Here is a 72,089-nt window from a genome sequence, read left to right on the forward strand (position 1 = left end):
ATAGAAGAACTAACATGGAATTCTAAAGTTATTTAAATAACTTAAAAAGGTAAGAAAGGAAAAATAGGAGCAAAAAATGCGATAGGGAACAAATAATAAAACAAATAAATAAAACAAATAAAAAAATAATAAAACAAATAATAAAATAGGCCCAACTCAACCATAGTAATAACTACATTAAGCATTAGTGGACTAAATACTCCAATTAAAGAGCAGAGAATGTCAGACTGATAAAAAAGTAAAAAAAGTAAAACCTATGATGTGATTTAAATATAAAGAGGTTGGTAAGTTGAAGCAAATCAGTGGACGCTTACCATGAAATAGTAAGCATGAGAAGGCTGAAATGTTTGTGTTTGTACTAGATAAATTCATTTCCACCCAAGAGTATTATCAAAGATAAAAGGAGCCCTTTCTTAATGCCTAAAGCATTCATTCATCAAGAACACTACAGTCATGAATATGTATGTGCCTACCAACAGACTTCAAAACACATGAAGAAAAAGTTGCCAAAATTAAAGAGAAGCACAAATTCATGATATAAAACACTCAACAAATGTGGATAAAATCATCTAAGAAAAACTGACAGTTAACATCATACTTGAATGACTGAACATTTTCCCTCTAAGATCAGAAATGAGACAAGAGTGCCTGTTTTCACCACTTTGCATCCCATTGTATTGGAGGTTTTAGCAAGGGCAGCTAGGCAAGAAAAAGAAATAAAAGGGACCCAGGCTGTAAAGGAAGAAGTAAAACTGTCACTTTTTACAGATGACATAACCTTATATATGTAGAAAATTCTAAGGAATCCAGTAACTATTAGAATAAATGAGTTAAAGAAGTTTATAGTTGCAGGATACCAAATCAATATACAAAAATCAATTGCATTTCCAAACACTAGCAATGAACAATCTGAAAGTGAATTTAAGGAAACAATTCCATTTACAATAGCATCAAAAAGAATAAAATAGGAATGGGGTGCCTGGGTGGCTCAGTCAGTTATGTGTGCACTCTTGATCTCTGCTCGGGTCTTGATCTCAGGAATGTGAGCGCAAGCCCCATGTTGGGCTCCCTCCACACTAGGCAGGAAGCCTACTTAAAAAAAATAGTAATAAATTTTGGGGAAATGGAAGACTGGCACACTGAAATCTACAAAATATTGTTGCAAGAAACTAAAGATCTAATGAAATGGAAAGACATCTCATGTTCAAAACATTTATGGGTGTACATCAAAGGCATACAGGAGCCAACCGAAATGGCCCAGATTGAAACAATTTGAGCAGCAAATTGTGTTGAATTGGATTATAACTCAAATGCAAAGTAAACATTCATGAGTCCATACTGGTTTAAATTAATGATTGAAAATAAATAAATAAATGAATAAATGGGAAGAATAGACAAATCTGTGCAAAAGATTTGGAAGTGATTTATATAGATACTCTGCCTTCAAGGAGAAGGAGCCTAACTCCCTACTCCCTTAAGTGTGTAGGCTGTGCATGGTGATTTCCTTCCAAAGCATACAGTATACGAAGGGGAATAAAATAACAATTTTACAGTGGAGCAACCTGACAAACACATTAGCTGGGAGATCAAGGGCAACGTCATCAGTAATAAATCATTGAAAGTATGTACCCTTGATATGATGTGATGAAAATGTCACTTTACCTCTGTGATCTTTCTTCTCCAAAATTCACAGCCCCACTCTAATTATGAGAGAAACATCAGACAATTTGCAATAGAGGGACACCCTGCAAAATACCTGACCAGTAATTTTCAAAATTGTCAAGGTTATCAAAAACAAGAAAAATCTAAAAGGAGCCTAAGTAGATACGATAGTTAAAAGTAATGTAGTTTTCTCTGTGGGATCCTGGAACAAAAAATGGACATTAGGTAAGAACTGAGGAAATCTGAATAAACTATGAGATTTAATAATGTATCATTATTGATTCATTTAATTATAACAAGTTTACCATATTAATGTAAGAAATTAGAGGGTATGGAGTATGTGGAAACTTTGTATTATCTTCTCAATCTTTCTGTTAATCTAAAACTGTTCTTAAAAACAATGTCTAATGTAGTTATCTGTGGAAACAGTGACTCCTGAGAGTGTGTGTCTCCTTTTAGGGACAGGGTGAAATCTTTGTATAAAGGATTGTTGCATCTTATTAGATGGAAACAGTTGGTTTTTGGTTTCTTAAATGTTCAAATGTATGTGTAAGGATAAATCTGGAAGCTGAGTAGAAAAATGGGTGGAATAGGGTGCCTTGGGTAGCTCCATTGGTTAAACACCTGACTCTTGATCTCAGCTCAGGTCATGAGTTTAAGCTCCACATTGGGCTTGGGCCCCACACTGGCCATGAAGCCTACTTAGAAAAAAGGGGGGAAAAAAGAAAAAGATAAAAGAAAAATGGATGGGCTGTGTTAGTGTAATGCTTCATCTTTTATTTTAAAGTTTATGTTGAGAGAGAAAGAAAGAGGACAGGGGAGGGGTAGAGGGAGAGGGAGAGAATCCCAAGCAGGCTCTGCACTGTCAGGACAGAGCCCAACATGGGTCTTGATCCTACCAAACAGGAGATCATGACCTGAACTGAAACCAAGGGTCAGATGTTCAACCAACTGAGCCACCCAGGAGCCCCGAGGCTTCGTCTTTATCTTCACCATTTAATGCTTCATCTCCAAATCCATCTTATGCCCCGCCTTATGATCCTGACCCTGTAAACATCTCTCCTTTGCCAGTTGACGCAGTGTTAGGTTTGCCAATAGAGGGTGCTGGAGGGCTGCTGCGAGGCAATAGTGCAAGGCACCTCACTCCCATTTTTCAGTTTTCCTTCCTTTTCGCTGAACACAGGAGTCAGTGGATTGATGTGTGGGATAGTACAGCCTCACTTCAGCTGCCTGGACTGACCAGCTTCAGCTTTGTACTCAGGCCCCCTCTGCCCTCCTGGCAGCTAATTCCACAGCAGCTCCAGCTTCACCCATAGGTAAAAGACCAGCTCCAGCCTTCTGTATCCTCTGGCCATGCTGGGCCACTTCTATGCACCAACACTGGTCCATGCCCTTTGGGAAGGGGCCAGAGATCTGCCGGCCAGATTCTGGCTCATGTTGCCTGAGGCCAGCTGGTATTACGCAGTCCCTCCTTGCAGACTACATCTCTTCCTTTCTGAACCATTAGTTAATTCATTCTTTATTGATCACTTACTAGGTGCCAGGCAGTGTTCTAATAAACACTTGTGTGCAAACAATCAAACAAAAAAAAATCAATGCTTTAGTCACAAGGATGGCAGACCTACAAAAGAATGTGCAGATGTGACAAGTCACTTATGCTAAACTCAGAGCCATGGGAGGGAAGGAATGGGACCATTGGATAGGGTGTTTGTGTGGAAGTGTCTCTGAAATTTGAACCTCCAGATTTCCCAGATCCCAGTCTCCTCCAGGAGAGGAGCTGTCTCCTGCTATAGAACAACTGCCCTTGCAAACAATCCATCTGAGGTTGATGTTTGGCAGGTTTAAGCTTGTCCTCATTAGGATCTGCTTCTTTTACCTCTCATTACTTCCACACCAGTAACCAAGATAAGGTCTCATCATAGCCTCAAAAGAGAAATTCAGTTTCTGCTCTGAGAGGAAACAGACTAGTCACTGAAGGACTTGCAGGACCTGAGTAAAACGCACTGGTATGATCCAGGGAAGATGTGTGAGGATGGATTTTGAGAGCGTTAGGTGGAGGGCAGTACAATAAGGCAGAGTAGGAGAGAATTGGCATAGGAATATTCTTCTTCAAATTAGGATTTAACATCTTGGCAAGAATACTTAGAAATGACATACGGTACACATTCTTATCAAGTTTTAATATTAGGATTCTAACATGTATACAAAAATTGGTCAAACATTAGACTAGATTTATATTCTTTGAGAACATGTGAAGTCCTCCATCCAGTAGTCTTAGGTCATAATCAGTCATTGCACCATGCAGTTCACACTGAACTGAATGAAAGAAAAGGTAATATTTCAAGAAGAATGAACATGTCAGTTATCATATGCAAAGTGATGAGGACTATCAAGATACTACAAATCTAGTCCCAAAATATGAGGATGATTATTGTATGCACCTTTGGGATGGATGCGAAGAATTTGAAGTCTCTACCAAATCAACTGGTCCTTAGGAGAAGAATGTCTTAATGCCTTGTTGACTTGGGATATCATGCTTATTTGTTAGAGCTGTAGATGAATAATTCTGTGATGAGGTGTAGTGGCTTCCTATGATCTTTCAATTTTTGTATTAGCAAAATTACCATGTCAGTTAAAAGAACATAGTCAGGCTATTTTAAATAACTTTATTCTTAAATTTAACACACTCTTATTAGAAATGCTTTGGTATCAATACAATAAAAATATACTGGTTTCTCCCCCCACCCCCAACAAATTGTGTCAAGTAACTGGAAAAGTTAAGCATTTGTTCTCCCTAGCTGTTTTGGAATTTTTCACAAATAATGATTACTGCTTATCCACATGGCTTACTATGGCTATAATTATACTTTTTTTGAGTCTCAGGAAAAATAAACAAAATATCCAGAAGGGAAGTTGGCAAATGTTTCTTAGGTTCTTCTCCAAAGGATGTTTGGGTAGATGATACACCTCTCAGATAACTTTTTTCCCCAGTTTTGCCATTCTCATCCTTAAAGCTGAAAATTGAAAAAAAAAAAAAAGTTACACAAAAAGCTTTAGTTTTCACTCTAAATGACCATTCATAGAATGCAGGAAAGTTTGAAACATACCTCAGATGATTTTATCCAATAATGTGAGCATTGTTTTAGTAGCACAAAAAGATAGTAGAAATAATAAGCTGTGGTTAACTTAGGACTGAAACAGGTTCAGAACTAGAAGGAACCTATTTCTATAAAGATTAGAAAAATTAGTAAGGCAAACACAGCATAAGTTGAGTAAATATAGGATTAGTGCACAATTTCACTATTAGCCTTAGATAAATTCTTATATGTCAGTGACTATGTTTTGTCATATTTCTGAGCTATGCACTACTAAAACTAAAAAAAAGCATGACTTTCATTCATGATTGAGTTATCTTTTAGGTCATCAAAGTTGGTTATCCCAAGGGGCTCCATTCTTGGATATAGAATGACAAAAACAAATTTCTTGTGAGTGAAAAAATGTGAACCACTAATTAAGAGTTGGAATAATTATAAAATTATATCTTTGTCGAGATATGTTATAAGTATACTTTCGGGGCACCTGTATGGATCAGTTCATTAAGTGTCTGACTTTGGCTTGGGTCATGATCTCATGGTTCAAGAGTTGGAGCCCTGCATTGGGTTCTGCACTGACAATGCGTAGTCCACTTGGGATTCTCTCTCTCTCTGCCTCTCTCTCTGCCCCTCTCCCACTTGGACTCTCTCTCTCAAAATAAACTTAAAAAAAGATATACTTTCAAATGACAGTATACCTTTTGAGCATATTCCATTGCTAATAATAAATATGAAGTAGAAACCATTTTCTTAAATGTAGATTTAGAATTCACAACACTGCTCTGATGTTCTGGTATCATGTCCTTAATATTTAGGACTTTAGAGTATACTGCCTCAGTCATATTCCAAAAATTGAAAGATGCTTTCAAGGCACTGATCATTATATTCATGTGTAATATGGCCCAAGAGCCAGCTCTTTAACTAATTGCAAGATTTTATTTAATGAAAAAAATATAACAGGGAAGACATGTGTCTCATTTTCCGGTCATATATTAGTTGTCTATTAACAGTGAAATGACCCCATCTCTAAGGAGCTCTTTTTTTTACAAATATGAGAAGTGATGGAGGATATAATAATGTAAAAAGACTATGATAATTTTTATTGTTACTCTACTTATATGAAATGTTTTCATTTAAATGAAGTCAAGGAGCATTATTTCCCATAGAACCTTAAGGAGAATGATAATTTCTAGTGTCAGGGTCAAGAATATTTCCTTGAACTTAGGGCTAGCTGAGAGAATTACCTTTGCTCTGTAGCCAAGAGGATGGTCTCTATTGCTGGGAGATGTTGGATGGTCAAGCCTTAAGGAGATGCCTATACTTCAACAGCAGGAAGTGAACTGAAGGCAGAAAGCAAGGCTTTATATTTTCTACTCTTGGATTTTATGGACCTCTACCTTGGCCATACCAAAAAAAGAGAGCAGGGGAAAAGTCCATTTTAAGGGACTTTTTAAAGGTATCTTTTAAGGCAGGGACAAAGTCTTCCTCTTTACAATTACTCCTCAACTTGAGATTCAGTAAATCAGGCACAGCCTTGGTGCTATGGACATTCAGTGACGTTCTTGAAAGACATCCTGGATGTGCACATCCTCAGGAGTGAGGTAATCCATTAGCTCACTGTCCCATTTCTTTAGGGGTAAAAAAAATAATTCTAGATTGTAACTGTCTGCTATTTTTTCTTGTGGCCTATGGCAAGTAGATGGTGTGAGTTTCAAGTGGATGTGTAGGGCTGGAGCATGTTGACAATAGGAAGGTGTAGCAGGTAAAAAAAAAATCTGGGCCCTCAGCTCTCCTTTTTATTCCTCCTTTCTGCTCTTTTCTGATCTTTACTTGCTCTCCCCACAGCAATTCAGACATATAGTTTTGGCTGGTTGAACGTGGTGGAAGAGAGCTTGCCTCCTTACTCTCAGCATTCCTTGCTTCCTAATGATTGCCACAGGTTGGCAATTTTGACACCAGTAGCATGTGAATCCCTTGGAGCTGAGGTCCCCCACCTCTATCATCCTGAAGTGATGCTGACATATCTAAGAGGGGTGACTAGATCTAGGAGTACAAGAAGAGGTTGGCAAGGACTATCAAAGAAAGCCAGCTGCCTCGTTGGTGGGAATAGTAGAGGAGTCCCAGTAAAAGCGCACTGGGGCCACTCACTGGTGGATGTGTGTGGCATTAAGCTATACTTTAGAACATGACCATTTTATATTTACATTAGCCAATGGACTTTGCTGAATTTTCTTGTCATGACTTCACCCGTTCAAAAGTTTTGACTGAGACATTTGGATCTTCACTTTCTCCCTTCTTTCTTACTCCTTTGTGCTCTTTTCCTAATTCAAAATTGCTCTTAGATAAGGCTCTCATAACATTTACACTAAGAAAAAAGAGACTAATAATGCTTAACTATTAGGCTTTCCAAGAATATTTATATTTAGTAGGTGACCTATACCATAAGTAAAGGAATTGACTGAAATGATGGATTTTCAAGTATTTCAGTAAGCATTTTTGCAGTTTTAGGGGAGAACCTCAACCTATGTGGTGTTTGTGAAATTGAATCGCATAGGTGGCTATATATTCTATGTATGGGAATGCCTTCTGGGGGTGAGAGCATATGTCAATATGATGTGCTTATTTAAAAAACCCATTTAAAAATATAGCAGTTCTATAATCCATGCACTGAATTGGAAAACAGGAATGTAAAACAATATCATGATGGAAGGCAAGGAATTTGGAGCATTCTGTTTATAATAGGCTTTGATTGATAGTACAGAACTTTGTATTGTTACTTTGTCTGGAAAAGGTCTTCCTGTTTTCATTATTTTAGTTCAGTGGCATGATTAGTGTTGTCTGGAAACATTAGTCACTTCCTGTCTTTTTCTGTGGAGTAAATGTGTTGACATGGGTAGGGAAGAAGGAATAGGGGCATTCAGGAGGAGGTGGCTAACATCCAAATGCAAAAATGGAAGATTTTATAGTAGGGAATGTCACTATTCTTGACCATAATCAATGTGTTCCTTCTCTTCTAAGTCTACTGTGTTGTTCTTTTTTTTTATATTAAAAATTTTTTTAACATTTTTTTATTATTGAGAGATAGAGACAAACTGTTAGCAGGGGAGGGGCAGAGAGAGAGGGAGACACAGAGTCAGAAGCAGGCTCCAGGCTCTGAGCTGTCAGCACAGAGCCCGACATGGGGCTCAAACTCACGAACTGAGAGATCATGACCTGAGTCGAAGTCGGACGCTTAACCACTGAGCCACCCAGGCACCCCTACTGTGTTGTTCTTTTAAAAATGAATTTAATTCCCAAAATTTCATTAGCAAGCAAAACTCATTCTCAAAATGGAAAGGAACTTTTAGTTTAAGCAGGTTTTCATTGTGGGGATGTATCACACAGCTCTGATTTAGAAAGGTAAGTGTACACTTACCAACAGGTTAGAAATTCTTCAGATAATTAAAATTTCAGTTGGTATGCCTAATTTAACTACTTAAAAGAATGGAAGAGGCCCATTTGCTTGTGTTATTGTCAACCCAAAATTGAGCTTATGGGTTGCAAAAGAACACTTCCTCACTTGTGCAAGTACTACCACACTTCTATAGAATTATCAAGTTCTGTTTGCTGAATTAGCTGGAGCTTAACATTTATTGCTTTTTAATGAGAATCTTTCCACTAGAAACATTTAAAATTATCATCCCACCAACACATTCAGAACCTATATGTCTGAGTAATTTGACTTAGGTCTTTAGCTAAGGTTAAGTAGAGCTATTATAATTAATTTTGTCAGAATCTTATTTACTTTTTTTATAAATGAGAAGTAGAATATGATATTCAAGCGATAACAAGGAATTTAAAATTGATGAGCTGTCACTTTTGTAGAAAAAAGTGTAATTTTCCATTTAATGCTAAAAAAGCTGGATAGCTATAAAACTATAGAAACCGAGAAATGTAAATAGAAAATAGAAAAAAATAGAAAAAAAATTGCTAAGTTAGGGAAGACTATGGAAAGTTAGATGTTATAGATAATGCAAGAGAAATTGGCATTCTGTTTTAAAATGTAGAAAAATTAAGGAAGTAAAGTTAAACTATAAAAGCATAGGGAAATGAGATATAGCAAAGTAATAAAATATCACACTGAATAAAATTTGTTTCTTGTTTTTTCTTGCAAAGTTAAGGCAACTTGTTAACTTAAGTAGGAAGTTTAAATAACAGGCACAAACAAGTAGCTGGCATCAGATTCTGGTGGGAAAAGATACGATATAGATGATTCAGTATATTAGTAATCCAAATACATTCACAAGCAGTACCGTACTATGACAGAAGACAGACTTCAAGTTTCTAAGGTCAAACAATGCAATATCCAAATAAGGCAACAACTGTTTTTTTTTTTTTCATTTTATCTTTTGAAGTGACTTAATCAGATCATTATTTATTAAAGAAAAGAAAAAAACCCTTAGTGTGTATTATTCTATGAGGTGGTCAAAAAAAGCTGAAAGCAAGAGGGCTTGTTAACAACACAAAAGGAAGATTGTCACACGATTAAACAGCAGTGGCAAGCCTTGTTATTTTCATTACCTGTTAAGGACGGGTCCTCAGTCCCATCTCCAGCTATCTGAACATCAAGTGGAGAATGTTGAACCGGGTTGCCTAAGCTTTCTTCTTGCTCTTTCCAGGATATGGAATTTTTGTGGGGAGATTTGTGGTTTGTGTTTTCATAGGGATTAATTTCTGATCTCTTTCTAGGAAGTGGTGTTGGTTTGGCAGGCTGGTAAACCTGACTGTAGGGAGCTACAGGATGGTAGGATGGTTTCTCAGCTTCTCCTTCACCCTCCTCCTCCTCATCATCAATCACAACCAGCTCAGCATGGATGATCCCGTCATACCCTGTCAGAAGCTTCTTTTCTTCTTCATTGTCTTCTGCCTGCTGGTAGCCCATGAAAATCATTGTCACGGGTTCTGTATCAGCCATGTCAGAGGGCAAGGAATGAACGATATTGTATCTGATATCTTCCTCATCCTCCTGGCAAGCAGGAGAAGAATCCTGGTATTTTGGCTTCCCAGCTATTGCTTCGCTGGGACTCATTCTGGCCTTTGGAGAGGGTGAATATTTGTCCTGCATCACATTTGATTCTTCCCAAGGAGTCATCAGCCTCTTTTGTAGGGTGTCGGGCATCTCCTTGGCTTGTTGAGTCATTGATCGGGGTTGAGGTATCGGTCGAACAGGGCTGATATGATTGAAGCTGTTGTCCCTCTCCTCTGAAAGTCCATTGTCCATAGTGTATACAGATTCATTCATATCATTACCTAGTCCGTTAGCTTTCATCTTTATCCTTTCTTGAAAATTTGGTCCGGGAGTTATCTTCTCCCTCTGTGGAGTTGTAGGCCTGCAAAATGGATTGGCATATACAGGCTCATGATACTCTGTTGGAGATTTAGAGTTTCTCTCTGAGGCTTGTCTTAAAAGTTCCTCTACCTCAACTGGTGCCAGGCCATCCGTGCCATTGTATGCTGCACCATGATTAGAACTTACTGCATATACTGACTTCTGCCCGTCGTCGTAAACTTTTATTCCTGTACCTTTAAAGTCATCTGATGGGAGAGGTATAGAAGACAGGACTGTACTTTCTCCAGTTTTCAAGTCTTTTTCAACTTTAATTTCCATGGCGTACAAAGCTGTCAGGAGAGAAATTTCATCTTCGATTTAGTTAACTTTTTCTCTTATACAGTAGCCTGCTTTCACAATGTATTTTTATGTTAAGTCTACCCTTTGATATTCTTTCATGTGAGATGCTGTTGTCTGTTTTTAAAATTTTTGATTTTATTCATTGATTGTATAAGGTCAATCAATGTAAAGGCCAGCACCATAATGACCTAGGTTTTTATGTAAGGATATATGGAATTACTGAAAAAATGGGACTGAAAAGCCGGTTGGAGAAGAGAAGCTGATGATTCCATTGGGAAACCAAAAAATATCCTCTTTGTAACTAATAAATCCAACAAGACAGATCGCACTCTTACATTATCCAATGGGAGGAGTCAGACCTCTTTGTTAGCTAGGAAGAATGGGTTGCACCAGGCATTACAGCAGGTAAAAGGTCTAGCACGGTATATTTTATTAAGTCACATCCTTGCTGTGTGGGCCAGCAGCCTGCTGAAATCATAGAGGAGTGTTCTAAAGTTTTCACAGCAGGGAAGCTGTTTAAATGTAGAACTGGTATTGAAGAGGGAGGAGGAAGGCAAGAATCACATGCTTCTCCTTCTGCCTTCTTTTTGTGTTTCTTTCATTCCAATTTTCAAGTAGGAGGAAAAAAATAGAGCAATATAAGCTGAACTGAAACAAGTGAACTGGAGAGCACTGTGTGGATGAGCCCTGCTTCAAGGCGCAGGCAAATTCCTCATGACTGGAGTTTTAAGAACTATTAGGAATCTGGGCCCAATTACAATGTGGCGGTGCTTTGGCTTCTGCTCTGACCTCCCACTTTCCTTTTTGGACCCATCTTGATTTCATACCTCCTCGGTAGCCCGGTGGTTCTTGGCTCCCCCCAGCTACCCAACTAATTCTGCAACCCTCCCCATTCCCACTCTCCATGTCCCCCACCTCTGTTTTATTCTTTAGTATTTTCACAGCCTAATTTGGTATTTTTAATTTATTTACTTAATTTTAGGTCTGTTTTCTCCTTTAGGATGTCAGCTCCAAGAAGGCAGAGATTTTTGCTGTTTTATTCACTACTGTATTCCTAGTGCAAGAACTGAGCTTGCCCTATAGTATGTGGTCACTAAATATTTGTTGAATATTTAAATGAATGACTGCTACCTGCTTATAGAGTGTAGCTTCCTTTTCTGGTCTGAAATTCAAAGGTTCCCTCTCTGGCCCCATACAAGCCTTCATTTTTTCTGGAGGCTTGGAAGTATTAGTTTTATGAAAACCATTCCACATGGGGGTAAATAATGCCTAACTTTCCCAAGGGGTATTTTTACTTTCATAAAGGATCTTAGTGATCTAAGAGATTGCCTACTAGATGGAATATTTGGGGAGAGATATTTTTGAGCAGGGGAGCTTTGCTTTTAAGAGTTTGTCTTTCTCAATCCTTTATCTTCTCTGTCCCTATAACTGCATTATCCCTACCTATGCAAGTGACTCAGATACCTCATGGAACTTTTTAAAATGGACTGTTGCTTAACCTGTAGCATCAGATGTAACAGCAGGTTGTTAATATCTGACATTATAAAATCTGAATTTGAGAACCTGCCTTTGGATACAGATTTTTCATGTACCTTTTCTATTCTGTTCATCATCTTCTGTTCCTTCATTTCTTTCCTTCCTTAATCTGGAAGGCACATAGGATTTTGGAAGGTCAGGGATATTAGCATAGATGTCTTCAATTGACTCTGTAAAATTAATATTAATTCAAAATACATTTAGAATATATTTAAAATAATGGGAAATGTTTCTGTGGGTTTATTAAAAAATGTAGTTAGACATAGAATAGACTGCTCAAAAACATACCTTCTGATGTTTCTTCCATTTCCACCTTCACAGACTATAAGAAAAAGAGTTCTCCATGATTAAAACAATTCAGTTTAAAACAGAAATTCTAAATGTGGATATAGTTTGAAGAATTATATACTGTTTGTAGACTCATTCTGGGAGGGACTCATAGTTTTAAATGTTAATGCTCACCCTTATTATGTCTTCTGTTGTCCTCTCAATTGATTTCAGTTTCTTCAAAATTGCCTCTTCATTGATTGAGATTTGCAGCTCAGCCTTTTCAAGATCTTGGATCTCCTTCTCAAGTCTGACAACAGAAAGATGCACTTTTTACTGCTTAAGACAGTACAAACGTAGAGTTCCCAAATATGTCTTCTCCATATATAAACTTTCCTTGGAATATTGCATGTAAATATCCAGATACCTTTTAAGAACATAGCATTACACTAACCATCAGATTTAGTACATAGAAGGTACATAACACCTGACTTTGATATAACAATCTTCAAGTTAAAACAAACATCTTTTTTTTCCTTAGGTAAACTATTTGAACCTTGCCTCATTTTCTTCTTTGCAATTACAAATGTTATTTCCAAATGAAATAGAGAAATTTCTTTTATAAAGAGACTTAAGTTTGAAGTTGAGCCACAAGGTATGGTTCATCTGTAGTTATTACCTAGGTTACCGATTTTTCTTACCCGAGTCTCCATATTATTTGGAGAAAACATTATAATAATTTTTTGTAGCTAATCAGCACTTTATAAGATTATAATTATTAGACTTAATTTAATAATCAAAACTATCACTTCCAAAACCCTGTATATCCTAACATTGAAAATGACACTTCATTTTAACTTCACAGTTTCCTAAGAATTGTGACATACTGTAGTGAATAGGGTGGAGAGATGAGAAACGGACAAAACTTAGTATGATGGCCTCAGATGCTGCTGTTTATAGAGGCTACATTTTCTGAAAAACAAAAAACAAAAAACAAAACAACAACAATAAAAAAACCCACACATGGCCTAATGAAGTGTAAGGGAACTTATTGGGGCCAAGAGAGAGCCATTTGAAATTGGACTGTTGCAAACATTCTGACCTGGAATCTTGACCAGAGTGCAGCTGCTTGTCAGATTCAAGTTAACATCGGGGTGTGATGTCGTGACCTCTTCCTTAATAAAAACATACAGCCACCAGCATTCATGCAGTTAGTATGGCTGACCCTTGGCTGCCATGGATTACATGTAGTTTCTCAGCCAAATACTCTATGTTGTAAAGTCAGCTGCCTCAGAGGATGGCTGATTAGATAGAGCAGCTAGTCCAGGAGGTGACAGCCATGGGTATTAGCATCTGCTATGATAATTGTCAGTTTTTGGCTTCCTTCTTTAAATGGTTATGGATTTGGCAGTGCAAAAATATTGTGCTATTGGGATGCCTGGGTGGCTCAGATGGTTACGTGTCTGACTTCGGCTCAGGTCATGATCTCATGGTTCATGAGTTTGAGCCCCACGACAGGCTCTGTGCTGACAGCTCAGAGCCTGGAGCCTGCTTTGGATTCTGTGCCTCCCTTTCTCTCTGCCCCTTCCCCACTCATGTACATGCTCTGTCTCTCAAAAAATAAACATTAAGAAATTTTTTAAAAATATTGTGTTATTGTCACACCAATAAAAGCCCAAGGTGTGGTCTGCTTGACCATTCTCCCACTCATTGCTACAGTTTCAAAGTTCTGACTTTCCTGCTGCTGCTGGCCATTGGTAGTTGGCCATTTGTAGCTAAAGAAGTTTTCTCACCTATTATAGAATTCCAAGTAAAATATAGTACTTCGGGTTTCTTAGAAGTTACTGAGGTGTGACTGACATTCTATTAAAATCAGTCTCCATCCATGGTAGCACATCCGTCCATCAGTAGAGTTGTGGGGATGGATATATGTTGGTTGGTAGAATGGAAAGGTCCATACTAAAAGTGATAGATCTGGATTATTCTGTGTCTGCTGTTCACTGCTTGTGACAACCAATTCCTTTAAACTCCCTGAAACTCGGTTTTATAACATGTACAATGAGAATATGGTACCTGCCTTAAATTTTATACAGAAATTTGGTGAAGTTAAGAAGAGATGATGTATATGAGCACAATTGAATACGGTTGATATCAGATATGTATTATTATGGTATAATTATTAAAGGTTTTCTACAACACACAGTGTCTCTTTCTCCTTCCATGCCCTGTCTCACGGGATCCTTTACCCAACAGCATGTTAGAGACAGTCTAATGAGGATCTTTTGAATAGAAAACAAGGATGATTATATCATTGCTGCAAGCAGCTTTTAGACTGCAGGATTCAGCTGTGGAACCGGATGGATCTGGGTTTGAATACTGGTTCATCTTCCAACTTCTTGTGTGACCCTAGACAAGTCACCAGACCTTGCTAAGGCTCATTATCTTCATTCATTTCATTTATTCATTTGTTCATGAAAAATATTTGTTTAGCATCTATTTTGTAGCAGGCACAATCCTATGTGCTAGGTATATGACAGTAAACCAAACAAATTCCTCGCCCCAAGAAGTTTATATTCTAGTGGGAGGACACCGACAATACACTAACAGAGGAACTGGCAACTTTTTCTATAAAGGGCCAGATAGTTAATTAATTAATTCATTCATTAAAAATTAATTAATTTTAGGCTTTACAGGCCACACATACAATTTCTTTTGCTTATTTACCTTTTTTTCCCCTTTTACATCCCTTAAATAATAATAATAATAATAACAATAATAGTAATAAAAAACATTCCTAGCTTGTGGCTATATAGAAATAGGCCAGGGCTAAATTTTGTCCTGGGTCATAGTTTGCCAACTCCTGCAAATGTATATACATACATATTTACATATGTATATGTAAATACATATACACACATTTATTTATGAAGAAAAATACTTCCATTAAAAAGTAGGATAAAGTAGGATAAGGACTATAAACATAAGGGTAAAGGGATGAAGAGTGCCTGGGGAGAAGGCACTGTTTGCACAGTGTGGTCAGGGAGGGGCTACTTGACAAAGCGTCATTTAAGCAGAGACATGAAGGAAGCGAGAGAAGGGTACATGAGGGTGGTAGGGGAAGTGCTTTCTGGAGAGGTAAGAATAACCACAAAACTCAGGCTAAGAGCACGGGGAATAAGCAGAGTGGTAAGAAATGAAGTCAGAGAGGTGGCAGGTGACTAGATCATATGGGGCCTAATGTATGGTAAGGCCTTTGGGGAACCACAGGGAATACTGAGCAGAAGACAAAACATGTCATGAACTGAAATTTAAACAATCACATTGGCTGGTGTGTGGAGAATAGGCTGGAGGGGCAAACCACGGAGGTCAGTAGTTGTAACACTTCACAGAAGATGGCTTAATTCAGGGGGGTTGCTGGTAGAAGGGTGAGAGGCGATTAGAATCTGGAAATATTTCGAAGGAAGAGTTGTCAGGATTTGTTGATACATTACATGTGCGATGTGAGAAAAAGAGAGATGTCAAGGGTGAGTCTGATGTTTGTGAATAATTGGAAAGATATGAATTTAATTGCTCGGACAGAAATCTGGGAGGGAGAAGAAAGAGACTGGTGCTGGATGTGGTAACTTCGAGATAGTCAATGGTGACATGGAGAAAACAGACACAAACGTTGGGAGCTCAGAGAAGTCTGGGTTTGAATGTAAATTTGGGAGTTGGTATGTATAGCCATGGGCGTGGATAAGATTTCCTAGAAAGTCAGGGCTTCCAAGGACTGAATCCTGGAACAATTAAACATTTAGAGATCTGGGCAATGTTACTACTTCATAGGGTTTAATAAAGAAGTAAAGAAATAGCATGCACTCAGCAAAAGCTAGTTTCCTCCAGTTTCTGCCCCTTTCTGTAGCTGGGGCACAGAGATAGATTCTTGATCTGTTTGGCCAATTACATCTCAGGGAATTAGAAATGCACTGGCATTTATAGTTGTTTTCCTCTGTAGAGAGGCCCATGGGTAATGTAATGCCATATGATTCTCATGGATGTCTTTAGACTAATATGGTAAGAATACAAGGTTGAAAGTCTGCTAACCTCATCAAAGTATCTGCTAATGAATGTTTTTGAAGGTTTTCAAGTCACTGGGTGAAAGATGCATTAATATGAGGTTGCAGTCAAATGACATATCAGGCATGTTTATTAAAACCAAACAGAAACAAACGAACACTGCCTTTCTCTTCTTTATCATTTAGTTACAGCCCGCTCTCTGTTACACAGGATAAGAAGGAATCCTTTTGGTGCTAATTACTTAGAATCACAAACCTCTACAGGAGATGCTTAGTGATACAGAGCATTTCCTAAAATTCTCACTCAAATGCAAAACTCTATATCCTATTTTTATATGTTGATTTGATACTTCTATATATTATTTATGGACAATATAAATAAGATCAAAAGATAAATGTTACACATTTGTTGTTCTAGAAAAGCATTCTGACAGATCAGAATGCCAGTGGAAGTGATGGGAAACCCAGGAAAGAGTAACAGAGCATGGAACTGGCTTTGGCCAGCCTCCCCCTCACAGGGTCGGAACTGAGAGGGGAAAGCATGGTGGCAGTCCGGCAATGGAAGAAGAGGAGGTCTAACAACCTCCACACCAAGGAGGAGGAAATGTGCCTCCTCCCTGGAAAATGTGCCAAGTTTTTGAGGATTGCCTGTTCTTAAGGAACATAAAACAAAAATTGCAACTGGTACGTAGGCACTATTTTTGTATCTCTAGCATGGTGGGTCTCACTGACAGTGATTTCCCCGTGAGGACATCTGGCAATGCTGGAGACATTTTGGTTGTCACAACTTGAGGACTGCTACTGACACCTAGTGGGTGGAGGCCAGAGATGCTGCTAAACATCCTACATGCACAGAACAGTCGCCCAACAAAGACTTACCTGGCCTAAAATGTCAATGGCGCTGAGGTTGGGAAGCCTAAAACAATGCCCAGCTGGTATAGTAGGTACTTGATACATGCTTCATAAGGGATTTTTAAAATATCTGTCTCTCTGATAGTTTTACTTTTTCCTCCTTGTTTCTCTTTTCTCATTTACATAATATGGAATCCAAACTATTATTTGTTGAATAAATTTGATCATCCGTATTTTTATTTAATATTACCATTTGGGTTAACTTCCTTTTCCAATTTCTCTGTATATCTATATTAATTTCTTTTTCTGGCTCAGTGACTCTTCATAGTTAGGAGGATACTCAACTCTTATTTAAAGCTCAGAAAAATTCAGGGCTTAAATTAGGGACTCACATGTAATCCTTTTCCAAAAGCTTTGAGTAGAGAGAAAAATTTAGCAAGTATAAGTGAAATATTGGGGAATATTTATGTGTGTGTGTGTATATTGTGTATATATATATACACATATATCTGTACTATCTGTGTGTATATGTATGTATATACATATACATGTATATGTATACATATTTGTGCATGTATATATATTTGTATGCATATTCATCCATATACACCTGCACATAAACATACTTATGTGTATTTATATAAAACTTTAGTTTTGTATATATAAAAATAAAAATATGTATGTAAAACTATTTTTTTTACATGGAAAGCTTTTGGCGAGGTCACTAGGGAATAACTTTCTAACCTTCACCTGCTTATCTCTCAGCTGATGGGTTAGAATTTCCATAAGTGCTGCCATGCCCATTTTTACAAGGTATTACCTTTCTGAATGGGAACTGAGCTCCCAGAAATGCTGATTCAGTTTGACGAGAAACAGGCAGCAGAGAAAGAGAAATATCCTTCTTGGTGCCTCCTGGGCTGTTAGGCGGGGCCTGATGGATGAGTTAGCACCTCTCATGATTTCTGAGAGAGGGTGGGCAGGCATCATATGCCAATTTAGATAAGCAGAGTACATGAAAAAGGATTTGTAATGCTATCCATTATTGGAATCTTTCTTCTCCCTGCCTATTTGCTGGGGAAAAATAGGGTTATTTTCAAGAGCTCCCTATGTGAAAGCAGGTAGCTTTCATTTCATGCACTGTTCTAGTAATAACCTCCCTTAATCATCACGAGATAATGTCCCCAATCCAATTCCAACATGCAATTTTTTGTCTTAGGAAAAGGACAGCACATAAATGCTGGATGCACCAAGAAGGGGTTATTTCAGAAGGCAATTTTTCTGCTGCTAAGTGTCCATTTATCTCTTTCAGTTTTTGGTGGAGTTAACAAGGACTAACAATCTAATGGAGTTTACCACTGGGGCCAAAAAGGCCAGGACTCAGAAGAGTTATGTTCTACCTTCCATCATTTTATTTGCTAGCAATTATAACAACATTTAAAATGTATTGAGTATCTATACCGTATGAGGCATTGGCCTAATTAGTCCTTCCAACAACCCCCGTGAGTACCATTATTAGTTCCATTTGACAGATAAGCAAGCTGGGCACCTTGATAGCCCCCGGCCTGGAGGCTTACAGGTAGCTTGTGGCAGGACAGAATTCGAAATCAAATCTCTGCTGACAGAACCTGAGCTGTTAACAACTTTCTAATTAACCACTATGGGAACAAAACTTTAAAAAATGGGTTCTTATGAACCTAGACACAACACTCATTTTGCTCATCAGTATAAAAGGATTTCTTACTTCCTGTCATAATAAAGAAACAGAAGATTGAAATCGTAGCTGGGGTTTGGCCACATGTAAAAGTGCTGACCCATTATATACAAAGGTAATATTTCTGTCCTGGTATTCATTAGGGTAATTTTGTTATACTAGGCATTTTTCTGCTTAGTGGACAAGTCAGTGTGACCAGGATTAAAGTGAAGGCTTTGTCACTTCTTCTTCTTCTTTTTTTTGTTTTTTTTGGTTGTTTGAGTTTGGATTTTGGTAGAGGTTCTTACAACAGTCTCTGTTTCAGAGTCTGGGGTTTCCATAAGCTGTGGCCACTTAATAGCCAGCCTTTCTTTGTTTGGGCACAAGACTGTTCAAAGTAATAGAAGTTTTAGGTCTTAAATAAAAGCTGGCTGATGTAATTTGATTATAATACTGTAGTTTGAAGGTAATCACTGATGCTGTGTTTGAAATTAAGTTTATGACTGACTTTGGCTATACACTCCCAAAGGACTGATGAGCTGTTTGCTGTAATAGGCTGGGAGCCTATTAAAGGCCAGGACTACACCCAGAGATGGCCCAGTGATCATTTCTCTGGGATGGTCTGAATCAGCAGGACTTGGTCCAGGTTGTGCCACCACTGATATACCTCTGAAATTAGTTGATGGAATTGCTAGGACCACCTCACTGACCCCATCCAAGCTAGACAAAGAAGGATTCAGTTTCTTTTGGGACTCACAGGTTCTCAGAATGTGTTCACCTCCAGCAGATGTTGAATTTGGTCTGGAGTGGTGAGCAGTTGTAATCTTTGACTCTTCCCTTAAGTGAAGATTCTCTTTCCTTTTTTTTCCCCACTGAATCTTGGGAGAACAGGAGGTGGCTGGTGGTTTACCTACATTTTGTGAGTTTTTGTGTGAAGGTCTACTTTTTTGTTTTCAGCTCTACCCATGGAAACAAGAGAGTGAGCCCATATGAAAGCTAATGTACTTAGCTTACTTATTTAGCCCAACCAAGCTTCAGTTTTCTTCTTTGGTGGATAATAATAGTATTCACAAAAGGTTGTCTTAAGGAGGTAAATAAAATTATTTTTGTAAGCCTCTACCACAGGGTGTGACACAGAGGAATTACTCAATAATGATTAGTTAGCCCTTTCTCTTCCTACTCTGGTAGGAAAAGGAGGGCCATCTATGACAACTCCAATAAAAAAGAAAACCTACCAGGTCTATTTGGAGATTTGTTCTTCAACTTTGATATCAATGATTTTGGAGCGAGTGTGGGTGTGAATATAGCTTTAGGGACACACCTGTCCTTTAAAAATACAGGTCTAGACAAGAAACCAAAATAGTACTCCAGGATTATTAGAATTTTCATAATATTTATGGGAATGGTGTCTAATTAACAAATGTTATCTATTTTGTAAATGAAATCTCCTCACCCCAATCTATTTCTCTTGTTCTTTTTAGTAATAGAAGTCCTTGAGTCTTATGTGTCTCGCCAGCTACGGACTACATTTCCATGTCTCCTTTGCATTTAAATGGTGTCATGTGACTAAATTCTGGCTAATAGGATAGTAGCAGAAGTGACATCTGCAATTTTCAGGTCATAACTTTAAAATAGAACTGTTTGCCCTCCACTTATCCTCTCTTTCCTACACTGGAATGCAGATGTTGTGGCAGTGAGCTGTCTTTGACCATCCTACCAGAAGTATCACTTAGGGAGCAGCAAAGCAAGACAGAAAGAAACAGGGAGGGTCTCTAGATCATCTCATGGGATGTTGCTTCTCTCTCTCCCTTGAATGTCTCCCAGCTAGGATTGTTATGGGTGTGAGAGAAATGAATGTTCTAATCTTGTTTAAGCCGCTGCGGTTATAGAATCTTTTAAAGCATCAAAATCAGTATGCTAATTATTGCATCACCTTATGGGGATGAACCTTTGCATAACCAACTTTATGAGATTTTTTTCTTTGATTTGCAAAATTACTCATTGTTACCTTGCATTTCAGATAGTTAGCCAGTAAAAATAGAAAAATAGATCAGCTTTGCATCTAGTGATTGAAGAAGCTACATGTTTCTAAATCATCTACCAAATCTGACATGGTTTATATTGATGTTAGCTAGTTAATGCTCAGTGGCTAAGGTTTACAATGATAAAAGAAAGATCTTTTATTTTTTAACTATGACTGATTAAAATGAATAGCTTTGGAACTCTAACAGATACTATTAAGTATATGTAGTTGATGACTTTAATTAGGTAATCTTGACTGCAGTGTGTTGGTCATATGTAATGGGCAGATAAGTTATTATTGATGGATCAGAGGTTAAAGATATTTTATCTTTATAGGTACTTTGCTTTATGATAATATCAAACTCTATTTTGTCATAAAATTGAGAATATGCAGTCTAGTAGAAGGTGGGTTGATTTTTGTGTTTTATTTTTAAAACTAGGGGTCTGATAAATTTCATCAAACATTTAACACACTTTTTTTAAGCACTTAACACATGTCAGGCACATTTTACTCACCAAACTGAAATAAAACTATATAATAAAAAAAGATGAAGAATACTTGTACGCACAGACCTAGGACATGAATTGCCTTACAATCAGCCTTGCCAACAGGCATGTGTATAATAAGGAAGATCTAACCCACTAGTGCAAACAATCACATGCTGTGGGTAAGCATGCCAGAGAATTAAAGGGCATTTGGCATACAACAAACACTCAGTTTGGCCTAAGCCAGATCTATTGCCTCTAATCCTGAGCATTTAAGAACAGGAGGAACAATGCGACACAGCAGCTTCAAGATAACAAGAAGCAGAGAGCTAGCCCAGCAGTGACATTGAAACAAGTGTCACTTGGCTCTGATAATTGGGAACAGAGCAGATGTTTAGAAAAGCTGAATAATTTATAGTTACATGTGAGCAGCTTTTGCATGGGTGAATCTCATCTCCTAATATAACTCTGTAAATATTAATAATTATATTATGGGCAGATGATACTATCATGAGTTGAAACTGCCATGTAGGCAGATAATGTTAGAAGATAATCATTTAGTAGAAAAGCAAATGCTCTTCATTAGAACAATATTTTGTAAATTAAGGCTTTAATTTTCCATGAAAAATAAGAGGCCAAACTGGTTTTCAGAGAATCAGTCACTTTCATGGGCAGGTTACAAACAAGGTTTTCAAATGAATGCAAATAAATGCACAGTCTGGAGGTTGGTGTGGTATGGTAGACTGGTTAGTTATGGGCTTCTTGAGTGCTCTGGTAGGACAGAAGCTGGGTGTGTGGTTTTTAATTAGAGCCTGTAGAGAGCCTTGTCGTACATGATAAATACTTAATAAGAGCTAAATATTTTTTTTAAACTTAAAAATTTTAATGCTTATTTATTTTTTGAGAGAGAAAGGTGGGGGGGGGGCAGAGAGAGAGGGAGATACAGAATCCGAGGCAGGCTCCAGGCTCTGAGCTGTCAGTGCAGAGCCTGACGTGGGGCTCGAACTCACGAACCATGAGATCATGACCTGAGCTGAAGTCAGATGTTTAACTGACTGAGCCACCCAGGCACCCTGAGCTAAATAGTTTTAATAATAATTCAAATTGACCTCTACATACATAGGTGCCATGAGGTGCCTTAGCCAGGACATGGCAAGTTAGCTGCAGATGTGCTTATCCATGATTTTGGAAAGCTTTTTTTTCTTTAAAAAAAAAGTTGTAGGGGAAAATATTTTTAGTGAATAAATTACTTGTTACCATATTATGAAATGGCAAAACATATTCAATGATGTATGCAGCCATTGACTCTCTCTGTTCAGAAATAATTACTGGCTGTATGCCTTGTAACCCTTAACATTTATTTCCAACAGTATTATAGAGCAGCCACTATATTTTCAACTTTCTATCCACTTCATTTTTGCTTTGCTTCTAGTATTAATTGTTCATATTTGATACCAAAAACAGGACTCTATTATTTGAAGACCAATAAATATAAATTCCAATCTTAATATAACATAGAATAACCAACAAGGACCAGTTAGCTTGGGGTGGTCTAAATGGGCTAAGTGACACTTAGCTTGTGGCAGATAAAAGATGCATTCCAAGGGGTGTATGTGGAAGCTTTCTGAGCTGATAAATTTAGTCATAGATCTGGGGTGGGGGACAATCTTGGAGAATGGGGAAACCTAGGCCCTTTGGTAGCATATTGTACAAAGAATTTCTGCCTTTGAACATTCTTTGTGACAATTACTCCTCTCCCACTTTCTCCTTTGTTCATTTGCTCCTTTGTTCCTTCATTACTCATGTCAACACAGCCAAAGATTTATGATGTCCATGCTAGTGGTTTTTAATTTGTATTTCAAGTTACTGAATATTGTTTTAAATGAAATAATGTAAAATCACTTTGAAAAGTTAAAGGATCTAAAGAGAAGTAAACATAACTAAAAATTTGCTTTGAGGCACTTATGATCTCAATCTCCTTTACTTAAGACAAAGATGGGTTCGATGTGGCAGGTTCTCTATAAATCTTCATTGAAATGAATCAAGAATGAACCGAGTGAGTCCTGGTGGAATGGGTCTGGGGTCAGAAAGATCTATGTGTGACTCATGGCTTGTCTGCTACTAGATTTATAGCTTTCTGTGCTTTAGTGTCCTTATATGTAAAATAATGCTAATTAGACTTTCCTCAGAGAATTGTTTTTCTCAGAGTAATGCTCAGAGTATATAATATATGCTGCATAAAGGGTAGCTGTTATTATTGAATTGCAGTGGAGTGGTGTTATTCTAATCTACTTTTTAGACTATCAAAGCCCTGGTGGGGGTGGGGGTGTTTATGCTGGGTAATCATTTAACCCTATTTTTACTAAGCTATGGATGAGATTGGCAGGTGTGAATCACAGAGGATGCTGGGAAGTGGGGGATAAGGAAATAAAAGAACATAGGAAAGAGGGGAAAGATGAGAAAGTGAAGTGAGGGTGAGGTGTTACAACACGTCATCAACAATGGCCTCAAAAACCACTGTCATGTGACTTTGCCCTTGACTCAAGATAGTTGGGTGGTTATCCTTTTTTATTTTTTGAAGAATTTCAAGGCTTTCATTTTTATTTCATTAATGTTCAAGTCATTGTCTAGTCTTTAGCTGGACCCTTTAATAGATGGTATTTTCAAGTCTGACCATCCATCCATCATCCATCATCCATATTTTCCCATTCATTCATTTTTTAAGCTACATAATCACAGGTATTCCTATTATGTGCTAGGCATTGTACTAGGCTTTTTTTTTTTTTTTGATGGGGTTTGGGGGTTAGATTTCTTCCTCTTTTTTTGCTGGAAATTTGATTTATTTTGCTGTTTTTGTTACATTAAAAAAATCTCCTGAGTTAAAAATAATCACAATATCTGGGAAATTAAAAACAACAACAGATGAACTATTGCAAATCTGATAAACCAATTAGTCAAATATGGAAAGTGAAAAACATGCTTGGAATGCTTTTGACTCATATAATTGCTTCAGAATAATTTCTTAAGTGTTTCTAGGCAACAGCAGATTTAAGAAGAAGAAACAAATGGTGGGTTTCTCTCTCTCTCCCTCTCTCTCTTTTTTTGTGTGCCTTTTCCCCCTTTCTCTTCTCTCTCTCACATTGTCACAAGAGCAGCTTGTGCCTCTCCCACAATATGATGTTAGATATGGCTGGTTGGGTCAGAATGTGACATTTTTCATGCAGCATTCCTCACTGTGTTGGATGAGACATCAGTTTCATTAAGGTACAGTTAATGAACTGCACAGGTAGATGAGAGCATTAGGTAGGGGGTTGAATTTGGATAGAAATCACAGCGAGCTGAACTTTGATAAACTATAACCAGCATCAAAATCATTTAGCCTTTATATTTCTCCATCGATCCTTTGGGTTCTGTTTTTGAAACTGAATCTTGCCTGCTATTTTTTGAGTTAACAGAGTAGATTACTGCTTTATATGATCTTGAGCAGAGTGCATTTCCTAATATTGCATCTCCATTTGTAGTGGCACTTCCCTTATGTGGGATGGTGGCAGCTGCAGTAATGACCTGCTCCTCAGATTTTCTCATGACATACAATCACACAGAAATCCAATCTTTCCTGCATCTTCATATTAGTACCTTATGGGGCAGGCAGTGTCTACCATTTGGAGACAAATTAAAGCTCATTAAAGAAAGGCAGAGGGTCAGAAGGGTACTTTGGAATATTAAAAAAAAATCCTTACTAGAGAACATTTAATCATAAGTAGATAATCCTTCTCAAAGGGAAGGCAGTGCATTTACATCATTCTCCCTGGCAGTTAACCTTTTGCATTTTATGCTTATGACATTTCTGTCAGGCACTCTGTGTGCTCCAATTAAAGTCAGAGGTCTTTGGACATAGTTCAAAAAGTAGCAAGCCTCTGGAGGGCAACTTGATGCAAGGCATTTTGGCAGAGGGAGGACAGCTGGGCAGCCACATAGGAAAGAGGAATCTAGAATGTGAACGACACAGCTCCTTTGGATGCTTCTGAGGGTGTTTGGAGGGGGGGCTCATTATGGGTGTTGGCTATTGGATGGAGGAAAGCAAGAGACGTGACAAAACAGGAATTCTAAGCCAGCCTATAAATTTGTACACATGGGTGTCTGGACTGAGAGGTCGGTGCTGGATTTGCACCTGTGCCTACAATCAGGTAGTAAATGGTTCAGTGGTCACAGTAAGAACAGGGCTCATTTGGGAGGCAAATTGAAACTCTATTTAAGCAAAGTGATTCAGAAGGAGATGTTCAGTATCATTTTACTCCTGGGAACATTTCCTCCTAAGGCACAGGCAAAATACCCACTAATATTGTTCCAAAGCTAAGAATGTGACTCAGAGACAAAAACCATGGAAACCTACTTATTTTCTGAAACGTTGCTGTTCTGAAAGAAAAGATGAGAGGATGAATAAGCAGACATGTTTTACTTAAAGGTTATGTGTGAGTCAGGGAAGCTTTGAGTTTTTAATATGGCAGAGAGTCATATGAGTATCTATGCATATAAGAGAATGAAATCGTTACATGGGTTGGAAATGAAAAGTGCTGTAAAAGGGTAGCATTTACAGGATTTAACTTTTATAAAAATTTTCTACAGGATCTGAGGCATAATTTATTTTTATGATTAAGACATTTAATTAGATTTTAAATCCTGAGTCCTAATTTTTTAGCTGTATGCGATGGGGCAAGTTAGCATCTACAAATGTCATTCTTCTCACCTATTAAGTGTTAATCTACCTCATAGCGTGGTTGTGAGAATTCAGTGAGATAATCTGTATGAAATGTTGAACACAGTGCCTGGTCTATAACACATGCTCTGTAAAAATTAACCAGTATTGTGAGCGTTTTAGTCTTCAAGTCATAAAGAAAACCCATCCATTATTTCCAAATGGAAAGAATTCTAATTGCGTGGTAATCTCAGTTTACTCAAAGGAAAAGATTCTTTGTACTGGCATAAAGAAATGAAACATCTTGGCCAAGAGATAAAAATCCCCAGATAAAATTCCAGGCAGTGTCCTTCTTCTAATTATTTTTGACTCCTAATAAGGACTAGGGTCTAATATTTTTTGAACACCTACCATGTGTCAGGTACTCTCCAAGCTGATCACTCATGAAGTCCTGTGAAGTCACTATAATTGTCCCACTATTACAGACAAGGAAACTGAGGCCCAAAGAGATGAGAGAACATGTCAGGCTTATAGGTACCGTGGTTGACAGAGCAGGGATTTGAATGCCAAAGGCCATGCTCTTTCAGTTCCTCTCACAAGACTGGGAGTAGTAGTAGGAATGAAAACTTCAGGAGCAGTCTGGCCCTGCTGCAGACTCTGAGGTAATAGCAGCGTTTCTATTTTGATGTTCCCGTTTAAAATCTTATCCTCTAGCTGAGAGGCCTGGCAGGTGGCAAATGTCACCCTTGAGCAGGCACCTAAGTCAAGTGATAAACAGTCATTCAGGGTTTGGGATGCTTTCCCTGCTTAGGGAAGAAGGGTGGCTCTGTCTAGTTCAATTCCATCCTTTGACTTGGTTGCCTCTTGGAGCTAACGGGAAAATGTACTTTCTTTAGCTGGTAATAAAAGCTTCTTTAGCACTGCGGGTAGCTGTTTTGGAGAAACACTGAATTTAAAAACATGCACCTGATTATTTAGCAGTTGTAGAAATATCTGAGAAGAAAATGTTCAGTTATCAGGTAAAGCTGCTTTGGCGACATGATTTCTTTAATGCTGGGCAGTAGTGGAGGCTGTTTAATACAGACAAGGCACAGATATTATTTTGTCTCTGTATGTTGCTTCAGAACATTCTGTTCCCTGCACATTTTAAACGAGATAAACAGCCTTCGTGCATCACAACAATGCAAATTCTTGATATGAAAATTTGCAAATACATTTTTTTTAGGACCATTCCTTAAACAAAGCAACTTGCTACGAGGTATTAGATGTTTTACTATTTCCAGAACATGTACACCCACAGCTCTCTTTTAGTTTTATAGCAGGAGAGCACTGAATGGGACTTGCTGTGAGGCCCAAGTTTACCTTTAATGGCTTTGTGACCTTAATTAAGTCCCTTATCCTCTCTGAGCCTATTTCCTCCTCTATGCAATGGAGGTGTTAATGCTTTCATTCTAGGATTGCTGTGAGAATGAAATGACTTAATGGAAGTGCAAGTGCTTTGTCAATGGCACAAGGCCATTTAAAAATAAATCATTCCTGTTATTTTATATTTGGGGGTTAAAATCATTTGGTGCTAATAAAGGAGCACTTATGGTTAATGACATCCTGAAGATCTAAAACAAAGTTGTAGTGAAGTCACGGGGATGAAAGCACAGCCTAGGGAATCCAGTCAATAATATTGCAGTGACATTGTACGGTGACAGGTGGTGACTGTACATGTTGTGGTGAGCATCGTGTAATGTATAGAACTGTCGAATCACTATTTGGTATACCTGAAACTAATGTAACATTATATGTCAACAGTACTTCAATTAAAACAGAAAATAAAAAAAAAAAATAAACTCATCAGAAGATGCCAGAATTGTGTAATGTGAGAGCAACATGAAAGAAGATCCGGAGAGTGCTAGGAGCTCTTTGGAGAAAGGAGAACCAAGGGTCAGAACATGCTTTAAAGACTTCCTGTAAGAGATAATAGGTTTTCGGACCATAGTGTGTGGTCTAAAATGCTGTGTGGCATCACTTTATAGGTAGCATAGGGTAGTCATGAGTTTCTGATCCACCACTTTGTAATTATGTGAATTCTTTACCCCTTATGTGCCAAAAGTGAAGATAATGACAATGCATCACAGGGTTATGAAGATTAGATGGGATGATAATCTGTAAAGTACCTGGCAGGTAATATGGCTGGCTGGTAAATATGGTATGTCTTCTTCTTCCTGCTCCTCTTCCTCCTGCTTTTTTTTTTTTTTTTTTTTTTTTTTTTTTTTTTTTTTGGTCATATAGGAACTCTAACTAGGGAAGCCATGGTCGGTACCACTAGAAGTTTATGTGCTTCTCAGAGCATTCAGGCAAGGTCTGAAAGCAATCAGTAGAACCCTAGTAAATTCTCTGGGATTACTTACAGCGCTGCCCAAACTTGTTAATGCGTCTGAGTCTGTTAGCCACTTCAGTTATCATCAAGTGCAGAAAAAGTTGTAGGTATTCAGTATGGGCAAAGACTCTTAAATAAGAGGGGGCTCTGAAGAGAAGCAGGCATATGTCTGCAGAGCGTAGGGTATGCAGGGATTAAATTCAGAACTCCTTCAGAGATAAGGGTTCTGTGCTAAGGACGAGAAAGTAATCATCAGCTAAGCCAGACTTTGCTAAGAAGCTCTTGCTAAGGGACGCCTGACAAAGGATCAAGTTTTCCCAACTGTAGAGTTGATTTATTGAGTTATTTTTAAGGAATTGTTATCTACCATTCAGAAACACTTCACATCTTTGAGCAAACAACCGAGGGGTTTATAAATATAAACACTTCAATGATTACAATATAACTTTTAAAGAATTGTTAATTTAAAAAAACATCTGAATAAGGATGAGTAGTCAGTGATTTTAGCTATTAAATGTGCAAGCGTGTGAAATTAGGCAAGTAACATGAGAAACAGTTAAAAAAAGGAAGCTTTTTTCCATGCTGTCAATTTGAAGGCCTAATGCAATCTGTCTGTATAGTGTGGTGAGGATGGGCAAAATGTAGTTGTACAGCTAGTGGATATTTTTACCTTTCAGGTCTTTCCTATAGTTCTCACTAAAGAGGACAAATTCACAGTGAGTGAGATTTTGAAAGCTACCTATATTTATTTCAAAGATCCATAGGCTTTAAATTATTGTCATTATTATACCACAAGAAATTCCATCTTTTTTCTGTGTGTGGGTTAGAAAATGATTCTGACATTTCCCACGTCTCTTTCTTTCATGCTATCTATATTTTGTGATAATACTAACAACCCAAGCTTCCATTCGAGCTTTTCAATATATATATTTTTTTCATGTTCATCACTTTTTAAGCCAAGGCAATTTAAAAGCTTTACTTGTTATATCACAAGTTGCTGACTTGGTACTGATTGTGGGTGATGGGCAGGGAAGGACATTGAGAAGTGAGGTCAACACCTAGGACCAAATAATTGGGAAGGTAGAAGAGAGAAAATGCTAGTGAAGTATTCCTACAGTGTCTTCTCTTCCAAAACATGGTTGTGACTGGGGAGAGCCCAGGAGAAGGGTGATGGACACACAGTGTAAACACATCCAGAGAACTGTCACCTGTCCTAAGGTGAGAGTAAGGGTTGGGGCTGTGAATAAGGACTGTTTTTTGACTACCCCTTATGTGCCAGCTGGTGCTAGTAGCTTAGAACATATATTTTTAATTTGCTCAACAACTGTAAAAGATAGATATTGTTACTACCATTTTTTAGATGAGGAAATAGGCTTGGAGAGCTCTGGGTAAGTCACCAGTATGTATTTAAAAAATAAATCATGTGTTGCTATGTGTAGGTGGCATTAACAGTGAAATTTCTGTCATCTTCTGGTGTTGCCTTAGTCTTTATTAGAAATCCAAATGAAGATGTGATTATGCCCTTAAAAATAAGAATGGATCTTATACATGCAACATGGGCAAAGTCAAAATAAAGGGAGTTATGGAGTAGGTCAGTGAGGGCTGTACCTGAGGATGCTTTGTTCTAGAACCTGGATCTGGTGCTGGTCTTGTTGATTCTGCTTCTTCATCTCTTCCTGTTCTTTTCCGCTGCTGACTCCATCTAGAAGCCATTTCTCCCTTAAGGCCTTTTTCTGATATCAGGAAACATAAAGATGTTCTTAATCAATAATTTCCTAAATCTCTAACTACTTTGAAATCTTATGAATGTTAATAGTGAACATAGTAAAGAGAAATGATTTTTTTTCTCACTGCGTTACCTGAATAAATCTGGTGTTTCCCTTCATTGCAACCTTTGTAACCCCCTTCCAAAGCCAGTTTTATGTATCTAAATCCTGTTTATCCTGCACGTTCTAGAGTAGGTTCTTCCTTCTCTGTGAAAATCTCTGTCCTTCCCCCATCCTTACCCTCAGAGAGCTCTCTTTCTTCAGAATCATGCAGCACTCTGCTTACCTACACTGTATGTCTAGCAGTTGTACAGAGATCTTATCACGTGATGTCTAACTATTACTTATTTGATTAATGGGTGTACATCTTTTGTCTTTGAAGTAAAAGGCTCCTTCCTTGAAGCCATTTTTTTATTCATCCCAATGACAGTGTACAGAAAATGCTCCAAAATTTTTTTGTGTGGGATTAATTGAAATGAGGGGCAAAACAAGAGATTGCTATTGTGTCTTAAACTAATTCGATGTTAGTCTTAAGTGGTGTGGTCAGCACTTATTGCTTTGCCCACCCAGTACCTCTTCTGTCTTCTGAGAACCTCCCCGGTTCCAGATACCTAAGTTTAGTACAAAACTACTTGTTCCAATAATACGATGCACAAAATTCACTGATCTAACTTGAAATTTTGTCAACTTTAACAAGATGATAAATATTTATGTTTTATCATATGGGAAAAAACCCTTTGAATTTGCATGAAAGAATTATAATCCTGGATCCTGAGCCTGAGAAAAAGCAAATGAGAGATGTGTAAATTTTGGAGAGGACTTAGCTAGCACCCCATCCATGTCTTACGTAGGAAGTGTTAGGTATTAATTCCAAAGAGTTTGAGTTTCTCCTTTTCTTCCTGAAGAAAACTGTTCTCCCTATATATCTAATCTACTTGTGTAAACTATTTGTTTAATAATTACTTATTGGGGATTTGTGCCTAAAATGGTGAGAAGAATGGGAACTCTGTATTGTCTGAGACTTCTTTCTCTTACATCACAATTAAAATGAGAGCAAGTAAAAAGAACTTTTGCCTTTTTTAAAAGGATGCTAGAACTAATACTACTGGAATCTAAATATCTTCGAATTTTAAACAAAATTTAAATAAGGTTGATTGTGCTAGGTAAGTATCACATGATGGTTATTTTAAGTAAGGCAATGGTCTCCAAACCAATAAGAAATGTTATACTGCTTACAAATATATATTGTATGGAATTATACTTTATAGAGCTGATAAAACCTGGCCTGCTCTAGTTGAAGCAGGGAGGGGGCCCAGAAGCCTGTGGATGCCCAGAACACACAGTTTGCAAACCACTAGATTGAGTAACAGCCTTATCCCACATGATCACGTTCATTTTGTCCTTTTCAGAGTTTCAAGTGATTGCATGTGGACAACACCCCCCATAAGAGTAGTTTGTATTATTCCAGTTTGTAGCCAGAGATTCTTTGCCCCAGTGTTACCTTAACCCTTAATTATGGCTGTTGAGCTGTTTGCGGAAATGTTCTCCCACAGACACAGTTAAAATGTTCTTAATAAAGGTCAAGATCTATCTCTTGAGGTCAAAGATGCCAAGAAAATCTTAGTACACTCATTTGAGGAATTTACTTTGATTTTAATTTATTTTTATTTGATGGAATGTGATGATAGTTAATGCATAGTAAAGAAGACAGATGACACCTATCAAAAGTAAATTACAGTCCTTACAAACCACCTACCAGGACAGTTTCAGTCATTTACATCCATATCACTACAAGAAGCACTCAGATGGGATGGTCTTATGATGCTGAGTTACAGAGAACAGAGAATAATTCATGTGATGTGATTATGTGAACTTGGGGCTACATTCTTGGTTCTTAGTCTGGTTAGGAACAAGAATAATTTAAATTTTATCGTTGTAAAACTTTGTTCATAATTCACAAATTGTCATTTACCTCTGGCAAAGAACCCTTTGCCTCTGAATATAAAATACATAATTTGGATGTGCAATTAAAATGATATGGTACAATTACGTATTGTGACAACCTAAAGATAGTTATTTTGCTTTTATGTCACAGTTTAGACTTGTGCTTTCATCTATGAGGTCGATGTAAAATCTGTTTCACAACAATGACATTCAGAATCAAAAGCCGTATTAACTGTATGAAAATATACGTGACATGTGGGTAATGGATATTTGGGCAGTTAATTTTTTTTTTAGGGAAAGGTTTTCCTGAAGCATGTTCCGTTCTATACAGCAGTTAGAGTAGACTTTAGGAATAAATTAGTTCTTTATACCATGGATCAAATGGACTTCCAGAAAAGAAAAGTTTTCTAAGTTGAGTGCATTTTGTGTGTCTTGGTGACAGATTGTGATCATGTTACTAGGCAAGGAGACCCATAGTGTACAAATCTCAAAAATGTTTGAAAGTTAGAATGCTACTCATATCCCCAGAAACTCCCTTTCTAGCATGTCACTGGTATGATTGCCAGGTTCCAGAGCGAAAGAATATCAGAGTGAGTTCCTACAATTATTTGGAAATGTATGTACTAATGACACAGAAGGAGCACTTTGTAAATGTTTATGTTTGTGAAGTGTAATGAAATAGTTTGCAATCAGGAAAGTGCTGAGAACAGGTGGATGAAGAAGAAAATTAAAGGAGACTGGCAACTGTAGAGGCCAATAGAGCTTTCTTGACTTGGTGAACATATTTTAGAATTGATTTTAAAAATACTTCTGCACATTTCTGAACCCCATTTTGGAACAGTGCCTAGTTGCTGTTTGCTGTGGCCAACCATTTTCTGCAAAACTTAGACGAATGTGACTCTATTCAAACTGCCAGTCTTTCCTCTGTGTTCCTTTTGCAGTTTTAGTCTTGCACACAGCACTCATCACATAATGTATGTCTTTATAAGTTCCTGTGTCAGTTACCATTTTAAGGATACAGGTCAAACTTTATTTTGTATTCTTAGTGCCCTGCTTAGTACTTTACACATAATAGGTCCTTAATAAATGTTTATTGACTAAAAGGTCCTATATACACCTATATAAATCTTACTTATCAGTTAAGACTCAGCTTAAATCCCACACCTTTAATAGACCTCCTTTGACCACCCCAGATTACTGCTTATACTATTATTTAAATTTAAGAAATTATCTTTTAACCTGTCCTAGTTATTTATTTAATATTGGGGTTCCCACTAGGTTGCAGGCAGAAGGGCTACAGCCCTCCAGGGCCACTGCTAGTTTCTATGGCATTAATAAAAAAATCAGGAAAAATTGCTGTTTCTCATTTCCACCCTTTTGGGTCAGTGCACAGCCTGGGAAGGTGGATAGCTCCTTTGTGCAGAGAAAAAGAAACTTCATCCTTCAGACAGAAGCAGACTGATGACAGAGTGCACAGTTCCAAGGGAGCATGGGCAGGGTTTTAGCACTCCTTTCTCAGGTACCTTTGTGCAGTACACAATCTGCACAACTGTGTACAGCAATCCAAAGCATGATAATGTGTTGATTGGATTGGATTAGAAGAGGTATCCTGGGTTCCAGAAAGCAAACCTATATGGAAGATCATGTATTATTTTTTTGGACTGGTTTTGGTAATACTGAAAAGAAGCGCCACTTCAGAAACAGAACTTTCAGTGAGTCAGAGTTTCCATTCCTTTCCTTTCCTTTCCTTTCCTTTCCTTTCCTTTCCTTTCCTTTCCTTTCCTTTCCTTTCCTTTCCTTTCCTTTCCTTTCCTTTCCTCTTCTGTTTTTATTTTAGAGAGAGAGCAAGAGCAGGGGAGAGGGGCAGAGGTAGAGAGAGAGAGAGAAAGAGAGAGAGAGAGAGAGAGAGAGAGAACCCTGGGCATGCTCCATGCTCAGCATGGAACCCAGCATGGGGCTCTATCCCATGGCCCTGGTATCATGACCTGAGCTTGGACACTCAAGCTCAACTGACTGAGCCACCCAGGTGCCCTGGAGCCAGAGTTTTCTTTGTGAAACTTGCTTCCTAGAGTGAACTGAGGGAATATTTAACCCTTTCTCTTACTGTGAGCTCTACTGTTGTTTGGCTACACATTCTACAAGAATAGCAATTGTTGAATGCTAGACAGCTTTCTGTTTACTCAGAAGCAATCATTACTTTATTGTGAGACTCAAATTGTGTGTAAACTGTGTGTGTGTGTGTGTGTGTGTGTGTGAGAGAGAGAGAGAGAGAGAGAGAGAGAGAGAGAGAGGGAGGGAGAGAGAGAGAGGGAGGGAAAGAGAGGGAGAGAATGAGAGAGAGAGAGCACTGATTAACAGTTAGAAATGGTTTAGCTCAAAAATTATTGTGGATTTGATTTTTGATTTGAGCTTCACCAAAGTAACTTGGTAAAATTTGTTTTTGTTTCATTGATTTTTCTGATTATATACACTGCATTTCTTGGCTATGTCTACTACTTATGTAAATTCACTGCAAGTGAATACTGCAAGGATAGCAGGCTGACTATACTTTGAAATTATCCATCAAACTTTGGAAATGTCCATTTATATAGAAACAAAGGAGCAAACAGAATCCAGAGAACTGAGGCTAATTGGAATCTTAAATTATGTTTCTTTTCAGAGGTGGTTACCTGACCCATGAGAAAGATGGAGTTAGCTGAATTCGGCAAGTTTACCTTAAGTGTGTAGATTCCACAAGTGTGCGGCATTGTTTCATTGAGGGATTCATTAAATCTATTGATAGCAGCCCTGCCAGCTAAGTAGCTTCCTGCTTGGACCTGTTCACAAGGAGCTCCTGTTTGTCATTTGGTTGCATCCTGTGACTAAGCTACGTAATAAAATGTTGAAACTCAATGTGCTTTAATTACAACATGACCACACCCGTGGAAGATGTAAAGTCTGATTTTAAAAATGGAGATTTATTTCTGGTGATGATCTCATGTTTTGTCAAAACAGAACAAAACAAAATAAAACAAAACCCCGAAGCCATACTCAAACAAAATTGGATTCATTGCACTGAGCTTTTAAATCCAAGCATCCTTGACCCTGCCAGACAGTGTCTGCTGTGTACCCCCTGGGGAAAGGCTGGCCTTTCATTGATTCCAAAAGGGACTTCCTAGCTGGTTCTATCCCTAGGGATGTTAAGCAAGACTGTGTTCAGGGCCAAATTATCAAGGCTGGATTCTCAAGGTTAGCCAAGAAAATGAGGAAATTCAGTAATAAGGGATAAAGTAATAAAAGCATGCTTTCAACTTTCCGCAAGTTTACCAGAAGGTATTAATCTCATATGCAGATTTTCTAGATCCTTGTCCTGCCCTATGGTTATTAGGGTGTTAGTAGAACTATGCTGATTCTCTTTTCCTTCCTAAAGCATCTTTACTACAGAAATTTGAATTCCATTAGAATATTTGAATACAAAATCATTGAAATGAAATTAAAATAACAAATTACCTTCAAATGCTGGTGCTTTAGTTTTTCTTCCTCTATTTTCAGACGCTTCTGTGAGATTTCTTCCTGTATTTTTCTTTTATCCTGAAATAAAAGAAGTTCCAGCATAATCTATTTTTTCAGTTTGCTTAAATATGTTTCCTTGGGGTTGTCGTCATTACTGAATGGCTGGCCAGGCGTATGCTCTTGGCATTAGTAGGAAGCCGCTTTGGAAACTCAGATTTCAAAGTGAAGGAGGGCAAAGTGAGACATTCAAAGCATTTTGCTGATGGAAAACGATATAAGCTGCTTATGAAAAAAAAGAGAACTTGAAAATGTTTTAATGTCTTTCCTTCCCCACTACCCTCCCATCCCCTTAAAAAACATATTCCCCATTAACGTAGCAAGATTGAGCTACTGAGTGATGCAACGGGAAAAGTGAATTTTAAGGAGGGAGTTTTGAAATAGACATGAGGAAACTCTGTGAGGAGAGAGACTGTTCCTGGCACAGTGCTGAAGAAACTGCTGGGTAAAAGGTTTGCTTCTGTGGGAAAACAGGATAGCTGGCCTACAGAGCATTAGAAAACTAGGAAGCTAGAGAGTGGAGTGTTTCCTCCCTGTATAATTTGCTATGTGAAGATAGAGAAAAAAGGGTTCAGATAATGCTTATAAACAGTAAGAGGGCTTTAAGTCAAGGTTACACAAAATTCATGGGGAGATACTGTATCTTTCACCAAGTTTAAATTGCATTACCTCAAAAAACCCAGAAAGCATAACTGTTAATGCCCAGAGGTACTTTTTAGAAAATATAGCGTATATACTAACTAGCCTGAGTTTGATTTCTTGCTCTGCCATTTACTAGCTCTGTGTCCTTGGACAAAGTCCTTAACTCCTCTGTGCCTCAATTACCTCATCTGAAAAATGGGGATAAGAGAATCTCCCTCATAAGATATGAGCATTAAATGTATGTAAACGTTCCTAGGACAGTGCTTCACACGTAGTGCTCTGTAAGTATTTGTCTTAAAAAATTAAGTAAATACCACTTAACCTGTTAAGCACAGAAAGTAGCACATTAATTCTGATAATGCTTCCATTAGCCTGAAATGTTTTCGAGATTCCCTCTCTGGAATTGTTTTAGGCATTTTACAAGCTATGCAAAAAGGCAGTTATTTCCTTATTTTTTTTTTTTTTTGACCAGAAGTGACATTATCCTCTGTCTATTTTATAAGAGTGGGTTTTAAATCTGCTTTCAAAATTGAAAACTCCCAAAGGATAAAAACTTGTTGCCAATGAAGACAACTAAAAGAATTTGAAGCGGGCTCAGAAGGTAATTTAGAAGGAAGTGTTCCAAAAACACTTGGCAGCATTGTTGAAATAAGTGCATGGCTTCCTGATGTGACTCCTTTGAAGATAAAAACTCTTTTTTTTTTGATGTATAAGTTCAGGTACATTTGTTGAAGAAAAACAACATGTTGCTCTCCAACTTTATGTCATGTTTTTCTTTGTGTGTTAGAAGAATATATGACTTCATCAGTTTCACTTTGTAAATTTCATGAGCAGCTCTTGTGAAAAAAAAAAATTAGCTAGGCAACAAGTGTCGGTCTCCGGTATCACTGCTTTGGATCAAATCTGGTCCTTTAGGAACAAAAACTCTGATAACCTGTGAGTCAATTCTCCACTGTATCTAGAGCCTGTAGTTGAGCAAAGATTAGTAATGTTTTAAATGTATTATGCCAAACATTTTGGTAAGTATTTTACAGGAACTATTTCATCAAATCATCATAATAACAAAGATATCATGACGATTTTTATTTTGGAAGAGGAAATGTAAGTTTTACTAATTAATTAACTTATCCAAGCTCTCAGAACTCATAAGTGGTGGAGCCAGGATTTGAACCCACGCAGTTTGAGTTAGTTCAGCCTCCACACTCTTAGCCAATTCATGACACCATTTTCCTGAATGAGAAATTAGTCCAGCTTCTCACAACTTCCTTCATTGTCCCCTCTATCATGAAGAACTGTGGCCTAGAGGCAGTGCCAGCATAGCCAGCAACAGGAGTGAGGGAGGGAAAGGAGGGAGCCCATTTTTGGTACCCTTTTTAGTGTGGGTGTGTAATCATCCACCTCTCACCACTGGTGGCCCATAGAGAAGAATGTATAAGAAACAGTGACTGCTGAAGCCAGCAATTCTTCCCCACCCCTGCTGATAGCCAGTTTGGGCTGGTTTCATCTTGGGGTTAGTAATAAGGGAAAGCTGTGGGTAGAGGGAGGCAGGGTGTCTGAAGTGTTTTGGCAACACAAGGCTTACACAGGGTTGCTAAGGAATACCAATGTTTTGTCTCTCAGAGGTAATGTGATGCCTCCCTTATGCCAGTCTAGGTAATTAAGAAGATAAGTTTATAATGTTATAGGCATGGTTCTCTTTTAAGATAGAAGCACTTTTTCCTCATAAGATATTCAACAGCAAGTTATCCTTTTGCAAAATTTCACAGGGACCTATAGGAATTACTGAAAAATAAGATGGCAATAAGTTAATTTTATAAAGGCAAAATAAACTATAAGTCAACACTAAGTTGTATACCTACCTCTATTGCTAGTGTACTGAAAGTTACCAGAGCCTGCTAATTCCTTCCCATATTATCATGGAACAAATAGGTGTGAAATGCCATCTGCTCCCAAAAATTTTCCCGGTAGCTTGAACGTCTCTATAGACACCTTTTGTTACCTGGCACATCAGATACTTATTAACGTTAACTCTTATGAGTAACTTATATTGATGTTTACTTCTTTAATGTTCAACTAAGGAGGACTTCTGTTTAGTGAACAGTTGTGTAGATTCTTAGCTGTCTGACTTAGAATATTTTAGCAGTTGACACCCACAAATTCTAATTCTGTATAAAGCTACCTCTTGATTATTTTGAAAATTTATTTATCTTGTGCAGATAGAAAGCTACTGTGACCATCTATGATTCAATGATATTACCGTATTCACAGTAAGCACGATACTTAGGAGTGTATTTTAGAGATATTATTGATTAACAAGGAGCTAATATTCTAAAAATGCCCGAATCTGTAAAGAAGGCATGATTGATCCTGAGTTATTTTTATTTATTTATTTATTTATTTATTTATTTATTTATTTATTTATTTATATTTTTGAGACCGAGAGAGACAGAACATGAACGGGGGAGGGTCAGAGAGAGGGGGAGACACAGAATCTGAAGCAGGCTCTAGGCTCTGAGCTGTCAGCACAGAGCCCCACGTGGGGCTCGAACTCCCAGACCGTGAGATCATGACCTGAGCCGAAGTCGGACGCTCAACCGACTGAGCCACCCAGGCGCCCCGATCCTGAGTTATTTAATGGTTAATTTATCTAATACTGCAGTACTGATGTACAAATGCTGTGTTTAAGGTGACATTAGAAGTTGTGCAATATTTAAAAATTATTCAGAAGCAGATGCTTTTGTCAAGAAACTTAAATTCTCATAAATAAAGAAAATCATTAATTCAAGTAACTATACAGTCTAAGAAATAAAGTGACAGATGTCATTCCTGAGGCATAAGGGAGGTTCTGTGGGAGTTGAGGGGAGACAGGGAGCAGTTGCTTCTAGATGGTATGGTTGGGAGAGGCTTTGATGTAGCATTTGAGTAGAGTATGTTGGATAGTTGGTGGGGTCCAGGGGAGTGGGGAGGAAGGGCATTCAGGTTAAGGGCTTAATATGAGCAAAGGCCTAGAAGTAGAAAATTGGAACATTATATAGAACAGCAATTCTGGAATCTATGTTGCCATATGAGTTAGTGGGAAATAAAATAGGGATAGCAGGGTGAGGGTAAGTCCCCAGAAGAAAATTGAATGGCAGGACAAGGGGTTTGGCATTTACTTATGTATTGAGATAAAAAGCAATGGAAGTGTTCAGAGGGAGAGGATTAATAGAGTTAAAACCTATGTTTTAAGAAATTTAATATAGCCTAATTGTGTAGTAGATGTTGAAGGAGGAGCACTTGAATGGGGATGGTCATTTAGGCTATGACTCATACATAAGACCAGGAAAGCTTGAGCAAGAGGTAGCAGACGTTACCTATGAGGCTTTTATGCCGAGGTAGAGCAGCATTGCCAATAGACACAAGAAACTCAGAAGAAGGAAGAAAGAGTTGGGTAGGGAAGATGGTAGATTCACACCAAGTTTGAGGTGTCTTGGGGTGCCTGGGTGGCCCCTTCAGTTAAGTGTCTGATTCTTGATTTTGGCTCACGTCATGATCTCACAGTTCATGAGATTGAGCCCCATGTTGGGCTCCGTGCTTACAGAACGGAGCCTGCTTGGGATTCTCTGTCTCTGCCACTCCCTTTCCCCACCCTACTCATGCATGTGTGTGCTCTGTTAATCTCTCTCTCTCTCTCAAAATAAATAAAAAAACTTTAAAAAAGTTTGGGGTGTCTTTGGGTCAACCAGGTGGAGTTGTCTGGTGGGCAGTTGAAACATTGGTTGGAGAGAGATGAGGGGTCAGAGCTAAAGATGCGGGAGTTTTGGAAGGAATAGCTGAAGTCAGAAGACTGTCAGAGCATGACGGGAAACATATTTATGAAAAGAGAAGGAGAGCTAAGGCCAGATACTTCATGAAGCACCTACATTTAAGGAAAGAAATCCAGGTGGAATTTTATTTCGGGGTCAATCATATTATTTGTAATAGAAGTTGGTGAATTGGGCCAATTCAATTAGTCAGATGGTTTGAGATACATTCTGCTAGAAGCTGAGTATCTTATAATTTCATGACTAGCTTTATTGACATTTTAATCGCTTAAGGTTTCAAAAGAATCATAATAGAAGCTGCTTATTTGGATTTAACTACTTCCAACAATGCAGAACTTCTTGGTGAGGTGCAAATAATGGTAATCTTGAAAGAAAGGGATGTTGCTAGCGCAATATTCCTAGAGAAGGATCCTTAGCATAGCGAGAGGTTTCCTAGATTTGAGTGAAACTATATTTTTAAAATTCTTTAAAAATTCTTAAAAAAATTTCTTGAAAAAGGTGCACACATTTCAAGAGGGAAGATAGACCACGAAGCCTGGGAAATTTACAAGTAGAAACATGGCTACACAATTACAAATGATCTCAGGTAAGAAGAAAAGAGCGTTACTATAAGCAAACCTAAACCAAATAGTTTGATATCACTGTGAACTCTCCATGGGCTCATGAAACCGAGAATGAAGATAAGCAGGTAGCACCTATTTGTAATAGTGTAAATAAGGTGGAAAAAAATCTGAGGTGATGTGAAGATGAGAAGCATGTGAAAAACATTGAGGGCACAAAAAGCATGGGTGTATAAATAATTATATACATTTAAGTTATGTTCAGAGCAAAAAGCTAAAGTCAGTCATTGGACAACTGCTGAGATACATAGTGTAATAGCAACATGATGAAAATAGAACCATTCTGTTTCTATTTTGCTTCCATATTTTTGATTAAGGAGAATAATATTAACCCTGGAAAGGATAGAACAAATAAGTTTGAAGGAAAATTGAAGCACAAGAGGAAATAGAGCACCAAGACAGAGCTGCTCAGACTCTGATGGGTTTCACCTCAGGGAGGAGAAAAATTTATAGGCATGACAGAAAAATATTGTCAAGTAATCCTGGAATCTCGAGTGAAGAGGTACCTGAAGACTAAAAATGGCAAGTGCCCCAAGTTTTTGAAGAGGGACAAAAGGCAATTATGAATATTTAAAGACTGGTGAACTTACTGGTTAATCCCTGGCAAAGCTGTAGAATGAATTATTAAACAGTGTTGTATTTAGACAAGCAATGCCTAAGAGATGACATTCGATTACTAAAAACAAAGCATTTAAAACTAACTTTATTTCTTTTGCTTCATTTTTCAAGATCTGCAGATGATGAAGATTGTGGTGGTTGCAAAAATAGCTAACATTTACTGATAACTTTATATGTGTCAGGAACTACTTAAAGCACGTAAATGTATCAATTTATTTAATCTTCCAAATTTCTTTGAAGTAGGGACCACATTTATCTGCATTAGGTAGGTGAAGAAATTGAGGAATGAAGACATCTTGATCATGGGAATTCAGTATATATGTGTTTTAGTGTAGCTTTGGACAAGGTTTCTTACTTTCTTCTTCTTTTTTTTTTTTTTAATGTTATTTATTTTGAGAGAGTAGGGAAAGCAAGCAGGGGAGGGGTAGAGAGAGAGGGAGAGAGAGAATCCCAAGCAGACTCTGCACTATCAGCACAGAACCCAACTGGGTACTTGATCCTATGAGTGAGATTATGACCTGAGTCGAAATCAAGAGTCAGAAGCTTAACTGACTGAGTCACCCAGGCCTCCTTTTCTTATTTTATTCTTTTGGAAAGTTTTGTAAATGCAAACAGAAAAAAATATACCATTGAAAGTAATTGTCTTAACATTTTTTTTAAAACAATGCCTTATAAGAAGAGAGAAAACTAAAATGACACCCAATGAACATAAACATATTGAGATAACTTTCCAAATCAGAATTTTGAGGGTGAGGTAGGGGTGGGCTGGAAGGTTTATTGGTAGAAACTGTTCTGGCTGGCTTTAGTGAACAGCTAGTTTTAGGAGTCAATAAAATAAAAGATGACCAAATCAAGATTTCAAAAGATCTTGTCTGTTAGGAATGTTGGACCCAAATTAATGATTAATTTTATTGTTAATAAATGTAAACTATGGAACTTTATAGAATATGTTAATTGTAGAAGATTTAAAAAAATCCAGACAACTTTAAAGAAAAATATAAAAACCCCCCGTAACTCCACTGCTTTAGAATGAACTACCATTGACATTTTGGTGCATTTTATTCCATTCTTTCCTCAGTATACTCAAACCACAGATGCACACCCTTACACAAACATGCATGTGCAAACCACACGAGGGGGCCCACACACACAGATTTGTGTTCCACCTTTTGCACCTAATATTGGGTCATGATCATTTCTCATGAAATTAAATTTTATTAATAAAAATATTAAATTTTATTCAGAATATCACAAGTTGCTTAATCATCCTCCTTTTTTTCTGCCCCTTAGGCTGTTTTGAATTTTTTGGTATTATAAGTAGTTGTGTGATGTAGTTCCTTGTACGTAAAATTTGGACCACTTTTCTCTGATTATTTCCTCAAGATAGGTTCCTAAAAATTAGTTACCTAGGGGTATGGACGTTATAAAAATTCTTGATATAGAGGTGCCTGGGTGGCTTATTGAGTTCAAGCCCCACATAGGCTGTCTGCTGTCAGCACAGAGCCTGCTTCTGATGCTCTGTCCCCCTCTCTCTCTGCCCCTCTCCACCTCGCACTTGTGTGCATGCTCTCTCTCCCTCTCTCTCTCTCTCTCAAAAATAGACAAACATTGAAAAAATTCTTCATACAAATAGCTAAAAAGACTTCAATGAAAAGTTGTTTTAACTTATATTTCTACTAACAGTATCCATCACCTCACCCTTACTACTTTTATGAATATTGCAAGTAAGAGATCCTTTAGCAATTTGAATAGAGCAAATAGCATCTCACTTTGATGTCTTAATGAGATTTCCGAGATTAGTGTGGTCAAATATTATTCATAATTTTCTTGGCCATTTGTATTAATTACTTTTTAAATTGCCTGTTTATGATGTCTACCCATTTTTCTGTGAAACCTATTATTTATTCACTTACCAATGTGCAAAAGGTCTTTGACTTAGGGATAGCAACTTTTTTTTGTCATGTTAGTTGTAAATAATTTTCTTGTTTGTCTTTAAATTTTATTTATGGTGTTTTTAGAAGTACTAAAAGTTTTTGTTCTCTATTGCCTTGATGTATTTGATACCTTTATCATCTGAGGTGCAGTAATTATTTGTCCATATTTTCTTCCAGTTTCCTAAAGATTTTTTAAAAAGCCTCTTTAAAATAGCTGAATTGATTTGGTTAAAATAAATTAGGAACAACCTAATTTTTTCTCCAAATTTTTGGCTAACCTGAAGCTTTATCAAAGAATTTCTTTTCTATTGATTTGCTTTTTAAAAATTTATTAATTTTATCATTTACTATCATTTACTATCATGACTTTCATCATTTACTAATTTTTTCATGTACATTAGAGTGTGATTCTAGGTTATTTGCATAGTTTCTTTAATTATTGTTTTTGGTATTAATATTACGTAGTTTAGATAATGTGCTGATGAGGTAAATTACCATTTTATTGGGTAAGTTTTTTTTTGTTTTTTTTTTTCCAACGTTTTTTTTTTTTTTATTTATTTTTGGGACAGAGAGAGACAGAGCATGAACGGGGGAGGGGCAGAGAGAGAGGGAGACACAGAATCGGAAACAGGCTCCAGGCTCTGAGCCATCAGCCCAGAGCCTGACGCGGGGCTCGAACTCACGGACCGCAAGATCGTGACCTGGCTGAAGTCGGACGCTTAACCGACTGCGCCACCCAGGCGCCCCTGGGTAAGTTTTTTTATTGCTCTTGTCTAAGATGTCTTAATTAGTAGCAGTAGTTTTTTATTCCAGTTGGACTTTGGAGTTATTTTGTTAATTTCCAACAGGAACAAAATTGAAAACCCAACTAATTCCTTATCCCTCTTTACTCCCCATCCAACCAACCAGCCAAACAAATAAAAAACCATATACTCTGATAGAACTTTAAACGTTGCTTCTAATAGTAATTATCATTATCCAGAGATAATTAGAGATCAGTATTGTTATATATGATTTATATCTGCAAAATATATTATAGCTCATATAAAACTGGAGTTTTTGTACATATTTAGTAATCTGACTTATTTTTCAATATATCATGGACATAATGAGGTGCCATATCATTAAAGTCTTCTAAATTGTTTATAATGGTTGCATATTATTCCATTATATATAATATATACATATATATTATTTTTATATGTATATACATACATATACATTTATGTACTATATTTACTCAGCTAATTCCTTAAAAAAATTTTTTTTTCTAATGTCCATTTATTTGTGAGAGACAGAGGGTATGAGTGGGGGAAGGGCAGAGAGAGAGGGAGACACAGAATTCGAAGCCCGACGTGGAGCTTGAGCCAATGAACCGCGAGATCATGACCTGAGCCAAATTCAGATGCTTAACTGACTGAGCCACCCAGGCGCCTCTATTTTCAGCTTTTAACAGTTTTTTGTTTTTGTAGCTATTAGGAATGGGATATTTCTTGTATTACATTTCTGAGTAATTCTTGTTTTTTAGAAAGCTATTGATTTTTGTATATTCATTGTATATCTGACTACTGAACTTTCAAGTTAGTACTTATTCTTAACTTTGCAGACACTGAAGCTGAGGACTAGAGGGTTTATTAATTTTCCCAAGTCACATGGTTGGTCTAGTGTTGGAACTGGCATTGAACCTAATTTTCTAGAACTCCAAAAATGATGCTTTTTATACCACTCCTTATCACTTCCAAAATTTGTCAGTAGAAATACAATTCCCCAAACAAGTGATGTCATAGCACTAAGCATTCTGCACAGGTCAGAGTGTTCTGTTCAGCTCTGAACACCAAATTTAAGAGTGACACTGACATTTCAAAGAGTGTCTAGAATGAGCCCGTGATATGAACAATGATTGAAATCAAGAAAATGAAGCCATATGGCTTCAGTGACTGGAGTCATGAGGATTGGATGAGAGTTTAAGGAAACTAGATTCTAGCACAGTATGTCACAACTCTTAACACAGAGGGCTCTTCTCGAATGGTAGAGTGTATTGGGGGAGGTATTGATACACCTGATATTGGAGGTGTTTGAGGAGAAGCTGGGTGAGCATCTTTGGAGCATGGCATAGCGAGGATGAGAATGTGGACATTCTCTGAGTTTTCTTCTGTTAGAATGAGAAATCTCTAGGTTTTCTCCTGGTTCTATGCTTCTCTCTGCATCCAGTTCTGAAATACCCTAACTTTTAAGTTATCCATGGGAATTGGATGTGGTTATCACTACTCCTTATGGGGTGAATTAAAAGCACACATTTTCTAAACCTCATTTTATTTAGTAACTTTAGTCTTCTTTTCTAGCCTGGCAACAAATTCTGACAGATCTCTAAATAAGAACTCAGTTTGTGGTCTACTCATTTATTCCTTTGTCCTTTCTTGTTTGTTCTAATGAATAGTGACAAAACAAGGGTAAACAAAAAACACAAATCAAGCCCCCTTCCCCCTCCCCACCCCCAATAATCAAAGGGCAATGGTAAACTTGGTTGTTGTTTTCAGTGAAAAAACATTTTTTCAGCTTGATGGCGTTCATTCATTCATTTACTCATTCACGATGGTTGCTGGTTTCGCTCCAGTTAGTGCTGAGCGCAGTGCTGGGGAGCTGTGTGAGATGCAGTGGTGTCCCTGCCTTAAGAAATCCTGGCTAGAGGGGGGCCTGGGTGGCTCGGTAGGTTAAGCGGCTGACTCTTGATTTCAGCTCAGGTCATGATCTCACAGTCCGGGGTTCGAGCCCCACATTGGGCTTTTGCTGACAGCTCAGAGCCTGGAGCCTGATTCTGTGTCTCCCTCTCTCTCTGCCCCTCCCCTGCTCATGCTCTGTGTCTCTCTGTCTCTCAAAAATGAATAAACGTTAAAAAATTAAAAAGGGGCGCCTGGGTGGCTTAGGTTAACTATCTGACTTTGGCTCAGGTCATGATTTTGTGGTTTGTGAGTTCGAGCCCCAGGTCGGGCTCTGTGCTGACAGCTCAGAGCCTGAAACCTGCTTTGGATTCTGTGTCTCCCCCTGTCTCTGCCCCTCGCATGCTCATGCTCTGTCTCTCAATAATAAATAAATGTTAAAAAAATTTAAAAACAAATAAAAAATAATTCCTGGCTGGAGGGAAGAGACTGGTGTAATGGAAGTGGGATGGGGAGAAGGTAACAAAGGCTTAGAGTACAGGATGCTCTGGGAAATGATGCTGTCCCAGCCCTGTTGATCAATTACAAATGCATCTGAAACTGCATCACATTTTTTCTGCTTGTACTCCTGGCGAACTGAGGAAAGCAGAGGAGACTGTCAGGGCTGCAGGACTGCTTAGGGTTAGAAATGTGGTTAAGTGAAAAATGTGGTTAAGTGAAGCAGAACCTCCATAGACTCTTCTCTTTGCTCCCCTTCAAACTCTATTGAGAGGGAACCACAGAGGAAGTTCTAAATGGGGTGAGGTTTGTGGTTTTGATGTTTCTTAGAATTAATTGTGATGCTGTGGTCAAAGACTCTGACAAGCAGAAGAATGGACTCAAGTTGTGCTATTTCACTAATCCCTTAACTTTTCATGGTCTTAGGTTTTCCGCCTACAAAATGGGGATGATGACACCTGCTTTTGCAAATACTCCTAGGATGTTTGGACAAATGAGATATAGATATGAAAGCTTTATTTTTATTTCTTGTAAAGCCTAAGCACCATGTAAGAATAGGTGCTGTTATTATTGTTACTAATCTTGGAATTCTTTCACTTATGAGATGTCCTCTATGTTGTAGATCTGTGAGTATAGGTTGATTCTGAGCAGCAGTTGTAGCTCATTTTCATATGTTGCATCCCCTCTATCAATCATAGATGCAATTATACTTTGAAAACTTGGTGCTTAGGACAGGAACCAGTTTCGATTTCCATTCAGAGCTTCAGAGAATAACCTGGTTCTATGTCTCTAATGGCTTGACTGAGTCCACTCTGTCACTGGAGTTTTATGAAAAAACAAACAAACAAAAACAAAAACAAACAAACAAAAAATCCAAAAAAACCCCAAACAACCTGTGAAGTACAGATCTTACTTAACCTGGTGTCTTAGGAAAGTAGACATCCTACAGGGTTCCTGATGAGGGAACTCGTTGAGGCAGTAACTTTTCAGGGACCCTCTTCCCAAAAGGCACCAGTGTCATCGAAATAAGTGAAAATATTTGGACTTTATTTTAAGAGAAACTAGGTAGTTTGAGACTGGAGATGAGGAAGTAGAAACCCTGTTTGACTTTCAGCCAGAACTATGCTGCACTTGTTTACGGTCTAGTTAGACTTCAGTGCTTACTTAGCCTCTGTTTTTTATTGATCACAGTTTTCTAAAGAAGCAGCTTTTGTTTTTTACCATCCAGTAATATTAAGAAAGTTCTCGGGGATCCTTGTCAGTAGAGGTCTTTGCAAGGTAGCATTATCATTCTGTAGCACACTGGAAAAACCTCACCCTGTTATCAAAAAGCAGTTTCCTTAATAACTATCAAAGTTATTATACCTCATCACATGCTCTCCTTTGTGGGTGGGCTATTATGTTTGGCAAAGAAATATGGCACAGCACATATTGTTTGAAGAAACCTTTCCCTCTCTGGAAGAAACATGCAATTTCAGTATGGCACCGTGGAAAATTGTGCAGGGTTTTGTTGTTGTTGTTGTTGTTTGAATATTCTAGCACAGGACTTCTTTATATAGGAGATTCTTCCATTTCCACGTACCATTGTTAGGTGAATATCTTTAGATGTTCATGACAAATTAGAAGTTCTTCCTGTAACTTTGTTTTAACCATGAGATACTTTGGCACAATGTATTTTAGCCATTATTATTTTAGAAAGTCCTTAGAACTCTAAATAGTTCAGTGATCCCAGTACACATGAAGGTATACCTTCAGCAAAGATCCAGGCTGCTTGCTCTCATTTTCACTCTCCCTGACAGAATGAAGAGGGAAAAAAATGTGTATGGCTGGCCCAGGAGGCTGGTTTCTTGGGCAAGTGACCTGTCCAGACATACTTGGCACCATGCTGGGAAGGGCCCAGCACTTCATTTAACACTGTGCTGACACCATCTGGATATTTTGAATGCTTTTTGAACAAGGGTCCCCAGATTTTCACTGTGTACTGGCCCCACAAATTATGTAGCAGGTCCCGCTTTGAGGCCATTAACTGTCTTATTAACTGCTAGAAGGTCCCAGATATTGACAAAAAGGAAACAAGATGAGGGGCAGTGTCCACTGGCGGGCCACACACACTAGAGAAACAACTAGAACCTGCCAGGACCTGTGTTTGTTATTGTTTTAATATTGGTCTTTGTATTGGGTAGATTTCTGTTTTATGCAAAAAATTTTCTGCCTCCCAAATTCCTATGTTTACAAGTCCAGAAAAAATGCTTTGGGAGTGGAAAGAAATAGGGAGTGGACCTGGGGAAATGTGAGAGCTCCTTATTATTTTGCGTCACGAGCAGCTTTGGCCGGCAAATCTGGCACTGTTGCTCAAATTCCAGTGTCAGGACTTTTCATGGCTCCCTTCCAAATGGAGTCAATCCTAGGCAGGTGCTTGTTGTGATTATTCCTGTTGTCTAAATTTTGACAGAGCTCACCTCCTTCACACCTGTGCTTAAATGTCACCCTCTCCGTGAGGCCCATGTGCTAGTGCCCCTGCGATCTGCAGCTCACTCCTAGTGCCCTTATTTCACTTCCTTTCATTTAAATGCATAAGGCGTGGCACACAGTAGGTGCTCAATAACCATTAATTGAATCAAGGAATGAGAGAATGAGCTGATTGCCCACATTCCTAGCAGTTAAAGATAAGCCTTGATGAGGATAAAAATGTGAGCTTTATTCTTATTCCCTTTCTCCCATTGAGGTCTGTTCTCCAAAAGATTGATTGATTCTAGTTCTCTGAATTCTTCAGGGGTCAGCCCCCAAACAGTGCTATTTTTATGATCTCTAGCCAGTTTAACATCTAGGAGTTTTCCAGTCTGAGTGTCCCCATGTTATTTAGGAACAGAATTTTCTAAGGTCATAGTAGGAATGGAGATAAGATAATGCGTTCCTCGCAGAGGAGGATGTCAAGAGCATATTACTAATTGTAAGGGGATCTTTCTGTTTCTGTGGGGAGTTCACCTGGGTCTTTTCACTGGTTTCACTGTGGGCCAAGTTTCCTTCCAGAGAGGAGCTGTGTGGGGGATAACAGTCAGTCCTTCATCCCACTCTTCCTGAGAATGCTGGAGATATTGGTGTCATCCATTCCAGCATATTTTTTTTTATTTTTACTTTTTTTATTTTTGAGGGAGAGAAAGAGAGAGAGAGACAGAGAGAGAGAGAGAGAGAGAGAGAGAGAGAGAGAGAGGAATCCCAAGAGGAGCCTGAGTGGGGTTCAATTCTACGACCCTGAGATCTGGGATCATGACCTGAGTGGAAATCAAGAGTCAGATGCTCAACCGACTAAGCCACCCAGGTGCCCCCATCGCAGCAATATTAAAAGTGAATTTCAAATTACTAGTCTATTTCAATAGCTCTATGTATAAAAATCAGGTAGTTGTTAAAATATGTACTAACTTGAAAAGAGCCTCAAGAGACTTATCAATCAAAGTAATACCTAATCAATTTGAAGTAGTCTTATTTTTGAGTTGTAGCTGAAAACTGAACTCTTTGGCTAAGAGATACTTCTACCATTAATTCAGTAAAGGAAGAGTTGGTACATGGAGAAAGTAATGAAGGAAAAATGTGACAGTGTGCAAAATAGAATCCATATTTGGTATACCTGAACTGATATACTGTCCTTTAACAATCGTTTCTGTGTACTTTCATCATTTTTTCTTTATTCTCTAAGTCTTTGAGAAGACTTCTGACAATCTAAATTCAGTATACTGATGTGAGAAATGAATGGCACTATTACAGTAAATGAGTTTTCAGTCTGAGAGCCTACATGCCACATTCCATCTATCTACTGTGTTTAATCTGTTTTTTTTTTTTTTTTTTTTTTTTAGAGAAACTAGAAGACTGGCCCTTGGTTCTGTCAAGTTATAGGCATATAAATTTGTTTTTTCAACTCCCTATAGTAGAAATAATGACTTCTTAGACACCCCAAACCAGGTGGAATGAATAAAACAGTGAAGATCATCTCATTTCACAGCCAGGAAATGGAGGAACAAATTTTAATATAAAAATCAAATAGATCAGAGAGTGTAAAAAAGTTTTTTGCGGGGTGCCTGGGTGGCTCTGTTGGTTAAACATCCTACATGGGCTCAGGTCATGATCTCGTGGTTCATGGGTTCAAGCCCTGCTTCAGGCTCTGTGCTAACAGTTGGGACCTTGGAACCTGCTTCAGATTCTGTGTCTCCCTCCCTCTCTGCCCCTCCCCTGCTCTCTCTCTCTCTCAAAAATAAACAAACGTTAAAAAAAATGTAATAAAAAGTTTTTTTTCTTTTCTAACAAAGTCTGTGAGTTGCTGTGTTTGCATACCCTGGAATAGTCTTATGATTTTGTTTCTGAAGTGTACAAACATTGTTTCAGTGTAAGGAAATAGGAGGAAAACAGTTAAAATGAGAAGACTGTGTTTGAGCTCCAGTTTAGGTCAGAGATTTGGAAGATTTTAAGTACTTCCAAAAGTGAAACAGCCCCAGCAAATTCTCTGGATGCTGTATGTTTTCATTTTCCTGGAGGATGGGGAAGCTCTGAGGTGGCTTCCTGGTAAGGCAAGGGTGGATAAAGCTGGCATCTTCCAGGGCTTCTAGGAGGCAGATGAGTGGATGTGTTGTTTCCATGGACACACCACTGCTCCATTTTCCCCTCTAGGTTGTGACAAATGTGACTGGGTTTAGCCTGGTAAGGTGGAGGCTAGTGTGAATTTATTCCCGTGAACTGTTTTTTCCGGTTCTCCCCCCTACAACTTCATGTAAACAAATTACTTCCAAGGTAGAATTACTTTGTGATCTTGGGGCACCTGGGTGGCTCCGTCAGTTAAGCATCTGACTCTTGTTTTTGGCTGAGGTCATGATCTCTCAGTTTGTAGGTTTGAGCCCTGCATTGTGCTCTGCACTGATAGTGCAGGGGATTCTCTCTATCCCCCTCTTTCTGCCCCTCCCCAGCTCTTGTACTCTGTCTCTGTACTCTTATTTCAAAAGAAATAAGAAGAAAGAATTACTTTGTAATCTTACTTTGGAGATTTGCTTAATTCCTTATAATGGGATATGTTCAGGCCAAATGGAGTAATTAAAAAGTAGGAGTGTGTGTGTGTGTGTGTGTGTGTGTGTGTGTGTGTGTGTTTTAATCATCAGAAAAAGGAAACACCAATACATTCAGGAACTACTTACTCTCTTGTCTGCTTGTTAGGCATTATGCCTCTATTTGCATTCTGAGCCCTCAGTGAAAATTCCTAGTCTTCCTGAATAATTGTGTGCAGTCGTATCTTTAGAACATGTACTGCTTCAGTGGGCATTATAAGGGGCACTGGAGGTAATAAGGGCTGAAAGAAGGGTGTGCTACAATTCAAAAAAGGAAAATACACAAGGGGCTACTTGTGTATTTCATTGGCTACATGATATAGTTTAGTAAATTAGGAGGTAGAAGCAAAGGCTGAGCCTGTGCCCACACAACTCACACAGTGTAATAAAGTAACCTTTAGACAACAGCTGTAATGCACAAAGCCCATGCCAAAAACAACAGAACAGGGCCCAGTTCCTGTCCCTTAAAGCCTGACAGCTGAAATAGTGGCTGAGCTTAACGACAAAAAAAAAAAAAAAAAAAAAAAAAAAAAAAAGAACAAAACAAAACAAACAATGATCCAAACCAAAGTTTTCTGACGAAAGGAAAGTGTACTAATTAGAAGTTAGACATTTCAAAAGCATCGTCTTATGGAAGAGTGCCAGCCTTATTGGTGGACTTCTGGACTTCTGGTTCCTTACTATTGGCTGAGAAAATGTTTCAACGTATTGAATCCTTTCTGGGTGGAACTGAGACATTGTAACCATTTAATAAAAATTCTAAATTTGGGGTAACATTATTATTTATGCTATGGGAATTGGAAGAGCAAAGAATAATATCCTCCTACCTACCTTGATTTTGCATCGATTTTTTAAAAGTACTCATTTCTTCCTGACAGCTAACTTCAGTGGCAGAAAATGCTGAGAAATTGGAATGTGGATTTCCAAGTTGTTAAAAAATTCTGTCACAAATTATAGCTAATCATAAATGACTGTGCCACAGATTTACAGGTTACTGCCAAATACAGGATCTTATAAAATTAAAAAAAAAAAAAGCTGGGTCATTTAAGGAAAGTAGTTTATTTCTTGCTTTGATTCTTTCCCAGAACAGACATAAGAAATGCACTATTTTCCTTCCCGGTATTAACAAGATATTTTCCAAATCCATTGCCTTGCATACAACTGCATTCCTTCAGGAGCTTGTTCAGTTTGTGACTCTGCTGAAAACTGATATCAAAGAATTAACCTGATACGTGCTTTTACCTACTTTTCTCTTGTTTAATGCTTAGTTTAAGTACAGCGACATTCGTTTTCATCCTGTGAGACTTTTCTGGAACATACTACCACACTACAAATAAAAAGTTTTAAGTTGTTTGTTTTATTTCTTTCTCTCTTCCCTTTCAAAAGAGTTTAATTTTTTTGGTGTATTAACCATTTAAAAAAGTTTCTAAGTTGGGGACCTGCTTTTTGATCTAATGTCTGGCAAACACCAACTGAGAGAAAACCTGTATTTTTAAGGCACATAGAAGGTGAATGTCAGTGAACTGAGCTGCCTTCATAGCTTCTGACTGCTGCTAACCACATAGGCACAGTTTTTGCGACGATAAAGAACATTGCCCTGCACTCAGGTTCCGAAGCCCAAGAATTATAGAGGGTCACAAGGGTTAAGAGAGCGACAGAGGCATGTCCATGAAGGATGACAGTTCTGTTTTTCCACTTACAGAGGCTCAGCGGCAGGGGCACTAGCAATGTGTCTGCTGTTCCCCTAAGCAACCACCTCCATGAGTTATAACTGTACGCAGACTTACTGTGATGGCCTGAAGTCTTTCCTTCACCAGCTCAGCTTCTTCCATTCTAGAAGTCAAGGGCAGGCAGACGGCGCAGGAAGTCCAAAGCTACCATAAAGCAGGAGCCTCCTTGGGGAGAGGAGAGGGGTGACAGAGGAGAAGCTCTTTGCACCAGTGGAGGAAGGCAGAAATCCCCGGCTCGGCAGGAGCGTCTCTGAGCAGATGTACAGATCAGGCCAGACAGACACATGTAATGAGAGTGTGCCGGGAAGGCAGACCCTGAGGCTGCTGGCGAGAGCTGACTGACAAGTTTGAACGGCAGCCGCACCAGCCCTTTTCCTTCAGGAGCTGCCAGCTCTTTGTTGTAATGTGCACAGTTAGCAAGTCACATTTTCTTATTAACTGTTCCTTACCCAACTCGTTATTTTCCAGGAGTGGCACAGGAAGGCCCATGAGCTGAGTGTTTAATCAGCCTCTGCTCTAGCAACACACAGCCATCTCTGTGTGGGTCTGTGTGTGTTTGTACAGAGTTTACCTGCACCCTCCTCCAGAGTTTACAAAGACAGAGCCTCACCTTACTTGCCTAGGCCACTTGCTTGCCTTTCTTCCTCTGATTGGCTTCAGATAATAATAATAAATTCTGCAGTCATTTTAGAACTTAATATACTGGGACACTGACATCACATCATCCTTCCTTCTCCCTCCTTCTCCTGCTTTAGCAAACTTTGGAATCTTTAGGTCATGGAGAAATCAAAGGTGTTAACGGGACTCTTGGCCCACCAGCAGTGTTCAGTGAGATTTGAACGTCAAGTACCGCCCTTGGTTATTTCTTGTCATGGATTTCCATGGGATGCTGTTCTTTCTTGGACCTTATTCAGAAATGACACTCTCGGCTTTCAGGAAGGTGCCCATTTTGACCTCACCAGTTGTGCAAGAGAAAGGAGGGAGCCCTTGAAAGTGTGACCAGACATTCTGTAACTCATGCAGTCCGAAAAAATCGTGTGGGTGTTCCCTTGCCCTTTAGAAAAAGAACGTCAAGTCCAGCGAAACTCTTAGCAGAGGCTGGAAGCTTTACAATTGACTTTGTTCTCTTTCCCCTGTGATTCCTGTGATTAAATTTTGATGTAGTAAACCCTAATTATCATCTACCTCATTGTTACGTGTTTGGATGCTATCAAGTACCTTCATATCAACATTCAGCTGAACAGGTTAAAAAGACTAGCCAAATAGTGAACATACGGTTTAGTGTCCTTTGTGTTGTTGATTGTAATAATTAATAGCTAATATTTATTGAGTACTGTCTATAGACAAATGCTTCACATACTGTATGTCTTACAAGGTGCTGGAAGATAGATGCTATTATCTCCATTTTAAAAATGAGGAAACTGAGGCTCAGAGATGTAATTTGTCATAGCTATGAATGGAAAAACCAGAATGGGCTGGCTGACTTTATAATACCCGTTCACCAGAGCCTACCCAAGGAAGCAGGGCAAGGTGAGACACAGGCTGAAGGTTATATCAGTCTTTATGAGAAAGACGTGGAGCTCCATCCATCCTCCTCCTCCCTCTGGCTCCCAGAGCACTTACAGCTGGATACAGACCCCTTCGGCAGATCTCCGTGGGAAGCTCTGGAGTAACTTAGTGGCCCTAGAGAGAAAATACTTTTCCATATTGTCATTTGGAGCTACCCAGCCACAGAGCCCTAGGTGAAACCCACCAATTTCAAGAGTCTGAAATCATACTCGAGAATAGTTTGTCCTTGTTTATACATACTCAAGTGAGACATTTTGGAAAGCTAGAGAATTGGAAAATTGATTAGGCATGGGCCAACTTTGGTTACTATTTGATGGATATTCAAGTTAAAAAAAGTCAAACCTTCAAACCTTTTGTTTTTGTTTATATGTCTGTCCTTGCTGAAATTAAATCCAAGAGAACAGTAGTGATAAATATCTCAGTCAAAATTGCATGTTTGCTGCCCAGAACGGATGGGCGGTCATCCAATTATTAGTCTGGATCTTTTCCTAAAAACAATTTACTGCTCAAATCTCATTTCTGCTCTGGGAGAGCCCAAAGGTTTTCTAGTGTAGGGGAGGATTTGATAAAATAAGACCAAGGAATTTAGGAGGGAGCAGAGTTGTGACAATTGATTTCTATCGTGATGTGTTTATTCATTTATTTAGCTGGTAATTGCTAATATTTTTAGAGCATTTGCTATTCATTAATTCTGCACATATTTATTGAGCACCTATGATGTGTCAGGCACTGTGCTAGGTGTTTGGGATACAAGGATGAGCAAAATTTCAGCTCTCTGGAACTTCTCTTCTGGTAGGCAATGAAAGATAATAAGCAAACAAAATAGAATAGGTGAGAAGGTGATTACGTTAGTTGGATTCCTTGAGAAACAATTGGCAAGATGGGTTAAAAGTAATGGATTTTATTAGGAGAATGGCTGTATGAGAGAAGATGGGGGAGGTAGGCAGAGAGGGCTGGAGCTGGCAAAGCCTGGGAGACTGGTTAGACTGGGGTGCAAGTCTGACTCCAGTGAGGGACAGACAAAAAGAAAGTTGAGTGGAAACAGCCTGATCTGCAGTGCAGCCTAAGTCAGACTGGAAAGGCCATCAGAAAGTCCTGGAGCCAAAGTCAGCTACCAGAGAGGGCCTGTGTCTCCCAGAAACGAGACTGTTTTAGCATTCCTGCCGTACTCAGCCATTAGCTGGGAGTAGCTCCTGAGAGGCATGGTCTTGACGCAAACGTAAGGCTGGATTTCAGGGTGCAACAGCTGGGACCCTTTGTCAGTTATGCTCCTGTAGTTGGATGTCTGGGAGGTACATTTTTATGACAGCCATGGTGATAAGTGCAATGGAAAGAAAATAGAGCAAGGGAGAAGAATAAAGTTTGCTAATGAGTAGAAGGTTGCAATTTGGAATTTAGAATGAGTAGGGAGCATTTGAACAAGGCCTCCAAGGAGGGGTGGGAGTCATCCATGAGGATGCCAGTGGGAAGAACATATCCAGGGAAGTCTGTGCAAAAGCCCTAAGGTGAACTATACCTAGCAGAACTATACCTTTTAGGAGGCCCCAGGGCCACTGTGGTTTGTGGTTGGAAATGTAACAGGTTCAATCCACACAGGGTCCCATAGAACACTGTAAGGACTCTGCTTTTATCCTGTGTGAGGTGAGAAGCCAGGAGATATTTTGAACTGAGAAGTGACGTGACCTAGCATATTTTGTAAGGATGGAAGCAGTGATACTAGGTAGGATGCTATTGCTGTAATCCAGTTGAGAAATGGTGGTTGCTTGAGCCAAGGTAATAGCAATGAGCATTTTGGGAATTGGTTGAACTGTAGAACTGACAGGATTTCTCAATATTGAATATGGAGTGTGAGAGAAAGAGAAGAAGATTCATGATAACTCTATGACTTTTGGACTGAACAAATGGAATTTACCATCAGTTGAGATAGGGAAGTTGGTGAAATAGTTCTGTTTTTACAGAGAGGGTAGATACCAAGTGCTTAGTTTTGGACAGGTCAATGAGTTATCTCATGGAGATGTTGAGGAGAAATTGGATACATGAGTTTGGCGTTCAGGAAAGAAGCCTCAGCTGGCTTTATAAAATATATTATATCTCAGAAAGTAAGCAGGATCAGAAAATATTTAGAATTGTAGTCCACAAAGCAGTATAATCTAGTGAACTAGCATTAATTAAATGTTAACCGTATATTCATAACCAAAGTCAGTCTTTATAAAATAGATATACAATAGAACTCATCTGCTTCCTGATATCTTGTTAAAGCAATTTTAGTGAAGACTTTGTTGTTTGCCAACCAATATAAATGAGTATGGCAAGAGTTAGGAGTTACAAATTAATTACCTGAGCTTAAGGGATATAAGCGATTCTGTGACAGTGTCCTTTCTTAAAATGAATTCACTATCTGGTTGGAGAGGTAAGACATATGCTAGAAACAATTAGGGGACAAAAATAGTAAACAGCTGTCATTGTATTGTGATAAAACAAAGTACTAATGATTGCACTATTTGGGACCAGGAGGGTATAGCACAGGGAATATGGTATTGTGTAGCACAAGCAGTAAGTATGAAATGAGTTGAAGAAGATAAAGATTAGTGTAAGCTGCAGAAAAGCCACTGCAGAGAGAAAGCAGAACTTGAAAGCCGAGAAGTCATTTCTAAGTGTGAGAGGGAGGGAAACATAATGTGATAAAGGATCAGAAAGGGGATGGTCCTACCTGGGGCAGAGAGGAGAAATTAAGCAGAAAGACTGATAGAAGTATACATCTATGCATCGAATTTGATGTTTAGGGAAAATGGACTAGGGGAGTGGGAGATGAAAGATCAAATTCATATTTTAAAAGAAAAATACTGTTGGCTTCAGAACAGACAGGAATAGGAAAAGATTAGGTAGGAAGGTAGGAGATATGAAATGTGAGTGCCTGTGAAAAGAGTTTATGGGCGCCTGGGTGGTTCACTCGGTTGAGTGTCTGGCTCTTCATTTTGGCTCAGGTCATGATCTCGAGATTTGTGGGATCAAGCCCTACCTCGGGCTCTGTGTTGACGACATGGAGCCTGCTTGGGATTCTTTCTCTCCCTCTCTCTATGCCCCTGCCCTACCGGCTTGCTCTGTCTCTCTATTTCTCTCTGTTTCTCAAAATAAATAAATAAACTACAAAAAAAAAAAAAAAGTTTAAACATTTGCCAGTGTTCTGAAGAGGGAAAGTCTTCAGGCTTCTTCCTGTCTTTTGGAAGGTCTGAATCCAGAGGTCAAGAAATAGGACAAAGTAAGTGGAATAGTACTTACGGTGCTAATTTAAATATTTTGTAACCCCAAAGTGATGGCAATAGGAATGGTTTATAAGGGAGGAAGCCAAAAAACATTTCAGTGAGTGTTAACTTGGAGAGAAGAATGAGAATTTGTAGGTTCCAAATTAAGTACAAAAGGGAAGCTTAGATTAGAGATTTTGCATTGAAAACCATAGAGAATTACTTTCAAATAAAATAGTGGCAGGAAGAAAATCAAAGGAAACCAAAGGCAGGAAGTAAATATTTCTTGGATATATATGCAAGAAGAGTTTTCTAGAGCTCTTTTGAATGCAGATCCTGTTAAAAAAAAGTGAATGTTCCCTCTCCTTTTGACTCTTTTCTCTCTCATTCTATGTCCTTCTTTCTTTATGACTTCTCAGACTTCTGAAGGCCAGAAATGGTGTCAGCCTAAGGACGGGGAATTTCCTTTTTCACAATGTATCTCTGGAAGAATCGTTAAAAAATCCTGACCCTCAGATTTATTACATATGAACCAGGCCATCTCAATTCTTCTTACCTTTAGACTCTTACTCTCTCACATCACTGGGAAATATGGGCTTTTTTGCATCCTTTCCTTCTCTAGTAGACCCTAGGGTGGGATTTAATTGCTATACACAAGTAACAAACAGGTATGTGAATAGGGGAACTACATAAATCACAAGAGATTCCTGACAATAATTTATTTTCATCGTAGAGTACTCTATATCATTGGGTTGGCAATATACTCATGTCTTTGTTAGGTAATTTGAACTTTCTGGTTTAGAGGGTAAGTGGGGAAAATGCAATAGGCTTCAAGACAGTCTATAGTGCAGGTGCTTTTCTTACTCGAACCATCCATGGCATTGGACAGACTTGTTCCCTCCTCCTTTCCTTCTTCCCTTGGCCTCTGGGACCCCTGACTCTCTTGATTTACTCTTACCTCCCTGGCATCTCTTTCTTAGCTTTCTTTGCTCGTTCCTTCTCTTTTACACAACCTCTTGAAATTGGAGTGCACCAGGGCTCAGTTGTTGGTGCCTTTTTTTCTCCATTCATCTCTACTCACTCCCCAGGAATCTCATTTAGTCTCATGGTAATGCCTTTGATATGCCCAAACTCTGAATTTGTTTGTATCTCCAGGGTAGACTTCTTTTCTAAGGCTGTTACCTCCACCTGAAACTCACTTCCCTCAGATAGCTATATGGCTCACTGCCTCACCTTTTTCTGGCCTTTGCCAAGATAGCACCTTCCCAGTGAGGCTTCCCTTGACCATGCTACAGATAATTGCCAAAACCTCTCTCTGGTTCTACCAATTCCTCTCACCTTGTTCTATTTGTTGCCATAGCTCTTTTCATCTTCTATAATACTGTATATTGCACTCTTTTTGTTTGTTTATTACCCGTGTTCTTTTACTAGATGACAACTTCTAGATAGTGAAAAGTTCTGTTTGTATTCTTTTTTTAAAATTTTTTTATGTTTATCTATTTCTGAGACAGAGAGAGACAGAGCATGAGCTGGGGAGGGGCAGAGAGAGAGGGAGACACAGAAACAGAAGCAGGCTCCAGGCTCCGAGCTATCCCCACAGAGCCCGATGCGGTGCTCGAACTCACGGACCACGAGATCATGACCTGAGCCGAAGTCGGCCACTTAACTGACTGAGCCACCCAAGCACCCTGAAAAGTTCTGTCTGTATTCTAAGTGCTTAGAACAGTCCTGGTACCTGTGGACACTCAACAAATAATTGTTGAATGGTGATGATTATGATCTACTGTTTGATTGTCCATTTGTCTCAGGTGCTTTACAGGTCTACTTAATGGATTTGGAAATCAGCACTCAACACTACTGTACCCAGTAGGCAGTGAAACAGGATTTAATTCTAGGAGTGTCTAGTCTAGTCCCAAAGCTTCATTTCAGTCCACTATATCATCCCATCTCTGTTTTTCCTTAGTTGTAATAGATACCATAGCATGAGGTTTAACCACATATATCATTATATGTCTAGAATAATATATTATGCATGACAAGCAAATTTGATTATTTTGATGATTTGTGGAATTGATTCTTTAAGATTGGACACAGTCTATAGCTATTTTTCCTTGGCAACTTGTTTAAAGATGACACTATGATTTTTCTGTTAGTGAAGTATTGCAGAAAAAAAAATTCTACTAACAGAGAGTAGAAATGTGGTTAAACATGTTGCGTTCTCTTTAAGCATCATACAGCTCTTTCAGGTTGAGTTTCCTAGAATTCCAACAACTGATTTAGTGGAAAGAATATTTAAATTGTTCAATTGTTGGACTTTTGGGAATGAAAGAGGCAGCTGTTTTCAGAACATGGCCTCAAGTTACCTAACAGCCTATCAAAAATAGCCACCAATAAAAAATAACCTATGAATAAACCAAATATATGTAGCAAAATAATCCCCCCAAACCCCAATCAAACACAGTGAAGTTGTTTTATAATTTATTTTCCCTCTCATGTGCACATCACGAGAGAAGTTAATATTTAACATATTTGGGATGTTATGTTCTAGTTTTCTCTGCTTCAGTTTATAAATGGACAAGAAAATAGTTGGTATCATGAAAAGCATTAGGATCTCTTTAAACCAGGGAAAAGCAAGAGGCTAAACAGCCTGTCATTATCATCCCACCAAGGTAAAGGACTGTAGGTGCCCCAGCACAATTAATTCTCTGCCAGTTTACCACTCACACAGATGAACCTTGAGACACTCATGCCCTTGTACAGTGTGCACCATAGAAGAGATGAAAAGGACCGTTTAGTTTGAACTTTAAATGTTGTTTTGAGTCAGAGCCTTTGGTGAAGACCGCTGCCTTATTCACTTTCCTTCCTTTGTTTGCAGTGTAAGGAAGTAGCCCTCCCTTCAGCATTGTTTTTAGGTTGGGGTGTTTTAAAAAATGTTCCACTCTGATACCTACCTTCGCTTGCTGCTTTCACTTTTAGCCAGTTGATTCAATGTAATATTTAAAATAGTCCAACCAAAAAGTGTTACTGAAGTTAAAAGTATCTTGAATGGTGTCATGATATGTGATAGCACATACAAAACTGGGTGTTTAAATGGTCCAGGGTGCCTCTGTGTGTACTCAGCTTTCAGAGTTTGAGAAAACTCAAACTCAGAAAACTTCTGAGTTAGGAGTTTTCTGAGTTTGAGATTTGCTTTTTGTTTTGAAAAATTTCTTTTTCTTTTTCTTAAGTTTGTGAATGTAGTTGAAAGAGTAATAGATTTTAAGTTTTTTAGCATTTGAGTACTTAGAAATTTGTGCCCTACATTTGCACAAAGAAATATTGAGTGGGGCTCCTTCAGTTTACTGAAAATTTTGCATTTTCTTTTTACTTCCTCCATAAGTTTGAAGTTTATTTATTTATTTTGAGAGAGAGAGAGAGAGAGAGAGAGAGAGAGAGAGAGAGAGTGAGGAGGGGAGGGGCAGAGAGAGAGAGAGGAGAGAGAGAACCCCAAGCAGGCTCTGTGCTCTCAAGGCAGAGACTGATGCAGTGCTTGATCTCATGAACCATAAGATCATGACCTGAGCCGAAATCAAGAGTCAGATGCTTAACTGACTGAGCCACCCAGGTGCCCCTCCTTCCTCCATAAGTTTGAATTTCAGTTTTTGTTGGTATAGCAAAATAAATACCCTTCTATCTGTTTTGGGATCATAAATGCAAAGAGAGAGGTTGAAATTGATAATTGAGGGGCAATCCTCCCCATAAAGAAGTCACTGATTCATAGTTTGAATAGACTCCCAAATTTAGACATAGGTATTCCCAGTTCTAATATTTAGACCTCAAATACCTGTATTCCCTAAGAGGTTTCAAAGAACAGTTTTGCCATCACAGGAATGTAATTTGGAAATTGGATATTCAATTATAAAGCAGTGTCACTACTAATTGGAAGTTCAGGTATTCTGGGTTCCGAGTATTCATCTATCCATACATCACACATTAGTTAAACGTCTACTGGCTATGTAACTGACATTGTGCTATGTGCTAGAGACAGATGAATAAGACAATGAACGCTTTTTAGTGGAAAAGACAGGAGGTAAACAGAAGACAAGTAAACACTGTGTGAAAAGTGCTAGGTCACCAAAGTCAGATTTAGGGCAGAGGGAAGGCCAGAGTTCAGCCAAGTCATTCTAGCAGAGGTGACAGCTGAGCTGAGTGTTTGAGTCTTTTATATTTGGACATTTAGGAGTTAATTAACCAAGAGATCAAGTCAGGGTAGTGGGTGGGGAAGCAAAGGAGAAATTGTACAGTCACAGCTCCTGATTTTCTAGATGGTCATAGACAAAGTGAATAATTTCCTCAGGTACAGATTCCTTAGTGGATGATGGAATGACAAACTTAACAAATTGTCCATGTACACGCTTACAAATCCCCAGTTTATTACTTAAGGTATATGGTGTTCAAAGACTATACATAGGTATTCATATGTATACACATATTATAAATAAATTGATCTATGTATATTTATTGATGATCCTTAACTAATTCATATACATCAAAATCTTGATTCTCTGCCATTGGAAAGTTAATAAATGTAGGTGGTTTTAGAATCAGAGAGGCATGGGCTTATTTTCCAGATTTTCCACTTACTAGATGAATGAACTTGGAAAAATCACTTCATATCTCAGAGAGTCTGTTTCTTTGTAAACTGATAGTAATAATAGTTGCCATATAATTATTTGCTCAAGATTAAATGAATATTTAAGTAAAGGTGGTCACAGAGCATATAGTTATGTAATAAATAGTAACTAATTATTATTATTATTGTTGTTATTACTTAATTATCTTGTTGTATAATAAGAATACTTATTGTATAATAAGAATACGTATTGTATAATAAGAATATATTGTATAATAAGAATAATATTGTATAATAAGAAAGTCTGTTAAATCTTGCAGGCATGTTGTTAATTCTTTCAGTGCTCTCACTATTTGCTGAATGCATCTTTCCGCACATATAACCTAGTATTTTAATTGACTTGTTCAGGAGAAAGACCAGAATCTCATTCTTCTCAGTGAACCAAGAAGCTATCAGATATGTTCATTTCTAACATGGGAAACTGAGGCATAGATGGATTGACTAATTTGGGCAGGGATCCAATTCATTAAATGGTAACATTCTCTGTCCAGCAGTCTTTCCATTAGACTGACTATGGAAATCTTAGAAGGCTTGGTCTGATTCTTTGTCATTATGGAAATATGTTATAAGCTTATCCAATTAGGTTGGCTTCTAGGCAGAGCCATCACTCTGAAAGTTAGGGTGCAAGCCAGTTATGTTAAAGTGGATTTACATGGCAAAGCAAGAAATGAGCCAGCTGTCACTGTGTCTGCCCTTCAGTCCACTTCACCATTACGAATGATGCCTTTGAGGTTTTGTTCAGTGACAGATTGGATTCCAGACAATTGTAATTCTAGCTTGAAGATTTTTTGGAAATAAGTGTTTTGAAAGATGCCAACTCAAAGTTTACTTCTGAAATATTTAATGGGTCTCTCTTTGGAGAGATGGATGTTTTGTAAGGGCCAGTGATTTTTTGCATATGCCTTAGATAGACCTCTTAAAATGGAACTTAAGTGAAACAAAACCAAAAACCCAAACATTTTCATTTGGAAGTTTTACTCTGTTTTAGCACAGTATGAAAAAAAAAATCTTTGTTCTTTCATCATTAGATACTCCCCTCTCCCCTTCCTCTTCTTTTGGTGAGATTCTAACTGTGGGATTTAGATTGCTTAATGTGTGCCCAGGGCAAAGACTGAAAGAATTGCATTATGCAGTCATGCAGTGGTGTGGGTGGGGTGGGAATTTAAGAGAACACTAAGTTCCAAGAATTACAGTTGCCACAAACAGATCTGTAGGACCTCCCTTAGGGCTGGAGGTTCCTAAGTCCTTACTTCCTGTGAAAATTGAAGGTCAAGGATAGCCCAAATAGTGGCAGAGACAGCTGCCATTTTCTGCCCATATTAGTTGTTCATTTTCCCTCTTTCAAAAAGAATCTCAGCAACAAAATTGCTCCTTTTAGTATATATCTGATTTTAATCTTGTAACAAAAATATTTTCAGAAGAGAAATTGAAAAACAGTATAAATGAATATTTCCTTCTTTTTAATTTAAAATTTTTACTATTGGAGTACAGTTGACATGTAACGTTATATCCTTTCAGATGTACAACATAGTGATTCAGCAGTTTTATACATCACTCAGGGCTCACCATGATAAGTGTAGTCCCCATACGACGTTATTACAATGTACTGACTATATTCCCTATGCTGTACTTTCCATCGTCTTCATTTCTTAATTTTATAAGTGGAAGTTTGTATCTGTTAATCCCCTTCACCTATTTCACCCATACCTCTGGCAGCCACCAGTTTGTTCTCTGTATTTATGAGTGTTTCTGTCTTTGTTGTTGTTGTTAAGTAAAATTCCAAAGAGCAGTCTACTCTGTTCTTCACGGACCTTGGAATTCTTAAAAATGAAATCCTAAGCCATTATGGTACCACAATAGTAATCAGCCCTCTAAAGGCAGTTCTGAATAGGGGAAGAATGGTAATTCAGATGGAAAAGAAGAGTTAAGCCAGATAACTATCTCTGGCTAATTTTGATCAAGGCTTTATTAGCTTACTATGGTTGGCCCCTTTGACATTTGATTTTTATCAAGCTCTATTCTTATTCCCCTGCTTTATTTACATATTGCTTAGAAATGGACAGAAATGAAATAAAAAATCACATCCATTTAGGGTGTGGGGCAGATCTGTTTTCCTTTCTTTGAATTTACCAAATCTGTGTGTGTGTGTGGAAGCAAGAAGATGGATTTTATGAAGGCTTAATGGAGCAAGTATTAGGTTTCCTGGGGTTATTGAAGGTAGTCTACTTCCAACACAGCAGTATAAACACTTTAATTTTTTTGTTGAGTTTTGTGTGACTGCTGGATCTTCTCCCCCTTCCCACAAATCGACCAAGTGCAAATGCACATGCTGACAAATGGAATGCAAACAAATGGTATGCAATGGGTACATGATGGGGGAAACGTACAGAGGGGCTCTTACAGGCCATTACAAATGGTAGCCCCCAAGTGCCAAGTTATTTATAGAGAGGAGGAGCAGTGACTTCTTAACTTAGGGCTCAAAATAAAGAAGGGTTTGTCTACAAAAAAGAATGTAATGATTCAGTTCTGTGCATTTGTTTATTGATGATCACTTTTTCCCCTTACGTCTTGACATTCCACCAAAGCAAACTGTATGATCTTCCCCTCGGGAACCAACTCAGAGCTTAGCTTTATTTACAAGCTTCATTATACTAAAGAGCAAAATGTTCTAGCTGATTGAATAGATATTACATGGCAGCCCGCTGACCTCTGTATTTAGGAGAAATATTCAACTCCTACAGAGAAGTCCTAAATGTTAACTGATTCACAGTTTTTTTCCTCCTTTATTTACTATAGAGCAAACCACTGATTTTCCTTCCTCCCTCTGTTCGTTTGTTCTTTCTTTCTTTCTTTCTTTCTTTCTTTCTTTCTTTCTTTCCCTGTTTCTCTGTTTCTCTCTTTCTGTCTTTCATATGATGTTTCTCTGTTTCAGGTAAGATCCTGAAATAAACAAAGAGCTTTTGACTGATAAGCTGAGCTTCTAAATTTCGCACTTCCATTCTCTTGAAAGGCACCAAGTTCATACCACATTAGAGTTTTACCTTGACGAGGGAATATGGTAGGGTGCAAGGTAGGAGGGAGTCTAATCTACTAATCATTGAGAATGTTGTGATATCAGGTCATGTGCATGTGGGCTCCTAGGCAAATAGGGAGACAACTGAGGAACGAATTCTTTGGCTCTGGGGCTCCAGAAACTGCTAGACACATCCTGAATAGTCAGGAAACTCACCTTGGTATAGGAGACTGACGAAAAGACTTGTACCTTGGTTTGGAAGGCTGATTAATTATTATAGGAGCGGAGAAGTTTTGTGTGTAAGACTTAACTGTCTTGGATTTGAACCTGAAGAAATCTGATCTCAGATCCTGGGTAAGAGCTATAAAAACCAACAGAGTATAGTGCCATTAGTAGCCTAATAAGAAACTCTAAAGAGCGGGGAGGAGAGGAGCTGCTTTATAGAAGAGGCCATCAAAGGAAGAGCGGAGAAGTCTAACAAAAGACTCAGAGTGTGTGGAGCCTCTCTACCCCCACCCCGGGTCAACAAGAATCGGCAAAGATTGGACCTTTAGGAGTGGAGTGCCCTCACAGACTGGAGGCTAGAGTCAAAGATTACTGCAACTGTCACTATATTCCTGATGATCTCCCTGGCTCTCTAGGACTGATGTGGCCTGGGGAAGAGCTCTCAGCACACAATGGTTACTCCAACATCAAAATGTAAATTCAACATTCTACAGAAGATTTTTTTTTTTGAGGAGAAAAACCTGGATTTTTCTAAAGTCATTTTGATAGGTATTAAAATAATAGCTGAGTGTCTTTGTTTCCCACAGCAATATCACTGGAACTTTTATACCTTTCTCTGTCAAAAGCTCTTGGTTCTTTCTGCCAAACCAAGGAGTGCTAACACATTTGAATCTTGTAGCCAACATTCTAGCAGCCTGCATAATTAATCCCATATCATGGCCAGTTTTCTTTCTCTTTTTCAAATGTGTACAGAGCTCTTGGTTATTACCTGTATCCTCACTCCCGACAACGAAGTCCACGTGCAGCATGCATGCTGTTCTGCTCTCTTGGGCCTCAGGTTTCAGTAGGGAAAGACAGACATGAGAAAAGCAAATGCATGAGCACAGTTTTAGCTGGTGTTAAGTTCTATAGAGAAAACCAAGCAGAACTTTCAGTAGAGTTACTTGTTGGGGGCGGTGGTGGTGATGGGTGGTGAGCTAATTGAGACTAAGCAGTCATGGAAAGCTTCTCTGAGGAGGTAATATTTGAATTATTCCAAGTTGAAAACTCATGGATCTTTATGAATTGGATTCCTTTTTTCATAGTTCTGGACCTTTGAATTTGGCTCAATACTTTGGTTTTTCTCTGCTCTTTCTAAACTAGCCAAACCTTCTTGTGGTTGCCATATAAGCATTTAATAGGTTTAAAAATTGTGCATAGGGGAGAGTTGGTTTCTTTTTAAGAATTATAGTAAATATCTCACAGGTAGGGAAAACTGCATCTGGGTAATGGGTAATAGTTAAAAAATAGCCTCATGACTTTAAATAGCCAGACTTTAGCTATGAGCATAGTTATTTGAGAAATAGTAGATTTTTTTTTTTTTTTTTGCCAATGAAAAGTGACTTTGCTTTTAGGAATTTTATATATTTAGACCCATCCCAACATTGTTGGCATGGGAGTTAGGTCTTTTCGATGGCTTCCCAAAGAAGTTACCAAAAAAGTTATCTCGGTCTTTTCAGAATTTAGCGATGTGAAAAGAGAAATGATGTGGGCAATTCCTAAAAATGTTAGAGCCATAGCCTCCTCAGAAAATGTATCCCACCCAATGTCCTCATTGTTAACCCAACTTGCTTGACCTTCCTTTATGTATTTTGACCAGCTACATGGGTAATTGGATTCTGGGGCAAATGTTTCAAGGGTGATAGTTTCCACTCTATAGATTGTGAGGTATCGATGAGCCAGCCAGTGATGCCTTATCTCATTGGTAGGTACCAGTCAGGTGTTGTCCTCATGGCCCCCTTCCTGTGATGCTTCAGGAGACATCCATTAGGGAGAGGATCCAGGGGTTTAATGCCACTACAGGCTTGCCTGGAGGTCATCCTGTTCCGATCTTTCCTCCTCAAGGAATTACATAAAAATATAGCTCCAAGACAGAAAAAATTTAGAGACCCTTTTAAAGCTTATACTAACTAAAAGATAGTGTTTGAATGAGGCACTGATGTGGTCAACTGTTTGGTTCATTAATGATTCATTCCCATAGATATTTATAGGGAGGGAGCATGGGTAGGTGGGGAGACCCCAAAGCATGATGCAGGTCTGTCACCTGAAAAAGGAAAGGGGCAAGGAAGTAAGGGTTATTTAGGAAGAATTTCAGACCTCAGTGCCATTTTCAGAAAGTGTTGGATAGGTTAGTGGGGAGTTCCTGGACCAAGGTTGCCCATTAGAGGAGTCCTGCATTGAAACCACCTGCTTCTAGTTCTCTTACTGCTTTTAGTCATCCTGGGAGCAGCCGCAGGAAGCACTGCCTCAGAGTGAACAATGAACATCAAAACAGATCTGAAGGTGTGCACCTAGAGACCAACCATGCCCTCTGAGAGAGGTTTTCTTGAAGGGAGCTCTAAATGGTGCACCCAGGGGCCCCACCGCTGACATGCAGGTGTTTATCATGAACAACTCTTGGTGAGGGAGGATAAGTGAGAGGAAAACAGGTTTGTTTTTTGTTTGTTTGTGTATAAATTAGGAGTGTGGCTGCACACTTGATAAAATTGAAATACCTAAGACATCCACACGGAGACAGGTATACTAGACAGGAGTTGGGAGAAGAAATTTGGGCTGGAAAATCTAATTTTGAAGTCATCATCTTTTATAGATGCTATTTAAAGTCATGGGAATAGAAGAGAACATTTTAGGGGAGAGAATGTAGAGAAAGAAGAAAGTGTCCAAGATTGAGCTCTATGGAAGTCCAGTACTAAGAGGTCAGTACAGGAGGAGAAGCAAGGACACTGGGTAGGAGCAGCCAGAAAGGGAGTTGGAAAGCCAGGAAGGTGTGCAAGATGAGTATTACAAAAGGAAGAACGTGAGACAGTGGCATTGAATGCTGCGTTTTGGGTTAAATTAGGAGAGAATAGAAAAGTGGAGGGGAGAATTGACACTATGGACGTCTATAGTTAGTGTCACAGTGACTTCCCAGGACAGTTTGGAACAGGCTAAAGAGACAATAACAAATGAAGAAGCGGGGCAACTATGCATTTAAATCTCAAAAAATGGCCGTTTTTGGAAGCAGGGAGGTAGGGCAGTGGCTGGAAGTGGGTATGGAGACAAGAAAGTTCTTGATTTTAATGACTATAGATATTGGAAAATATTTGTCAGCCAGTGGGAATGATACTAATGGAGGGTGAGCCACAGATTTTGTAAGACAAAGGAGGGGTAGTTAATGAAGAAAAGTTGTTGAAAGAGGAGTCTGGGTCCTGAGTGCAGATAGAGGCACTGGCCTTTGCTAAGAGAAGCGGGATGGATAATCACTTGTGGTGTAATGTGTGAAACAGCGTCCTTTCCCAGGGCTCTGCAGTGCCTTGCCCCTTGACTTTCTGTTCATCCAGAGGACACTAGAAGGTAGTCTTCATTCTGCGTGGTTACATGCTCAGCTAGAGATTCTATTACCAGGAGGAAAGACAAATGGGTATTGAAGGACAACTAAGAGTCTTTGACACAAAATCTTTCATTAGAGTTATTTCTAGGTACTATACATTTTTGTTGCTATTGTGAATTATATATATTATTTATATATTAATTTATTTGTATATATGTTTAAAGTTACATTCCACAATTCTTCTCTCAAACACAGATTTTATCATACCACTTCTCTGCCTCCTTTAATTTACACAATAAGGTCCAAACCTCTAGCCTGGCAGTCAAAACCTCTGCAACCTGTCCCTGCCTACCTGATCTCCACACTCCCCATTTTACTCACTATCCCCTTGCTATGAAATCCACCTGTGAAGTTACTCAGTCCCCTCCTTTCCTCCCCAGCTTTAGAACTTCTCACCCTTCCGAGGCCTGCTGAAAGGACACCTCCTCTCTGAAGCCTTCCTAGATTGATAGAACTAATTTTTCTTTCATGTGGCACCATAGCCCGTACCTACTTTGATTATACTGCTTAATAAATTGTAATCTTAAATGTATCTGGAGATCTGTATGCCCAATAGAACATGACATCTACAAGTTCAGCAAGTGTTTTAGTCATCTGGTAGTAAATTCCTATTTGATTCTTAATATCAAATGCATAAAATATATTTCTGGAGAATTTTACTTTATAAGCTTATGAAGGCCATTTGATGACATTGGGCCTGCTTCTTTCACAAAAGGTGACAGTACAGCAGTTCTTTTGCATTGGACCTAACACTGTTGAGTATTTGGGTGGAAATGTAGCTGTCCCTGCACTATTACCATTTCTTCTTTGTCGCAAGAGCAGATTTTACCCAAAGACGGGCATATTTGTCAGTTAGGAAGTACTGGGTAGCGAGAGAAGGAAGGGGGCGAAATATACTTCTCTTGAACACATGTCTCTTCTTTCCAGTTTGCCTGGCCTGGAAGGACATAAATGTGGGGTGCTGGAGTGTACACCTTAAATTTTGTTGGACTCTCTATCTCCCTCTCTTTACATTCCTAAAGTTGTATAATTATTTAGCAGTTATTATGTGCCAGCTATTTTTTTTTTTAATTTTGAGAGAGAGTGCAAGCAGGGGAGAGGGGTGGGGGAAGGGAGAGGGAGAGAGTGAGAGAGTGAGAGTGAGAGACAGAGAGAGAGAGAGAGAGAGAGAGAGAGAGAGAGAGAGAGAGAGAGAATCTTAAGCAGGCTCTGTGCTCAGCATGGAGCTGGATGAAAGGCTAGATCCCATGACCCTGGGATCATGACCTGAGTCAAAATCAAGAGTCAGAAGCTCAACCGACTGAGCCACTCAGGTGCCCCCTGTGCCAGCTGCTTTAAAGTGCTATGGCTTTCTAATCTCATTTAATTCTTACAACAGTCCTGTAAGATAGGCACTGTTATTATTTCCATTGGAAATTGAGACCAAAGTGGTAAGGAGACTTTGTGCAAAGTCACACACGCAGCCTATGGCAGAGAGAGCTTTGAATCCTTTTTTGCTTGGATTTAGAAACTGAACTCTAAACACTGTGCTCTGAAAACCTGCCTAGGTTAGTTTGGTCCATGCGTATTTCTGTGAGGAAGGCTAACAGCCCCAAGATAGTGATGGAGTAGATTTAAGAGACACCCATGGTGTGTGACTTAGCAGCAGGGCTCAGGTCAAATTTCAGGAAAGATAAAGAGCTTCTTTCAGTGTTTTCCAGATTCTTCTTTCCCGTAGTCTATTTTAATGCTGTCCTGCAGCTGTCCAAAGCTCACGCAAGGTTTCTTTTTTTCAAAAGACATAATTTGCATACCACACAATTCACCCATTAAAGTGGCTTTTTAGTAGATTTAGAGGTATGCATCCATCATGGCAATCAATTTTAGAACCTATTTATTACTCCAAAAGGAAACCCATACCCCTTAGCCATCACTCACAATCTCCCTGGAGCCACAGCTCTAGGCAACCACTAATCTATTTTCTGTCTCTAGATTTGTCTATTCTGAACATTCCATATAAATGGAATCATACAATATATGGCTTTTTGTTTCTGACATCTTTTGTTCAGTGTAATTTTTTTAATTAAAAAATTTTTAATGTTTGTTTAATTTTTTTAATGTGAAATTTATTGTCAAATTGGTTTCCATACAACACCCAGTGCTCATCCCAAAAGGTGCCCTCCTCAATACCCATCACCCACCCTCCCCGCCCTCCCACCCCCCATCAACCCTCAGTTTGTTCTCAGTTTTTAAGAGTCTCTTATGCTTTGGCTCTCTCCCACTCTAACCTCTTTTTTTTTTTCCTTCCCCTCCACCATGGGTTTCTGTTAAGTTTCTCAGGATCCACATAAGAGTGAAACCATATGGTATCTGTCTTTCTCTGCATGGCTTATTTCACTTAGCATAACACTCTCCAGTTCCGTCCACATTGCTACACAGGGCCATATTTCATTCTTTCTCACTGCCACGTAGTACTCCATTGTGTATATAAACCACAATTTCTTTATCCATTCATCAGTTGATGGACATTTAGGCTCTTTCCATAATTTGGCTATTGTTGAGAGTGCTGCTATAAACATTGGGGTACAAGTGCCCCTATGCATCAGCACTCCTGTATCCCTTGGGTAAATTCCTAGCAGTGCTATTGCTGGGTCATAGGGTAGTTCTATTTTTAATTTTTTGAGGAACCTCCACACTGTTTTCCAGAGTGGCTGCACCAGTTTGCATTCCCACCG

General features: G+C 38.5%; 1 protein-coding gene and 1 long non-coding RNA gene across 2 annotated transcripts; one reads left to right on the plus strand and one right to left on the minus strand.

The window, feature by feature from the left end:
• Positions 1-4,314: 4,314 nt before the first annotated feature.
• PALMD (palmdelphin) lies at positions 4,315-53,704 on the minus strand. Its single transcript, XM_019457603.2, has 8 exons — positions 53,303-53,704; positions 35,597-35,677; positions 30,006-30,130; positions 12,421-12,535; positions 12,247-12,280; positions 12,015-12,128; positions 9,315-10,412; positions 4,315-4,676 (listed from the first exon to the last, which is right to left on the minus strand). The coding sequence occupies exons 1-8, from the start codon at positions 53,345-53,347 to the stop codon at positions 4,633-4,635; spliced, it is 1,656 nt and encodes a 551-aa protein (XP_019313148.1). The 5' UTR covers positions 53,348-53,704; the 3' UTR covers positions 4,315-4,632.
• Positions 31,212-35,136, plus strand: LOC109271909 (uncharacterized). Its single transcript, XR_008418395.1, has 2 exons — positions 31,212-31,326; positions 34,767-35,136. It is a non-coding gene; the product is annotated as an uncharacterized LOC109271909 (long non-coding RNA).
• Positions 53,705-72,089: the final 18,385 nt, after the last annotated feature.

The sequence above is a fragment of the Panthera pardus genome, unplaced genomic scaffold (genome assembly GCF_024362965.1).
Source record: "Panthera pardus isolate Hobbes unplaced genomic scaffold, ASM2436296v1 HiC_scaffold_11, whole genome shotgun sequence".
Taxonomy (NCBI): Eukaryota; Metazoa; Chordata; class Mammalia; order Carnivora; family Felidae; genus Panthera; species Panthera pardus.

Excerpts from the sequence above, each read along its gene's own strand:
- PALMD (XM_019457603.2), bottom strand. The coding sequence starts at position 53,347 with ATGGAAGAAGCTGAGCTGGTGAAGGAAAGACTTCAGGCCATCACA. Across the intron at positions 12,536-30,005 it reads CTAGAACAAAGCATCCTCAG|ACTTGAGAAGGAGATCCAAG; the intron begins GTACAGCCCTCA and ends TTCTGTTGTCAG. Across the intron at positions 12,129-12,246 it reads AATGGAAGAAACATCAGAAG|AGTCAATTGAAGACATCTAT; the intron begins GTATGTTTTTGA and ends TTAATTTTACAG.